Source organism: Diadema antillarum, unplaced genomic scaffold, assembly GCF_040938485.1.
Source record: "Diadema antillarum isolate AM-2024a unplaced genomic scaffold, OU_Dant_1.0 seq00000383_RagTag, whole genome shotgun sequence".
Lineage (NCBI taxonomy): Eukaryota > Metazoa > Echinodermata > Echinoidea > Diadematoida > Diadematidae > Diadema > Diadema antillarum.
The window spans coordinates 1,235,631-1,307,719 of NW_027271381.1; positions in this window are offsets into that span (position 1 = coordinate 1,235,631).

Here is a 72,089-nt window from a genome sequence, read left to right on the forward strand (position 1 = left end):
TTCGGAGTTTTCGTAAACCAGCTATCTAGAATAACGAGGGGTAGATAAACTGCATGGAGACATTTGCATTTTAACAGAAAACGACGGCGGGATGTACATTACACATTGTCTTTTATAAGTTGATAATTGGTCATGATATCTTTTTCACCTATGAACCACACATGACCCTTGCGAAAAAATGTAGTAGCCAATAGCGTCACCTTGCCTCTGCGGAACATAGAGTATTCAAGCCATCAAGGCTCCGCCTATTATAGCAGAGTTGGGGTGGGGTGGGGTCGGGTATGGGGGTAAAGTTTCTTCTCTCGTATAGATACTGCGCACGAAGTATACCTATTTTGATTTCAGCGTTCAAGGGCTATTTTCACTTCGTCGCACCTGGCGATCCGGCTCTCACACGTAACTTCAGCCACGCGACCACTCACAAAACGCAAACAATTTCCCCTTTGGATACAATGGATACCTGAAGACTTTTTCCCCCTCCCAGGGTAGAGGGGTGGTTTGTTCTTTTCGTCCAATTTCAATGCATGAACAGTGAATACTGCAGAATTACGCTGCGTGAAATCTCTACCCTCTCACTCTCTCCCTCTCTTTTACAGTCCTCACCACTGTGTATGTGTTGAGTTAAAAGTCATAGATAAAATCTTTTAATGAGCCTGGGCCGTCTATTTTTTTTTCTCTCTCTCTTTTCTCTAATATTCGAGGAAAATGCCGGAGCAGATGTTGGGAAGAGATTACAGGGATGAGGATTAATTTGCTCTAAGTCTTTATCGCCGTGTCATTGTTGTTGTTGTTTTTATGGAGTAATAGGTAAGAGACAGACACCCAGACAGACAGACACCTATTTATCTGCAAATTTTATGCACTTTTTTATTATATATTTTCTAGGATATCTAAGGAATATACCCCTACTCCTCAATGCATTTTTTTTAGTATCCCCCCCCCCTCAAAAAAGTCTTAAAGTGCGGCAACACGAATGTCTGTGCTGCCTGTATATTCTTTTTAAATTTCAAAGAAACTGGAGTGTCAAAATAATATTGTACTAGTATATATATTAGATTTTGTAAACTACTGACTTATGATCACTAACAAACATACAATTAACAAATTATACCTGAGTGTAATGCGGGACATGCAGGAGTACTAGAAATGAAAGGAAAAAGTTAATGCTAGGAATATGGCCATCTCTCGACATAGCTCAGTATACCAGGAGTATACTAACTTGGTCTTACTCAGTTGTGGAAGAGAAAAAGAAAGGGGGGACAAGGAGAGGGAGAGAACGAGAGATGGGGGGGGGGGGGAAGGAAGAAGAGGATTTGGAAGATGTTAAAGACTCATGACAGAGAATATGGGTAGGATGGAGGGACATGTTTGGAATCCCAGGCAAGCCATGAGTAACATTCATCATCCCGAGTGGCCTGGCGGAACACTGGGCTCGGTCAATCCAATTTACGATCAATTCACTATGTTTCGCAACGCGCATGACGATTACCGATTTACTGACTGACTGCGGTGTACGTAATCGGGTATCCCTTGAAGCACCGATTGGAAATTGATAGAGGATTCACCTCAATGTAAAGTCAATTATTGCTCCCTTCAGAGTGATATCGAGTATTTGACCGTTAAAAAAAAATGAAGAAAAAATAACTGCCCTACTCCTCCGCTCATTTGAAGATAACGAAGAAAGAATAGCTATAAAACTCGGCATTCTAACCTCCCCCATTAAGATTCAAAAGAATCCGCGCGCAATAATCAATCGGGCAAACGTTGCATTCAAGGTAGCCCACAGATCAGAATAGCCCCGAGGAGATGAATTTTGAACTTATCATGTATAATCACAGAGAGTTGGGAATTGCATGCCGAGCGACAACCACAACCAACAAACCTCGATTCATCGACAAGTAGCCGCAGATAGCCTACTCATTAACTTCACACTCACTACAAAATATGCATTTCGCACGCGTGGCAAGACAGTCTATTCCACATTCAATTACCCACCGCAAAGTGGAGCAAAAATACCCTTGAGGAAAATGAACTTAAAGTAGGTTACGGATCATCATCCGTATTATGACCACCGCAGGGAATTGTACACACGTTGAATCAGCCTAATCAGGTTTTATACAACAAACTAGTTTAAAGTGAAAATAACTCTATTTTTCGCTCGTTACGATGGGTTCAATTAGAAGACATATCTTCTATTTCAAAGCGAATATAAGCAATCTTTATAATGATAAAAAACCCAACGAAATAGAAATGTCGCTATAAGAACGACTGGTATGCCCCACCATATCGCATTCTTCTCCCATAGACCTGTTGTACATCTTGACAGTGTGAGACGACAGTTTCAAAGGGTTGGTACAAAAAAAGATGAAATAAAATGTTTAAAAGTTTGATTGCGCAACCCCAAATTTGTTTAGTCATTCCTTGAATCAGATTTCATTTGGATGGCTAAATCTTTTCATAGAGCAAGTATTCAGGAATTCGAAAATTTTAACTTGCCCTTTATTTGACCCTTGCCCTTCGAACCGATGGCCCACATTTTTTTTTCTTCAAATAATCACTAACTGGTCATATCCAATCTTAAGACAATACTTTGAGCTAGTTTCAAAATATGGAGAATATAGCGACATTTTAACGTTATCACTTAACCTAAGCTTTGGCCATATGGCCTAAATCTATCTTTTGATATATACAGAATCATTGTGCAGGATTTGAATGTATCCATATACATGTACCTAGTTTCATTACATTAAGTGTATGCACTGAGTAATTTTCAAGGTATGGAGAAAACAGTGAAATTTCAGCATTATACCATAAATAGCATATTTTCGTACTTTCACCCGATCTTCGACCTTAATCAACCCCAATATTCTCAAGAGAATCAGTGTTAGACAATTAAATACACATAATATTCATACTAAAGATAAAAAGTGAAGTTTTAACACTTTCAATTGACCTTTGACCTTGATCTTTGACCACATAATGGCCAAAAACTTTGCCTAGAGATCCTTTATCTGGTGATATAATATTTTCATAGTTTCATGAAAATATCTGAAGGCGTACGTTGCAGAGATATGGGGAAAGTAGTAGAAAATTTAAGAATTTGACCTTGAACTTTGACCTTGATTGTGTGCACCCAAAAGTTGATTCATTCACTTATACACACACACACACACACATATATATATATATATATATATATATATATATATGCCAAGTTTCATTTGGTTACCTCGAACAGTTCTAAGTTATGATGTCCACATAGTTGAAAACGGATGGACGGACGGACAAACCGAAAACATAATGCCTCCAGCGATATATACTTCGTGGCGTAGGCATAAAAAGCTATTAAAGGAAGACCCTATAGGGTGCTAAAAGACCATTTTAATCATGCGGGTTAAGGCTGCTAGCTTTCATGAATTATTTAACTCAAACCTATAACTGTGAGTTCTTATTACATCACCCATGATTATTCTTTCTTTCTTTGGCTCATATCCTTTCAAAACACCTATAAGTCAGGAATCGCATGGGAGAAGAACGGAAGAAGAGTAGTCTGTTTCGTCGTACATTGATGTTTTTTTGTTGTTGTTGTTCTCAACGATAGATAATACACATTATCATCATGGCTCTGTTGTGACACTCGAATAACTCAAAGTGTCCTTTTCTAAAATCAATCTGACAAACACTTCTGGTAGAAATATGAAACAAGGCACAATCGATTGCACACGAAAAGATGTTGTGAAATGTAATGTTTGTTTGTTTGTTTTTTTCTATTGTTCACTGAAATGTTAACACGCCTTTAACACAAACATTTTAGAGTGCTATTGCAACAGAGTTGGCAAATTTTGAATTAAGAAAAAAACAACAACATCCAACCCGATTATCAGATCGGGGGTTACGCAGAGGTTAGTCGACTCATCATCAGCGAATACAAATTGGAAATAACCGCAAAGCCAATGAGGACAGATAATTACAGCAGCTTTGAAAAAGGGATGAGACTCAGCTAAATGGAAATTGTTTGAATGGGCGTGTGCGCGCGCGAGTGTGTTGGTGAAAACGATTTCAAGATGAAATGGTCATTGAAAGGTCATTGGGGATACAACTAGACGATTACTGTGAACCTGTGAATGTAGAAAGATCCGAGGTATATAATAGCATCTTTGTCATCGGGGAAACGACTCTGTCACGCTATACAAAGTGATTTGGAAGACGAAATCTTTATATACACCGCTGTCTCGCAAACCCCTAGAGGCTATTTGCAAATAATATACGAATGATATCAGAAAATACAGTGCGCTATGTGTTTGCCAGTCCTTTTATCCTATAATCTGACAGCCACGTATGTATGTAGAGTAATTAAATTATTTTCGTGTCGACCATTACACAATGCAGTACAGCATACAGACATAATTATCATTCAATCTTCCAGCAACGTGGGTGACATGCATGTTTACAATGACGCCAAGCTTTAAGCTTTTTCAAAAGCATCTACCGAAAATTGAAGATAAAAGTGACCATGTATCATGATCCTACAAAAGTTACCGGCGTTGTTTTTCAGTACAGGCCCGAATATAATGTGCCCCGTCTCCACAAAAGCCTGTTAAAGTCTGTTTTCTGACTTTCAATGTCAACATTTCCTGACTCTAATCTTTATTAAAACTGCTACTGATATTTGATAACGATAATGAAATCTAATGATAATTACTAATAATATGCAAGTTGTCTCACTTCATATCGAAAGCGCATCACAGAAACATTAAGAAAGCTGGCCTCTGCATGGAGCTTAGAAATATCTAATTACAAAGTTTGAAAGTGTTAACAGTTGAGATACCGAACCTTTGCTGAAGTGTTTGTAGATACACTCTACATAGTTTTGGAGCTAGCTTCCTCCCATGGGTAGATCACAAGTAACATGTGCATAACGAGTTGGCCATGTTTCATGCAGGTTGATTTGTCAATACTTTCTCAGAGTAAACTGTGGATTTTAAAGGAAACCAAAGCCCAAATAATGATTTGGATTGTATGAAATCAGCCTTCCAGTAGAACACATCAGTGAAAGTTTGAGGAAAATCAGACATCTGATTAAACAGTTATGCATTAGGCTTGTGTCGTCATGGCTGGAAAAGGAGACTACTACACTTCATGACATCATTATGGAGAACAATAAAGGAAATATAAAGAAAATTCCACATTTTCTAGCATAATAAAGGAGCACTTGACTTATTTTTCTCCCAGAAAGCAGGGGGATAACATTACCCTAAATATAGTGTCAGAGACAAGTCGATGGAATGTATATTTTTCATGGCAAATGAAAATTTGTGGAATTATCCATAGATTTTTTTTTTATACTGTTGTCCTAAGACCATGAATTGTAGTACATGTAGTCTCCTTATCCAGTGTTGACAGCACTGAAACTTTGAAAATTCACAAGTTTTGAATTGATTCTCTGTTTTTCCTCTCAAACTTTCATTGATGTGTTCTAGTAATGCTTTTTTCACTCAATCCACATTTACATTTGGGTTTGGGTTTTCTTTAAATCCCAGTTTAGTCCTAAATTTTTGTACATGTGTTCCTTTTAAAAAAGAGTTTACTGTTGTGTTTGGATTGGAGGTCTCTCATTAAATGTGTCTGCTGAGATCTGTCCAGAAGAGAAAGTTGCTCTATATACCTACACCAGTAAAGTATTAACAGGTCAAACAATTGACACATTTTAGAGATGTCTAATATCAGAAATTCACATATCACAATAAGCCTCTTATAATATTCATTATGGCCCAGTGACTTAAGTTAGTGAAAATAAATTTGATAGATGTTTCTTTATATTCATTTCAAGCTGTTGGTATCTTTGTCTTGAGAGAGGGGGTACCAGCATTACATTGTATTTCCTTTTGATATCTTGATTTGGGTTAAAACAGGCTTTTATTGGCTTATTTTTCTCAAGGATGTGTAGTTGATGATTCAAACTATTCATACATCAGAGACATCAACATGTCTAGGAAGCGGAGCTCTTTTTGCTATTTGTCACAATACTCCAAAACCCCACGGGTATGATGGCTTCATTTCAAAGTGGATGAATTGAGATGGTAATAAGAATAAAGAATGTAACTAAGAGTGTGATTGTATTTTCATAGTTCAATCCATGTTCCATCTCTAATGCTGTAACAGTAAGTTCCAACATGCACTTTAGACACACTAAATATGCTAAAACACACTTAAATAGACACGGTTGTTGTTCTGTAAAGGCATAGACAAAAACTTTATTCATTAGAATGTAATGAAGGCAACCAGGCATGACTGATAGTAACAATAGTGTAAAAGCACACAGAACATTTCATACACATAGGAAATTACTGACAAAGGTACTTTAAAGTACTTGCAACTTCTCTTGTAGGCCATATTCAAATCAGAATTACGATGTCAGTGGAATGAGATATATAAAATTCTTTGAAATTATGTCTTGAATAACAGTATGCAGGAAGTTGGACTTGCCTTAATTAAAAGTACCTTTATTATGAACTCTCCATATGAAAGTGAAAGTGTACAAAATTCAATATAAGTGATCAAGTGATTAAGAATTTTTCATTTTATTTCAGATTATAAATCTGCTTTAGTTCCACTTACGTGCTACTTGGTGTTCCATCTACTTTCAGCAACATGAGTTAATATCAGCACAAACACATTTAAAATTAATGTCAAAATGAAATAAAATATGTTACACTTATTAGTACCATTTCCACAGTGAGAACAGAAAGACCACTTAACCCTTTTTTTCCTTAAACTGCCGGTGGCCACCCTCCCCCCCCCAAAAAAAAAAGCTGAATCATCAGTTGTTGCTCTTTTGCGCACTCGTGTGTGTGTGTGTGTGTGTGTGTGTGTGTGTGTGTGTGTGTGTGGGATGCAGTGTGTAAAACTGTGAGTGTTTTTTTTTTTGCTTGGTTAGTATCATCTCTTTCTCACTATCAATCTGCAATGTAATCTCCATGGTTACAAAAATAAAAACAAATCTGTGATATTAATTGTTTCTTTCAATGTGTAAAGGTCGAAATGGTAAAAACTTTGATATGCTATGGTGTTACGTAAGCAGGAACTGAAAACAAAATACATTGTATCATCTCATACTTGAAAGCCTCTATTGGTTATTCAGGTCAGGATTTGACTCACGTTTTCATCATGCAAATGCCAAATCATAATGGATCAGAAGTGCATGTCCACACAAGGTTACAGTTGACTCTAGTACATAGGATAAAATCAAATTCATGTGCCATGGTTTCATGTCTATCAGACCCCCCCCCCCAAAAAAAAACAAACAAACAAACAAACAAACAAACAAACAAACAAAATAGGATGAAAAGTTGTGGAATTTTGAGGTCTTACATACTTTCATAAATTAGTGGTATTGGCCACAACCACACACACAAAGATTGATAATAATAATTAGCAATAACATTATACAAATCATGTTCTTGGTTGATTAGTAGCAACAATCCCTTCTCCCACTTAAAGCCATTGTTGCTAGGTTACAAGGCTACATAACAAGAACTACATATTCTTATTGATTTCATGTGAAAAATGGATATTAAGTAAAGATTTATGTTCAGCTTGGTGGGAGACTCTTAAGGTGATAGCATCATCACTTCCTCCAATACGCATCTGTAGTTGGGACGAATATCGCTGTTGAGCATGATATGTCATTGCATGCAACTTTATAATCATGTTGGCTCATACTCATGTAGAGTGCACTCAAACAGAAGTTCATTAGATTTCCTTGATTTCATTATTTCATTTCTTTTTTTTACATCAAATTTTTAAAAAACTGTTTACTTTCTATCAAATTATCATGTTTGTAAGAGCAATGCAATAATGACGTTAAAGGGGCAATAAGTTGACAGTGAAATATGGACTGAACACCTCACTTTCTTTTATTTCATAAGTTTGTGTGGTTATCAATGGGAGAGTTTTTAGATAATGGCATTGTCAACTCACCTTATCTGAATAGAGGTATTGATGAATAGCATTAAGATATCCTTAGTTCATGTCAGATTCTGATAAAATTTTTACCATACTGTTTATTTCACTATACTCTAGTTACTACAATAACCTGAAGATGGAATGGGATTTCACCTTAAAGTAAACCATAGAATGGCTGCCACATTTGTCGGATGCAAAGTAATGAAAAATGTGTCATCTTAGTTATCTGCACTTACAAGGAAGCTACATGCTTTATATGAATGTTTTACTCCAAAAAAAATTGAGGCCATCTTTATCCTGGCCATGAGTGATAAGAGTGGTGTGTGATGATGCATGGGCAGACAAAGCTAGAAACTTGCTGATATGCATTAATGGTGAAAAAAGGGAAGAATTTTGAAACTCTGTAAAGGAAGGAACAAAAACAATTTAACCTCCCCGCTGGGGAATTAATCTTTAACCATCTCTGGATGTTGACTACCTCTGGGTGACTAATCTGGAAGACTCCACCGGATGCTGTAACTCCATCATCGCAACGCCGCATCCCAGACGATTTCCCCAGCTTCCATCAACCCTCTTGGGGAATCTTCTACCCAAGATGGGGGCAGGAGAAAAAAGCAGAGTGAGAACTTCCCCTCCAGCGGCACGGTTGATGGTCTTGGGCAGATGCTGGGGTTTCATCTTTCCCTGGCCGACGCGCCTCTTGGTATCTCTGGGATCTAGGATAGGAAGAGAGAAGAGGAGAGACAAGATTGAGATGGGGTGGCGAGATGATGATTTGGTGAGATTACGGAGAGCATTAATTGGTTGTCATGGTGATTGGATGATGGCTTTTGATGACTGGTGGTGCTTCGGTGGTGGTGGTGATGGTCGTTGGTTACGGGAAGGTGACAGATGAGGAGAGAAAATGGTTTGTGGGTGATGGAGGAGTGATGTAGAATATGCCTGGTCTGATAACGAGACAGCTGATGAGGGGCAGGAGTGGAGATGATGACAGGGAGAAGTGTGGGATGATGGATAGTTAGAAAAATTTGAAAAGTTTTGAAAAAGAAGATGGAGAGATCCAATAAGATAAAGCATTTCAAGTGCAATAGAGAGGAAGATAGCCCTATAGATGAGTGACCTGCTACATATACATAATCAATATAGAAAGAGATATGTGTCGAAATATAAAATGAAATTCAATATTTAAACTCTGAGAAAATTTAGTCTCAAAATGAACACTTTCAAGGAATCTCATCTTAAAGAAAATCTGGAAGAAAGAGCATGTAAACTTGGATCAGCTGTAGATCAAATGAAAGAGATAATGGCAAATATGCCTCAGCTCCTTTGTAAGAGATGCTGATAAGATGAATATCCTAGAGATTGCAGGAATGGTGCCACTGGCATTTTACTCTTTTGTGGGGCAAGTGTGAATTGGAGATTGAATATGAAGTACATGTTTAACTGTGGCATGGCAAATACATTTACATTTAAAAACTAGAGAATATCTGGGAAAAATACCCTAAAGGACAAGTTCATCTTATTATACATGTGGATTGAGTGAATACAACAATATTTGTAGAAAACATAAGTGAAAGTTTGAGACAAATTATACAATCTAATCTTAAGTTATGAATTTTTGAAGTTTCAATGACACCGACCTGGATGAGAAAACTACTACAGCTTGTGATGTCACATGCATAAAACAATGTAAATAAAATAGAAAGAAAATTCAACATATTTCCACTTTTCTTACATAATAAAAGAGCACTTGACTTCCCTCTTTCAGAAGGCAGGGGGAATGATATCACCCTTATCAAATATTAGAAACAAGTCAAGGGAATGTGTACTTTAAAAAACAAAATGGAATTTTGTAGAATTCTCTTTATATTTTCTTTATTTTGCTCTACACATCTCTCAGAGTAGTCATAAAGACGACTATGCAACTTCTCCTGGAGACTAGCCTGGTCTACATGGAGTCACAAGAGAATAAACCATGCTCAACTTTTTTCAGAGACCTTTTCCAGTCTCCAGCTGGTCTAGGAGACTTTTCCATGTCTCCGTGACATCTCCTTAGTCGTGACCTGGTCACAGAGACTAATTTTGTATGCAATGTCTCCAAGATGTCTCTGTGACCTTGCAGAGACCCATTGGTGAGCTACCAGAGACGTAACGTAACGGAGACGTCTCCATAAAGCCGTCTCAAAGATGTCGCAGCAACGTCCCTAGGACTTCCAGGCCAATAAGTTGTCACCTTATTTGGAGATGTTTTTACTTTCAAGTATCAATCAATACAAAAAAATCTTACTATTCTTCCCCCCTGAGAGCATTTATACAAGAGCATTGAGCAGAGGTATGTAGAATACAATGACTCAGTGCTGAATGACTACATTGACAAAATGATGCAGAGTTTAGATTGCAATGACAATGTGTCAACACTTTTGCCAAGAGTTAATGCAAATTAACAGGTTGGCAGTGTCACAGTAATGGATAGCTGAGAGTAATAACAAGAAGACGACACTGCAGCCGCGAAATGAAATACATTTCATTAACCCTGTCCATTGATGCGATTTCACAAGATCTTCAGTAGTCCGAATCATCAATCATTTGCTTTTCTCCTCTGATTTCACACTTTTACAATATCCAGGGATGCCCAGGGCTAGAATATTGATTTTTTTGTCACTCTCTCTTACCTTATTTTTTTCCTCCTAAAATTTTTGAAGAAGCAGCCACAAAATGCGCACCATTCTCCAATTTCCAGGAAATTATCTCTCACTCTCCAAGCCCAACACCTCTTCCTCACAGCTTCCATCACATTGCTCCTTCACCAGCGGGGACAGTGAGGTGACCGTAGGGTGTTCACACAAACTTGGTATTCCCAGCTAAGGTGGTGTGAGGGGGAATTAGGGGATAATAATGGCTAATTGCAGCAATGACGTATTCAACTACCTGAGGTTAACACTGAACCGTCATGTGCCATGTGCTTGAGTGTGTGTGTACACGTGTGTGTGTGTGTGTGTTTTGTTGTTGTTTTCTAGCCCAACTGTGAAGAATTGTCATGATATTATGGGTACCGTATAAATGACAATCATAATTACATTGCATTTCTGAGGATGTGCTCTCCATTTTAAGAGGATATGAAAACAAAAGGAGAAGATAGCAGTTGATAGCTGTCAATTTCTGTATTACAAAGCTGTTGCATGAAGTGCAGTCAAGTTTTATCTTTTTCATTTTCATCTTTATAGGTTCGTAAGACAAAACATAGTTCTCACAATGACTCAAACTTCCACCATTTGGAATTTGCTCACAATACATCAAAAGGGTCTACCAAGAAACTTGTCTGGCTGATGTGATTTGCCAGGATGATGAGTTATTTTGGAGTATTTTGAACTCAGAAGTGTGAAATAATTTCAATTGTAGTACAGAACTCTTATTTCCGAAGAGCCCTCCCCATTCAGTAGAGGGTATGTAGAATGTCGATGATTGATCATGCCCTAGCAATTATATTTCCTAACTAGCCGCTTTCGATTCACACTTGGTGGAGGATTGACTGATACTGTTATGGCCCGATTTGTCAAATATCGATAACTGATTTTAAAACATTATGCAGATATATATCGATGCAGATTTTGATTCATCCAGGTACTATGCTAAAAGTGTGTAAATTAAATCTGTTCGACTGGACTTACTTGTGAAAATCAAAAAGAGAACAGTTATGCAAGCAACCACGATTGCATGGGTTCTCAAACTGCAATGTCAGCCTACCATTTTCATTAATATATCACATCTTCATCATTACCCAACTGAAATTGCATTATGCAAGTGTTATTTCACAGATGTCTGATGCATATGTGTCCATTTTAGAACAGAAATCAACAGTTTCTGCAGACATATGAAAATTATGTTTTACTTTTACTGTGTTTTTGTTAAATATTGCATGGTTTTGTCAAGTGATATGATACATTTAGAGAGTCAAGACAGAGTTTGCCATGTATATCCACTCTTCTTCTTGTCTTCATGCATTCCAGTCATGCAATTGTGATGGTAAAGACACTTGGGAATATTTCAAGTATTCATAGCAATCAACTCTGACATCTCATCTCATGGCTGAGGACCCTTACTACCTTTGTTCTATTCCTGCTCTGCATCATTTTTTACTTTAATCTCAAGGTGCCACTCTCATGACCTGGGAATCTATCATTTTGTAACAACCGAGGTATTGACTTGGTTGAATATTTGGAGGCCTAAGATCACTTACAACAGATAACTCCATGCAAAATATTTCCTGATAGACAAACAGGTTGAGAAGGATGCTTCAGTATTGTCTTAACAATGGCATCAGTCAGGTGTACAACACAAATTTGCATGATCAATAGGCATTAATAATGACTGCATGCTGACTGCATGTAAACACCGACAATCATGGCACTCTGCCACTTGGCATTATACACTAATGTGGCACACCATCAAATGAGTGTAGACACGAATGTGGCACATATGGGGTTAAAGGTTGTCTGCATGGTCTTTGACATAATATAACTTTGCACAAGAAACTTCTCACTCTGACAAGTTGATACAGCAAAGTCTCTTAGTTTCTTCAGTACATCTTTTCCCACCTAATGGTTGCAACATTCCACTACTCATGTCCTGAATCTGTCTTATGAGGGCGCTGCATGAGTCAGAATCAATATGTAACAATTCTATAAAGAAAACTGCACAGTCTCGAGTGGACACCATATTATTTTCACAGTTAAGTTTTAAAATTCAAATTTTTAACAATGCTTCCTTCTTCATGTGTTCAATTACACTACTAAAAAGAAAAAGAATCTCTGAATTTAAGTCCAGAAGTCAGGATGGAAAAGTTATAGCAAAACTGAGAAACTTGAAATTCATTCTGGCAAAATGTTTGAAACTCTTATTCTTCATATATTATATTTAAATAACATTTGTAATACATAAAAGACAAACTGATAAACAACTGAATATGTATTAGCTTTAGATTACGCTCGGATGCAACATATAAGAAATAAGATGGTGCCCCTATATGATCGGTGCATCAAGTAGCTCTCTACGTCGTGAATTGAGCAGACGTAAAAATAGCCCAGAACGCGTAGTGAAAAACTCAGACAACGCAAGCTGTAAATAAATTGACTTGACGTGCGTTTTGCGCATGCTCAGAATGTGGTTTTTTCCCTCTGAATGTCCCCGTCGCGAAAATCTAAAGCTCCCTATTGTGAACTAATGGAGAACTCATGCTCTGTCAGTGTGAACATGAGAGAGTGGTGTGAACGCACCACCTGTCAGCTTTTCATGCTTCTGTCTTCATCCATCCCTCTGCATCACATGATTAGCAGCCAGGGCAGGATGTGAGGGAAGTCCCATGGGGGACGGGGGGCAAAGCGGCCGAGTTTTGGTGGCACGAGAGTGGGTCGTGAGGACTCGTGCCACCACGCTCCACTCCCGTCTGTCCCTACCCCCTTGGAAATCGGACTCCTGAACAAATCTCGGTAAGTGGAGTCAACTTGATGCATGTACGCCATCCGAGTGAACAATATCGCGTGACAAATTACATGCATATTTCATTCTGTGGCATTTTCCCCTACTTGTTTTATAACTACAGGGGGGGGGCAACCCAGTGAGCTATGATTCAAAAGAGCCCTTGCATTTTTTTTTCTTCTGGCATTCAGCTCTTCTTCTTTTTTTTCATTTGTCAAAGTCTATCAATTGTGGATGGGGTGAAAATTGATATCCACCTTACCAAATAATCATGTGATTGCACAACTTGCAGAGCTTCATCAGTGACACCCTTATGTTTTAATAAAAAGAGATGTCTTAACTCTGGGCAACCATCAAATACATCTGCATCACTAATGAATTACTATATCACCAATGCATAATTTGTAAACAAATGACTCATGGAAAATTGACATTTTCATATTCTACAATACAGAATTGTGGTTATACAAGTTTTATATCATCTTTGACAGCATTTTGGTTGTCAATCAAAGGGAATGGAATATAACAGGCAATAAGTAAGAAGAGTACGCATACCAAAGCATGATCATTCAGGTAGATATGATAGTGTAGCATGAACTAGATCTAGACAAACATGCTCAACTGTTTTAAAAACCAAAAAATGATCACAAAATCCAGTCAAACAGGCTAAGATATTTGAATACAAAAAGATTGCCAACTCTGTCCCCTATTCTCCCCATGGGGGAAATCAAATTGAAAGCAGGAAATCTAAAGAACATTACAACAGTACCAAAGTGCAAGCTGTACTCACTCCATCTCAACATTACAAAGAAGTGCTGAAAAATGTTTAAGCCCATGAGGGGAATAGGGAATTTGAAATATTGGAAGGAAATGTGACTCACAAAAAAAAAAGGTCGACCTGATAACAGAAATATATCTGGTGTGTACTTTGATGGGGGAACTGTTTTTCTGATGTCTCTTACCAAGACAAGTGAAAGGAAAGTGGGTGGTAGTTAGGTGGAGAGGCTGTCATTCAAAAACATTTGAGAGATATTACAATACAGGAGGAGAGAGGAAACTCCATCTCATTTCATTCTGGCTAAGTTTATTGGGAACAGATGTGTTCCTGGAGGACCGCTGAATTTGTTTGAATTTGCAAATTTATGAGGGCAATAAAAGCTGCTTAGAAAACCATTCTTTGGAAGAGACAATGCAAATTTTAAACTTGTAATGCCACCATCTGACAAATTCTCCACTGTAATAGATGGAGTTAAGAGTTTAGTGCAACTTCCTTAACATACCAATTTACTTTATGTTACTTTACTTCACTTGTACCTAACACCGCAAACAAAATGTTTCAAACACAGTCTGCATGAAAAGTCACTCCTTCACATCTTCTATCCTGTGTTTTCTTCCTGAAAACAAAGATTACCTATACACTCACAGGCTGCAAGCTTCTGATTTCTCACAAATCTAAGCTGGGCACTCTATTGCAGCTTACAACATAGGCTTAACTTGAATAAAATGATGGGAAAATTCATGGTGGCTGACCCGAATGACACTGGTAGTGGCATGCCAGCTTAGATTGATGGTGGTCAAAAGAAACAGAAAGCCTTTGCTTTTCTCTTTTTTTTTCATCTCATCTCACATTGGAAGAAAGTCAGGGAGTCTGCCTCAGCTTACCTATGGAAGACATTTCTCCTCCTGCAGCACCCCTTAGATGCAGTTGGTGGTATCTATGTTGCCATGGACAACAGCATCCTGTTTCCTCACACTCTGCCCCAGCTGTCCTCATAGGATATTGCACTCTTGTTGTGGTTTTCCCCAAGAAGAGAGCACAGGCTTGAGTGTACTCCAGGTCACCCTGTTGACAAGACTCGTTACCACGGTGATAGATGATGCGGTGGAAAGGAAGCAATCACATTATATTGTGCCTCTGTGCAGTTCCTGCAGGTTGATTACAAGGGATGAAAACAATATTTGAAACTCTTGATATCAGCCAAGATATATTCTATCAATGATATGATAGCTTTTCCCCTGTCTTTGTTTCTAGTTATCAGCCTCCATAACCGACATTATCATGAAATGCATGTCCAAGATGAGCACAATAAATATCAGTAATATCTTCAAATTTACCCAATTATTCATCAATTTTATCAATGCAAAAACATATGCACATAAAGCGATAAATAAAGTCAAGAGCATCTAGAATAGATCAAATCAACAAAGAAAGTCAAAATTTATGAATCTGAGTCAGTCTCTTTATCCTGTTATAAAGACAAAAGCAAGATATAAAATAATGAATAAAAGAATCAAGTTCTAGGCAGTGGTCAGAAAATGGCAACATCAATTTGCCTCAAATCTAATGCAGAAATGATAAAATTGATTTCCTTGCTCAGAAATATGTATGCAGCTGATCTTTAGATTAGGACCGATGAGTACAATGCTAAATGAAATAGACAAGCTATGGCTGAGTGACAACTACCCGAAAGTATAGTATCTCTCTTTTAAAGGCACTCTAAAGTGAATTTGTCTCATCCAAGTAAGATGCACATATTCCTTCAATTTTTCACATTCTAATTACACATTACACAGAGTGATATACTATAAACTTGACTTTACTCATTGCTTTTTATCACTGTGTTCATTACTAGTAATTTCACCTCTATATAGTTTTACAAATTTGTTATGACAAAAGAATTCTCATTGACTGAAAAATGAATGCATTTCATCCTCTCAGTATATATAAAAAATGCCCAGTGAATGGATATGATATGTCAGTTTGAGGAGCTATTTTGTTCTGTGGGATGTCACTCCAAGAATCTTTAAAATAAATAGTGAAAGAGACAGAGATAAGCACAGAAGTCATAAAATGTTACCCTTTAAGATTCAATAGCTATTTGAAGAGTAAATTACAATTGAATAAAAATATACCAACAAGAAAAATAGTCTTTAACACTATCATGACTTGAAGAAACAAGTGCACAACAATACAAGCACACACACACAGACACCCACACACACATACACACACTCATACACACACACACACACACACACACACACACACACACTCACACACACACACACATACACACCAAAAAATGCATCTCAAAGGAGAGAAATCATGACCTCAATTGATAAAATAAAGATCCACGAGGAGGCAAAAAAAGGTTAACCCAAGATGAGAAAATTAGGTTAATAAAATATCTAATTTGGCATGACTCTTACACAAACTAACCTTCATAACAATCAACTAATTTTAAAGATTGCTAGTCTGATATATGAAATTAAGAGGTCCTCAGCCAAACATTTCTTGCAACACCCTAAACAAGTGCAACACTCCTCATGTGCTACCAACATTCACATCCACACATAGCAATTAAATTAAGGTTATACTGTATATCTGGCAATTGTACGATCAAAACTCACCCCCACCCCCCCCCCCCCACCCCATCCCCACACACACACACATACACACTTATGCACATGCTTCCTCCTTTCAATTGGAAAAATCCTTTGGGTCATTGTAAGTAATTGACAATCTATGAATAGACTGAAAAAAAAAATCAAGGATAACTATAACTAAAATGTTCTCTTTGATTCCTCCACCTGGCTGAGTCTCTCACCATTACTCAATTAAGCTTCTAGTGTAAGCAGCACGCATTTATTCACAATAAATTTCCCCTGTGATGCCCTTCAAAATTCCTGCCAGAAATGATACATATATGCCTGTTATCTGATATTGATTTCTTTCCCTTCACTCCTTTCCCCTCCCTTTCCTTCTATTCTCTGTTTCTTTCACAGTGTGTCCTCAGGAATGAATTATATCTCTCTGTCTTATTTAATTTTGTACGTAGTGGTAATCAGTTTATGTTTGATCAACAACCTACAGAGCGCTCGGGTCCAGTCGACCAATCAGAGCTCAGTAATTTGACACTTACAATAGGGCCACTTGATAACAGGTGTTGGCTTCCTGTCACCAACTAGAAGTTGTGAAGGAAACTAAAAGATATCACAGCAGCTTGGTGAATATTCTTTGGGACATCTTTTTAATTTTACATGCAAGTAGTTTGTTTTTATTATATCATTAGTTGTTTGAAATGCATTGTTTGTATCACTGATAACAAGTCTTTTTCATGTTCACTTCTTTTAAGCACTTTAAGCATTTCTGGTGAGATAGCACTAACTACATAATACTCACAACAAAATAATATTTTTGTTTTGCTTAACATCACTTACCCCCCCCCCCCCCCCCCCCCCCCCCCCAACTTGTGGTCCAAACATGAAAACATGCAAGCACTTGGCCAGGCTTTGTAAACATCAGACCAGCAGACAGCATGTTGCGTAGTAAAGTGGTGCAAACTTGTGAATTTTCTAAAGTGCCAATAGATAACTATTTTTGTTACAGTAAAAACAGGCAGAGAAACATGACAATATTTTTCAAATCAGAAAGGGTCATTTGAAGTGTTTTTGTACTCATGATAAAGATCTCTTGAACTTGAGATCATTTAATTCAAGTAACTGTTAGAGAAAAACATAATAGAGAAAGAGAACAGAGGATATTTCCTGTAAGGTTCTAAATGAGAAGCGGCTGGCATCAGTGAAAGAAAATGCAGACCTCAATCTTAGAAATACTTAAAATGATCCAAATTGCATAACAAGATAGCATTCAGCATTGCAATCAATATTTTCTACCTTTGCTTCCAGAATTATCTAATTAAATGTACCTTCACCCCCAAACCCTAGCAGATACACTCACTACATACATGAGAAATAAGATTGCCTGCAGGGGTCAGATGGGGAATTGTCCACCTGATATTTGTAATATGCTTCTGCTTGAGCTGCAAAAATAATAGCAATCACGAAATTGCCGCCAAATCTGGAGAAAAGCACTCAATGCGGGTGCCACACCTCGGCGACCAATAAGGCAGCCCACCGCGAAAAACACTCTGCACTGTTTTGATTGTAAATAAAGCTTGCTGAGTTCTCCCAGATGAAGAACCCCTCCCCCTGATCCTTATTTTCCCCTCTTTCCTCCCAAACCAATCCCCCCATCCATTAGCAACACATGTTTACATTTGTCGTCTTGCAAATTCATGCTCTCCATCTCTTCCCCCCCCCCCACCTCCTTCTACCATTCATAAGCATTCTTCTTCTCTATATTTTTGAGAAATGATAATGACTGAGAATTGGATCGTCCAGCCCGGTAGCAGAGAGGGTAATTGGCCCTCAAGATAGTGCATGGTTTCGTCTTACAGGGCTCCTTTGCCCACTCGGCCGATAACAGTCCCCCTTGGGGAAAGCTCCCCCAAGGATTCTGCTGGGTGACAGTATCACAGCCCCACCCCCCTCTCCCCACCTTACTGCAGGGCATCGCGGCATGCAAGTGATGCGTTGTGTTTGATGCGGGTCCCTAGCGACCAACGATGACTCAAGTCATTATCGTGCTGTCAGCAAGAAAAAAAACTGAGAAGCTTCACTGGCTAGCTTATGACGAGCCAAGCTATTTATAGACCTACGGCATCCCCACGATTTTTAGGTGTAGAACCATGTGAACAATGTATGTACTGATGGGTGTTTACACCATTATGAATTGAGGTAAAATTGAGTACAAATGTCTTTTTCCAGAATTCAATCAAATGAACCTGATATTTTCTCGCCCCCTGGGTGATTAGTAGGTTGGCAAAAGACCATTTTATATCACTGCGCTAAATTTGGAGCCAGAAACTTTCCAAGAATAGAACCCCTGCTTCAGAATAAAAAGGTGCATACATGTGACACCATTCCTTGTTTTCTGGATGGAACAGACTGTTTTCCCTTTATATTTACATGAGTGTCATTATTACTATTTTTTACATGTTTGAGACATATACTACTTTGAAAAGTACACACAAGACTTTTTTTTTCATACTAGGATTATATGCTATCTATGGTATATAGTAAGTTACTGATACCTACAGATGTAAATGGGATAGGGTAGGCGATCATATCTTTTGGACAAATATACTAATCATTAGTTTAAAAACCTGCATAACATTTCTTTATACAACGTATTTATTGCTGACTTCTCTTTACACTTTGTTTTTCTATTTACCATTGTTTTACTCTACTATGCATAGTTGAATGTGCAATTAAATGTACTCTGCTTGCTGGTATTTGTAGACCCTACATTTGTATATAGGAGTTGTCATTAGTGAATACACTATGGAAACAACTTTTTTGGTTTCACGTCATACTTAATACCATGTTAATATACACAGGATGGACAGCAAAAGAAAGTACCCACTTCTGTCAAAGGCTGCACACAATTCACCATCTAGAAATAAAACATTTGTGTACACAGATATGCTGCAATATCCATTAGTAATCACATACCCAATAGCAAGTGTTAATCTTTATAACAAAGAAAAAAATGACATGCACAGCATCTTGGTCACTGAATCAAAAGTCACAAAATGTAACAGAATGAGCCTTACTAGCCTTACAAGACGTGGCATAATTTTCCTGATGGAAGCTTACTTACACCAGAGTAAAGTAATGTCCAGTCTGCAGAGCTAACTGATTTTATTCTGAGAATTAGCATAATCAGGAGGGATAGCATCCCTTAATACAGAATACACTCATTAACATCATTTTGACAAAACAGGTGTTCACTTTGACGTATTGGTTGTTTAAAAATGTTATCCATTCAGTGGCCTTTTTTTTGCATGGTGGAAAGTGCTGTTGTGTGGGACTTTTGATTCAATGACCAAGAATAGATGCTGTGCATGTCAAGTTCTTCTTTGTTATGAAGACATTCACTTGCTTATGTGCATGTGATAAGTAAGGGGCATTGTAGCACACCTGTGTACAAAAAATTGTATATTTCTAGGGGGTGAATTTTTGTGTGCGACCTTTGACAGAAGTGGGTACTTTCTTTTGCTGTCCAGTGTATTTTCGGCTTCACATAGTCTAATCAATGTCATGCTTTAGTGCATTTTGCATGAAAGAGACAAAAAGTAGAAAAATGGAAAAAAAATTGTTAAGATTCTGTAGGCAATTCTGTTTGTTGTTGGGTTTTTTTCAGAGAAATTCATTGTAAGCTACATCAGTGAAGCTAACTTAAGTGTTCAAAGAAACAAGCCTTTTTTTTTTCAATGAGAACCTAAAGGCAAAAGTATTGGACAATGTTATCAAGTAAAACAGACATGGGACTACTTCTCTGTATACCTAATGGAGCTACCACAACCTTCTAACATGCTGGTACCACTGTTTGTTCTGGTCCCAATGTATCCTCTTTGAGAAAATGCCTATCACCCTATCAGCTCCGAGGAATCAAAGTGCCCTGGGATAAATCTATGGAAATTTTTGGCAGTGGGTCAAAAGAATCTCCAATTCAGACGCTCTGTGGTTACTTAGCAATATTAACAGGTCCTATCACCCAAATGAGTGTTTACCATGACCTCATAGTCCCATACATGCAATAATTTTACGGTCTGTCTGCGTCATACTCCAGGACACACCGCTTGCTCATTACTCACTCTTGCTCACAGTGTCGAATTACCAGACAGGGCAGGCCTATTGGTGATGATGGCAGACGGTTTCGTAATTAACTCAGGAGTGACGATGATATCATCTTCAATTTCTAGGACGGCAGGAGAACTGGGAAAATGATACCACCACAAGAATGCGAGATAAATCTTATGAAGAAGAATAATTGTTTGAGTCATATATTATCATGATTTATTGATGATGGAATTAGAAGTGAAAGGGGAGTCAAGCGCAGGCAGGTAGAGTACTATTCTGAATTTGTGAAAGACATATCACTATGTCATTGACATTGATCACATCATACATGATTGAATCAATGGGCTGTGAATGACATTGCGAAGAAATTGATATGGAAAGAAAAATTCTTAATCTGATAGAAAAGAAGTAAAAATAAAGACACGAAAACTGAGCATCATAACACTGACATATTCAAGTAAGCATACATTCTTAGATCACTTGCCCACTAAAAAAAGACAAAATACAATGTTTGTCAATTATACAGAATGATGATAGGATGGTAAATTATATCACAAGCAGAGAGATACAGATACAGCAAAGGAAAGACCTGGCACCAGGAGGAGGGGCAGGTCACTTGCTGTTCAGACTTATGGTGTAATGAATATTTCTGTCTAGGAAATAGAGAAAAGGAAAAATTGGACACAAACAGACAAAGGGGCCTTAAAGAATTATGGCATATTAAACAACAAAAGGTGATAGCACGATTGATGAGTTAACGATATAGATATGATTCTGTAGAAATTGTTAGGTAAAGAGATGGATAGATAGAAGATAAATATCAATTAAAAACTCATAAAGCATCATAGAGAAAAGAAACAAGGATGGGGAGGAGGTAGTGTTAGGTAGGAGGTAGGAAAGAGAACATTAGGGGTTCAAAGAACTTGAAATAATCTTTAATAAATGAGTTAATCTTGAGTCATCTTTATAGGACTAAAAAAAAAAGCAAACTCAAAGCTGCAGACAAATACTTAAATATGCAAGGAGAGACCATTTTCTTTGCAAACAAAGCTCTGAGTGAATCTTTTAAGGCGAGTAAATGTGGAAAAGCGATTTGTAATCTGATGTCTAACATGTATAGCTAAGGAAATAACAAAAATTGTTAGGATGTTAATTGCCAGCATTTTCTGCTGATATTCATTCACACAAATACAAGTCCTTTGAAAGAAATCAAAGAAATATCGATAAGGGAAGAGAGGCAGAGAGAGCCAGACAAAGAAAAATGAGAGAAAAGGGGGGGGGGGGTAGAGAGGTGAGTCAATTTGTTTAGGGATGCCCACAAAAAATAAGGAGAGTTTGGTGGGGGAAGAAATGTGTCACTGATTTGTAATCCTTGGAGGCAGCTGTGTGACGCATGGGGCAAATATTTTGAAAAGATACAGGTGAAGAGCTCACATTGCGTCACCCTGGATATCACGATTACACTGTCCAAGCAGAAGTGGTGATTCTATGTCTGAAAAGCGGAGATGAGTGTACTTACACCATAAGTCTGAACAGCAAGTGACCTGCCCCTCCTCCACTCCTCCTGGTGCCAGGATGTCACTCTTCAGTGATGGCAAAGGCCTCCCCAGTACATCCCTGGAAGCTAGGAAAAGAAAACCAGTATGAAGGAAACAATAATACTCTTTACTCTGCAAAGTTTTTTTTTCTGTTCCTACACACACAGAAAATCATTTAATCTTGTAGGACTGAAAGGATTAGCAGGTGCTTGATTAAGAACACAAGCAAATTAAAGGACAAGTTCACCCTCATAGACATGTGGGTTGAGTGAATGCAGCAATATTAGTAGAACACAACAGTGAGAGTTTGAGCAAAATCGGGAAATCCGTTAAAAGTTATGATTTTTTTAAGTTTCTGCTCAGTCACGGCTGGATGAAAAGACTACTATAGCTTGTGATGTCACATGAGTACAATGATATAAAGAAAGAATAAAGAAAATTAAACATATTTCTATTTTTCTCCCATAACAAAAGAACACTCGACTTCTCTCTTTCAGAAGGCAGGGGGAATAATATTACCCTTAACATACATCAGTAGCAAGTCGAAGAACTGTGCACTTTATAAAAAAATTAAAGTTTTGTGAAATTCTCTTTTTATTTTCCTTATATAGTTGTACGCATGTGACATCATATACTGTAGTAGTCTTCTCTTCCAGCAGTGACTGAGCAGATGCTTAAAATATTCGTAACTTTTGAACGGATTGTCCAATTTTCCTCAAACTTTCACTGATGTATTCTACTAATATTGCTGCATTCTCTCAATCCTTATGTAGATGAAGGTGGACTTGTCCTTTAACTTCCAAGAATAATGGTATTCTTGGGTTAATTTTTTTGTGTAACATAAACATGAACTCATAAGAAAACAGAGCTCAGAACAAGTACAGCTGCTACAGAATAAAACATCACAAAGATTTGAGCATAGAGTGGTTCAACAGCTTGCATGCTCTCTCTCTCTAACATGTTTGCTCATCACTTTCACCTGCATGTAACCATTTGTTTTACAGATATTTACATGTACCTTCAACAAAGTGACCTAGGTTTTGCATTCTTTATTCAAAGAAGAATGCACATGTAAACATACACACACACACATGAATATATACACACCATACAAACATATATATATATGTATTTGATATAATTATATATGTTTAATGTATCTATAGCCCTTGTGATTAATTTTCCCCCTCGGTACCATTCTGTAAAATCAAATATACACATTTAATAAAAGTATATAACACATTTCAAAGAGGAATTTGATGCAATACGAGTCTCACATACTGCAAGAATACTTGTTTGCCAGCAAAAAGAGGGAAGAATAAAAGGAAAGTGTTGGTCTGGAACACATCTAGACATTAATTGTCATCTTGTACGTTCACTGCACTCTAATGTCTTCTTTTCTTTCTCTCTCTCTCTCTCTCTCCCTGACCCAACCCATCAATCTAGTGCTGCGTGAGTAGCGGAGCAAACTACTGCTTGCACAAGCTGCCACACCGCACATAAACCTGATCCATAGGCAGACTCACTTAGTACAGAAGAAAAAAAAATAATCATTGGACTTTATCAGAGAAAATAGTGCAGTAACCATGGAAACCACACATCTGCAGGAATATCAATTCCCTTGCTTTGACTTTTTTTCTCTCTGCTTGCAGGGTCATTTCACTTGCAGCTTTTCAGATGGGATATTGCTTAGCGTCGGAAGATAAGAAAACAATTTGAATAAGTGGAAAAGGCAGCATGCATATGCTACATGCGTGTGATTGTGTGTGATTCTATAAGCTTTAAATATGATTGTGACATGGTACAAAACTGTAAATAAAAGGATCTAAATATAATCAGCTGGAAAGCAATATTGATAGAAAGACTGTCATTTCTTCTGCCTCTCTGAAAATAACATTCACTCGTGATTCATGAGATATGAAAAAAAAAAAGTACCGGCTAAATAGTTTTTCAAAAGGTGTCAAGGGGTGTAATTCCTTATTCCTCAATGTACAAACATACACGTGTACATTATTACTACCAAAAGGATGAGAATTGATCTATAGCAATTGTGTTGAATACAAAAGAAACCCCAATATTTTTTGTTATATTAACTGCAGAGATATAATCAGTTTCTAATGCACTACATGATACCTGTCATGAAAGGAACTGATATACATCACAAAACATGTCAATAAAGGTTCCATAGGTGATACATCTCATAAGTCAATTTAGTCTCCTATTGGTTTGATAGCCGACAGTGTATCATATCACACACACACACACACACACACAAAATCACACACAGAATGTTGTAACAAATCAAAATGTTAAACCTGCCCTTTAGAGCTTGAAATTGATGGTCAGCTAATTAATCTTTTTCAACATGACTATCTCAATAACAATCATTGGAGAACATAGCACAGAAATGCTGAACAGCACTAAGTAGTCCAAATCAATCAAATTAACTCTTCTTGACATGGACGGTGAATTGAAATTTGTGCCATGATTTCATGCTGGAAGTCAACTCAGTTCAGGACATGCACTCACCATCAGTAGGTGGACAATGACCAACTGGCAATTGTGTGCTGTGCTTCTATCACACACTACTCATTACTGCACGGATCAATTAATTAGTGCAGGTAGCTGCAAATTTGACAAAGTAGCCCATTCAAAGTATTTGATTTCCCACGCTAATTACATTCCAAATTAGTGTCCCAGGAATGATTTTCCTTTTTCTCTCAGGAACCAAATCCCCCTTTGGCGTGCGAGTGTCCAAAGAGAGAGGATGCATCATTAATTGTGTAAATTGTCCGCACTTAAAGGGCTAATAAATTGGCGGGGGAGCATGTGCTCATCCTAGTAGGAGCATTTAGCCATCATTTGCTAATCAATGGAGTGCAAGTTCAGAATGGCAAGCAGCTATTCACTGGGGTCCAACAAGATTTATATCATATCATATTTTGATTAAGTGCTCATCCAGTGAGTAAGAATGCAATAATCACCTTCCTACGGTCTGTGAAGTATGCAGACTATACATAGATTTACAGTACATGGTTTCGGCATGTTTTTTTTTTTCTTGATCATCGCCTAATGAGCTGATGCATATACCTGCTGATGTTGTCTATGAAGCTTCTGTTTGGGGGGGGGGGGGGAATGGTAGCAGGCGACTTTATTTCCTCATTCAACAGGAAACACCTGTCATTGATATATGCTCACATTTTAAAGATATTTTCTAATTGACAATATATGGAATGATTCATCATGACCAGATCTTTAAAAGGATGGTATAGTTTTGGTTGAGATGGGGATTCAGGTTTTATTTCTTTTTTTTTTGTGAGATAATAAGAAAGCACTTATATGAAATATCAATGAGACTTCAATATTCTAGAAGGAATCAAGAGTATATTTGATGAAAATTGGTTTTTGAGTAGCTGAGAGTCCAAAAAGAAAGTATAACAAAATGGTCCTAATAAAAGATGGGTCCCACGTTTTATCAGCTGGATATCTCAGCCATTTCAAAACCAATTTTCCTCAATTAACTTTCAATTCCTGTAAGAATTGTGTGCTTCCATTTATTCCAGATTTGACAGCCTAAGCATGATGTTAGGGATTTGATTCTATGGTTGGGATTATGGGTTCAAATATGGTATGCTTTCACTGATGAAGAAATCACATTCTATTTTTCTTTCTAAGATAAACTGATATTCTTGTAAAACCAACTGTTATCTAGATGTACATGCTGAATTTGGAGAATTCATCAGCCAGAGTGCGGTAAGCAACTTCTGGAAAAAAGATGCATCCCTTCCTCCACATGATGACTAAGCACATTTCAGTATTCAAAAGTTCCAATGTACTACAAACAGAAACAAAAAGACGCATAGCTGCAATAGCAGAGTCTAATAAAATTGACTCATTAGAATGATAATGCAAAATAACCTAATAGAAGGAAAGGCACCACTTTGCACTGACAAATGAAATGATAATTATTGATACACCTGTAGACTGTTCATATTGTAATATGTCAAGACCACAGTTGAACCTCCATTAATCTGAATTTCATTTCATTTCATTTATTTCCACATCCTGTTATTCCAACAACCTATCTTAGTAGATTACAGCACGTCGTTATTCTCAGCGAGGAAACCCTTTGATGAACACATGCTTGCAAAAAAAACAACAACAAACAAACATTGGAGCTCAAAAAGAGATGCTATGATTGAACATATGAACTCAACGATAGCACCACTTGTCCGACCAGAATCAATCATCACGGCGCCGCCAACAAGCCGCCTACACCTCACGATTAGCTTCCAATCAGTGCACTGGACTAAGTCTTTCACCATTGCATCTTTGAGCAGCTCAATATTGATTGCTCATCTCATGATGTCAAGATGTGATTCACACTTTCCTATGCTACTCATTCTACCCTGATTCCCTACAGGATGAATGTTGAGATTTGATTTTTGTATGACTACACTAGTGTGAGCTTTTTTTTTTCTGCAAATACACCTTCTTCAATTTGTATGTTTTCCTATACTATATTGTTTTCTCATTATTACCATATTCTCCCAAAAATATAATGAAAACCCTTTCCCTCGCGGAAAATAAACATTACCTCATTCTTCACATAAACATTGATAAAATCCATGCCTCCAAGGAATGTACCTCTTATTCACTCCAATGATGTTTTTTTTTTCTTCCCATTCAGTTTTTAATATCCTCTCTGAATCCCATTGGGATAAAGCATCTGCATCTTGCCATTAATGTACTTATTTGGATTCTTCTAATGTATTGATTAAGCTTTACAGTTACTGAATTTCCACAACTTGTTTCATTCATGAAAGATACCACTGTCATTCATTCTAACAGGAAATGAAATCAAACATAAAAAGACAATGTAAGTCAATCAGGCTCTAAAGAGAAAAACCTGCTATTAACCATCTTATATATATTTCTTTTTTTATCATTCTTTCTTTGTAATCTCCTTCCAATTTGTCCCATCTTTTATATCCAAGTATTTAGTATGAGTGCATAACTTAATGATTCTGTTCATGAAATTTGCCCACACCTGAGGAGTTTTCATTCCTTCATTTTCTAAAGCTATCTCTTCCTGCTTCTTTCACTGTATTCTTATGTGTTCTTTCAAACCTCATCTTCCAAGATGTTCACAAAGTTCTCAAAAATTCTCTTTTCAAAGATGTTCTTCCCAGCTGTCTTCAGGTAGTGCTTGTTACATATCTATGTAGAATGTATCGACTACAGTATTACTTGTGAATATGAAGATTTTCCTGGGCTATTTGTATTTTATTTTTGATGGAATTACAAATTTGTGCAAGATTCTCATTTACTGCATGAACTGAAATTTTTGTGGATTGCCTTTGGACTGCCAAAAATAGCAATGTGCAAATATAAAAACATGCGAAAACAACACACAAAAATATCATTTAAACAAAAATCAAGTCGTGCCAGAGCTAGATTGCATACAACCAGCACTAGTAACTACAGTAGACCTAGCACACTGTTTGGACAATTTACGAAGCGATATCTGGGGCAAAAAAACAATCTAATACACAGTACTTGGAACGCAGAAACACTACTTCTTTATGTATTGGGAATCACTGAGTAAAAACATTCAGTACTGGTATTATCGCTTGTTACTTATTCTTATTCACTTTGTGAAAGGAGAAGTAATGATTACTAGACCCTCATATCAGCAAAATGACCGAATAAGTAGTACTGGCCAAAACACCTGTTTGCAAAACTTTCTAAGCTTGTGCATGCAGTAAATGTTAATTGTTGTGTATGAATGCATTGCTTGATGGCGTTCATCAGTGATCATGCTTGTACTTATGAAATCATTACCTGTGGTCTTCTGTCTGCTGTGCTGGAAACAAAGTTATGAAAACATGTCTGAGTATATCATTTCATGCTCTGTATCTTTTGCTGGCATATCTGGTGTACTTGTGTCTGTTAACTACATTCTCATCCTCTCCCCCTCCACCATTTCAGCAGACAACCTCCCCCAACCTTTTTCAGCAGGGTGCAGGTAACCATCTCCTAATATCGGTTCGCCTTCCCCTGTCTGCCTCACCCTCTGTTTCCTCTTCCCCTTTCTCCGCACCCCTTCCTCTCCAACACTTGCAGGCTTAGCCTCCCAATCCTGATCACCGCCGCCAAAACAAAGCTGAGGATGAACCTGCCTCATCTTCTCCCATCCCTCTTTCTCTCACTCTGGAGCGGGACGGGACTCAAGATTTTAATAACGTCTGACCGATTTGTCATCATGCTACGCTCATCCACACTGCCCTGGGAGACAGTATTTACATGGTTGGTCACTGTCCTTTTTTCTTGCGCCTGCGCTCTCCTCCTCCCTGTCATCTCAATGTCGGAGTCCCCCAATGACATCACATCTATTTATGGATGGATGCTGGATTCTGGGAGTTCCCCTTGATGATGTCAGTGTGAGTCACAAAGGTAGTGTGCTTAACGATACTGACGCAGGCGATGACCAAATATAGCAAGTGCTGAAGACAGGGGAACACTCTCTGAGACACCACTTAGTCTTCAACACAGACATTCATCTTTCAAAAGGTACAACACTAACTATGAAAAAAAAAACCCCAAAACTGATAGCTTATCATGAAAAACAAGCAAAAAAAAAAAAAAACCTTGTAGATTTTTTTCCAGAAAAGAATGATGTGCCATACATTTATATAATATTGGATGGCCTTGAGATTAATACAAGGAAATATTGGACGAGCTATGCACAAATATTGGACGAGTCGAAGACGAGTCCAATATTTTGCTTAGCGAGTCCAATATTTCCTTGTATTAATCGAAAATAGGACATTCAATATCATCATTATTATCCTACAGAGGATTTTAGCAAAGAATGTTTTCACTTTGGCCCACCCTTTCTGTCTCCGACTCCGAGTGCTGTTCCTACTGTGTAGTGATCCCGACATGGGGTATGGTACATGTACACTCTTCAGTGCAAGTTAATCCACTTCAGTCTCTGATAAAACAGTGATCTATGTATCCAAGGTAGCCGTCATGTTACTGCTAGACCGAGATCTAGCTAATTTAGACCAGAATTAGATGTATTTGTATCCGAGATCTGAGAAACAATTCACGTCACATCTACCGTAGATCGTGAAAGATCGAATTAGGCTACTACTACCACAACTAGTCCTACTGTGCTGTATATAACGTACTTGTACGTACATACATGTACAGTAACTGTAATATGCATATCGCGCATGCAAATGCAAGCGCAGCGGCGGCGGCCGGCTACATTATATTGCGCGCGGGCTATCTAGTTTAGCGCTGAGCATGCAGAGCTGCAGATCAATCGTCGCCTTGCGCCTGCATGCACAAAAAAATGCAACTTGTTTTCATCAAACCTAAATTTAACTTCCTGTTATGAAAGTGATATTTTGAAAAATTGTGTGAAAAACAATTTCAACTTATTGATATATGAAATTTGTTTGTATAAACACAGAATTTTAGAAGAAACGAGATATTCTAGTTAATTCGTGATTGACCAATCACAGACGTTTTTACTTCTTATTTCAGGTCATCTCGTATATATCTCAACCAATCACGGTGCAGTTTATAAAAACTTTGGGGAATCCCCCTCTTGCCCTCCAATATTTTAAATATTGGTCGCCTCAGCAAAAAATATTGGTCGAGTTCAACAAACTTTTTAAGTGGGTTGGAGGTTATGAGGTGCGTCGACAAAATAACACTTGTATTTGGGCTCTAAAAATCCTCTGTAAGGATAATAATGTACGATATCTGCCGCTAATAAGGAAGGCATCGATTCTGGTTGGTGTACATGACTTTCTGCATTAACCACCACTGATTCTGCAACTGATACAAGCTGAAAGTCTGAAGATTAAGACTAAGACACTGCTGGTGAGAGGTGATGTCACATCAGGCAAGGCATGACAAAATGTCATGATCACACGAGGAAAGTGAGAGGGGCAAGTATAACAGCCCGAGTGGAGAAGGGACACCGTCCGGGATCAACCAAATAATTGTCTGATTGATATTGATTGGCCATGAGACATGCTCTCGCTCTTCAAGAGGGCATTAATTCGGCAAGATGAGGCAGAATTTGTCAGCAAACTGGGAGAGGATTCCTCTGAATTCAAACTGTGCTTTACATCTCCTTCCTCTCATCCGAGGCAGACACAAAGCCATGACAGCCTTTAAAATGTGCAAAGAAATGTTTGGAGTGTGATGAGTCATGGGTGAAATAGAGGTAGATTAATTGTCTGAAAATTTCAAGCTTTGAATTTCGGTGAAAACAATGTCTATCCATCACAAATCATTTCCCCAATCTCTGCTGTGAAGACAATTAATTATGATATGGCCTTTTAACCTTTTACAGCATCTATCCATTATTCATCTTTGGATTACTGACCATTAAGTAGCCCTCCTTCAGTTCTCTCAGCTTATCTTCACCTCTTTAAAAAACAATAACAACTCCAGCAACATAGGAGCATTTAGTTCATTCATCTAGTTTATTGTAAAACATTATTTGCATGCTAAACAGACTGACAGAAATCAATAATACATAATTTGACAACAAATGATTGTTATCCATCCTGCACAGCAAAAATATCATGGGAAAGGTGTTATCAATGTGTATACATGCTAAAAGGTATATACCAAAAAGTAAACAATGCAAGAAGAGCTGTAACAATGATTTGTAGGACTTTTACTCAATATCAAGAGTAGACAAAAGTATTCGTTATCTTACCTCAAGGCAATATCTAAAAATACCCACAAAGTGTCAGCATTTGTTGTTACAAAACAGCATCACTGCCTTACAATAAATTCATTTTTCTCTAGATTCTTTGGAACATTTCAAATAAGAATACAAAGTACATTAAAGCTTATTACCAGAAAACGACATTTCATGACCATTTCCCCATATAGTCAAAGTAAGAGTTCAAGATTTCTACAAACTTGGCAGGAAAAATTAAAATCCATAAATCATCAGTGTTTTTGTACAACTTTTTTTGCAGAAGTTTTGCAACACTTATACAGCTTTATGAAACATTTATGTCCAACTTGATCAAGATAGCTAGAAGTCTTTGTACACAATTGAAGGAATGCAATACAGCAAATACATCTTCTCTTTTTTCTCTTTATTTCAGATGGTCAAACTAATAGCTCTTCCTAAATATTTTCATTGATGCATGATTCATAGGAGGGTTGAATGCCCTGGAGAACAGATCATCCTCAATTAAAGTCTGCTGGTGAGTGACTTGGATTGTCAATTGGCGAGTCATCCTTCCAGATGACTACATGTACATTGTCTGTTGTTGCTGGTGATATGAATAATATTGACGTCACATTGCAGGCCCAAACAGATAATTTTCTTGAAGAATCTTTCAAAGCACTTTTGAACCCATTACATGTTGACTTGCAATGATGTCAGTTTCTATTTTAGGCACCATGTTGTAATCTCCCTCCATGAAGAGATGAGTAAGAAACAGATCTTATTTGGAATCAATTCAGCAAGATAACAACTTGTGACTTCTTCAGGTTCATTCCAGAAAGATCAATAATAACAAATTGGCATTTAGTATTGAAAGGAATAGAAAAATCATTAAATAGCAGTATCAAATGGCCACACACAGATTCTATCGTAAAGTATCACATCATTAAGAATTGTTTCATAAAGGATCATAAATTTGAGTGATGAATTGATGACATCACCATGAGGCCACCAGTGCAAATACTCATACTTAAAAGTTTACGGGACACTTGAATCACCCTCCCTCGCACCCCTGTATTTCATTTTACTGTCAGTGTTTGCTCATGTGTATTTATTGTCTTGAATTGCTTCCACCAGTACACTATAATTTTTTTTTTCTGGCTAGGAAGCCCTGTGTCACTACTCAGCATGGAAGAGACGATGCATTAGCCATACAAGATCACACTGAGCAAGAGTGAGTGCGGGTGATCAGCCTTTTTATGGGCACTGTAATTGTTCTTCAGAGGGTGCTCCTGTGCGACATTACAAGGCAGACAAATGTACTTTGAATGCAGTACAAGCTGTGACTTAATGTTGCATCATGCTCATCATCAGTAAAAGATTGGTTGGCTGGGGGACAGAGTAAGAGGCACTCAAACAAAAACAAACAAACAAACCAGACTAAAACCCTTGCTCTGATTCGCTGGTCATGATCTGTCTGGAGAGCCAGGGGTGTGTTTGATTTACTTGCTGACTGCCAATGCAAGTCATACAGATTATCCATTACTCACTGACCTTAATGGCACCTCTCTTTGAATACTCAGCAGCTTTCTTTTTATTTCAGATAAATTACTTAGTAATAGAATGCCTTCAAAAATAAAGGAGAAATCAAGGACACTGCACTGTGTTACGATGAATTTGCTACTTTTTCTGAGAATTAATTTTGTCATTAGAATCATTTTCATTTTCTCATGTCAAGATATCAAATGCAGGTATGCAGATTAAGACAAATATTACAATATATAGGTGATCCGTGATCTATCACAGATTACCTTTTGTATCTGTACGAATTCTTTCTTTTTATTCTCCTCAATTCTTGTGCACAAGTTAACTCAAAAAGTCCTTTGACTATTAACTTCAAAGTTACATCATCAATGTATCATGCCCTAAGGACGACCAATCTAATGTATCAATGTGATCAGTCATCCGTGATATCAGTGTGATGTCATTATCAAAAATCACGTTCTCAATCGTATCTCCTAAACGGAACAGAACTTTTGAGTGAAATTTACCTGTCATATAGTTCAAGTCTTTAAGTACACATGTCACTGACATTGATTTGTGCATGGTAAGCACACGCATCTAAATTTTTACTTGCTCCAGTCAAGCTTAAATTCTGTTTGCATATGTTTGATAAAAATATTGAGGCACTCATACATGCAGGCACATACACTCACGCACAAGTTTGTAGGTAATAGAATTTTCCTTTTTTTTTTCATGGATCGGATGCATAAGACATCTCGGAATGAATTTACCAACTTTAAAGTCAATTTTTTGATATTTTTACATGATTTTCTCTTAAACAGTTCATTCTTTTTTCCAGAATACGTATTGACACGACTATCCTCCTTGCAAAACAGCTCACTTATTTATCGATTAATTTCTCCTAGATTTATAAATATTATAGGCCATGGGTTTGGCTATTGTGATTAAAGGAGACACCATGCATACGTCTCTTGTCTGGAAGTAACCTGTAGCTTATTGTCTGCAAGATATCAAGTCTGAATCCCTGCTCTTTGATAATAAGAAGTGCAGGGCCAATCACCTCAATTATGGATTGAAAGGATAACATGATTTGTCAGGACTTGACAAATTTCAGATATGTATTTTGATTCAGTATTTCAGTAAGAACATTAGGCTTTTTTGGTTCTGATATATTACGATTGTTAAGAAATTCTTGGTTATGAATCATAAAATGTTGCAATAGATTAACATTCTTATTCCTACAATGGTCAGACAAAATAGGTATTAATTACCTCATTCACATATTAGTTCGTTTCTTTTTTTTTTAAAGGATATACCTAAAAGCATGCAATTTATCTCAAGTTCAATTAAGACCTATACACATCTTTTTTTCCCAGTACAAAGTTATCACTTAGTTTACCAATTTTACATTTCTGGAACGATATAACAAGTCCCTATGACAGTAAAACGTAACTGCACCATTAGTTCTGTAATTGAATACCTGCAGTAAAAGAGTACTGACATCAGACAAGACTCGTTGGCTGAATCATACCATCTTGGTCCTGACTGGTCTCTATTACCGTGGAAACTCCTCACCGAAATAATGTCATGCACACTCACCCTTAATGCCATGCAGCTGTCATCTCCCTCCCCCTGGCTGCGCATAAATTATACCAGTGCCACTCAAGACTGATTGCCTGCCTATTGTCATGCTAATAAGCTGGCTGCTCAGGGGGCGTGGCTTCCGCTAATGACAGTGGAGGTAGATGGTATGGGTGATTAATTATACGTGGAGACTGCTGATCTCATAACCTCTATTTCTTAGTCATCACAGCCATGAGACATTTGGGTTTTTTCTTGCTGTAAAGTGTAAAAACCATTCAAAATAATCTATGATTCAACTATCAACCACGAGACTTTTTCATTTTCAGAAAGGTTTGAGAGCAACATGCAGAGTCTTTTTCTATCTCTTTGCACTGTATTTACATTGCATAAAGGACAGCTGAAAGTATAATTAGCATGCTAGTTCCTTGGTTCCATTTGTATCAGTTCTGATAGTTTATGGAATAGAGCACATCCGGTGCAAGTTCCTTTAAATAATCTGTAAAACCTTTTGAAATTTATTCTAAATGCACTCAGGGAGAGTGATAAACTGTAAAACCAAAAATTTTTGTGAGCACGAAACTTTTGTGAATTTTGCAAGGAGCTACAATTAGCAAAAGTGAAACGTATGCAAAAGTGTTTGTCTAGATATAATCAAGTACATGTAGTATGCTCGTAATTGTTTTATGGCTAGCAATTCGTGACAGTTTTATAATATGGAAAGGTCTTCAGCTCCAATTTGGGAAAAATGCTGCAAATCTTTCTAGTTTTACAGCATTGTAAAAATGCAGCAATGTTGTACATGGCAAGAAATACAGAAATCCAAACAAAAAGTATATAATACCAGTAAAAGCCATGTACATGAAATATTGATTTAAAAAAAAAAGGGCCAGTGGCACCCAATCTTGCAGAGCTTAAAGGGTGGAAGAATGGTGTAGGGAGATAAATATCAAATTTTACAAAATCCTACCTCAACATTAACACATACAATTGTGTTTTTTGCCCTCAGCAGTTTGAAGAGGCAAAAAGTGCTAAAATGGATAACGAAAAACACAGGACTTTGTTTTCTCTTCAACAGTATGGTCTACTATTTATCAGTCATAGCTCTGTACAATTTTTTTTTCTGTCTGCAAAAATCTTCAGCTAATTGAAGAAGAGGAAGACAAAGAAGAAGAAGAAGATGATGAAGAAGAAGAAGAAGAAGGAGAAATACAAGCTACTCACACAACTCTGGAATATAGATTAATAACGACCTGCAACCAAGGGAAATATTTCATGCTCAAGACATGCTCATGACAGTCAGGAGAAACAGAGATTATTTTTTTCCACAATGTTGGTATAGTAAAAAAAAAATCTACATGATAACAGCCGCACAATATATTTGTGTGTAGCAGAGCGTTTTAACCTAAAAAATGATCTAACTATCTGGAACATACAATGCTCATTTAGATTAAGATAAACGATGGGTAGTTCTTTCCTTTCATTGTCTTACATAAGTCATGAAGAATTCAGGCAAAAGACAGATGTCTTGCCTATGGATGTGGAGGCTTTATATCCAAATCCTCTACCCAGTTTGCAGACTCAATCAACAATTGCCCCATCTTTGTGTCCCAAGAGACAGAAAACTGGGAAGTGGAGTAAATCCACCATCTCCATGAGTACTGATGGATTCATCCTTAAATCAAACATTATCGAGGATAAACATTAGTGAATACATGCAGGCTTACCGGCTTTCAGGTTTGATCATCCTTCTTTTCCATCTTATTTTCTCTCCCCATCCCCTCTTCCTTCTCTCAAGATACAGTATACCACCCTCAAGAATCTTGTCTTTTCTCCCTCTATGTGTACATCTGTCTTCTCTTTCCTTACATCTCAGCTCTTAGTCCCATTCGTTCTGTTCTGTGCTGTGACATCTGATGATCCTCCTTCACTATAATATTTCTTCATCAATCCTTCATGTGTTTAACTTGCACAGTCTCCAATCTTCTAAACTTTGTCTTGATTTTTCAACCTCAAAACATCACATTTTCTGACAGACCAGGGCCCTGTTTTATGAAGAGTTATATTATTGATCATATAGTTGATTTCTATGGTAAGTCTATGGCAGCCTGTATGGTAAGGAAATTTATAATCGATTATATCTTTTGATAAAATGGGGCCTAGCTCATCCAAATTAACTTTTTTTTTTTGCATGTATGTGTGTGTATGTCTGTGTTATAAAGAGTATGACTAGCAGCTATACTGTTATCCTGTTTGCAATGTATTGTACAACAGCCAGCTTCTTTTCATTATACATCAGCTGGATCTCACTATGATGTACATATGGATAAGGTTCCTTCAAACTGGTAACTCCAATAGAGACAAGTCTTCAAGAGCATTGATAGGTTGAATGATTTCCCATTCTCTGGACATTAAATGTTCTGTTGTAGACAGATTGTTGTTATAGTGATGACGTGAGTGTACACTATGATTTTATCATTTTGCAATAAACCTTGGGGATAGAGTAAGTTACATGCTATGGTTCCGCAAATCAGCAAAACCTTAAAGGGGAAGGCTAGTAACTGATCAGTGGGAATCAGTGGAAATGCTGGGAGATGATTGTTCCAATCCTTATGGGATTCATTCAAGAGTTCATTGTATATCTATTGTGTGAAAATGATTTGCTTCAGAACGGTCTTATATTCAAGTAATGTGCAGATTAATGCTCCGTCACTGACCAGGGACGCTAACCTGGAAGCATTAAACTGCACATTACTTGAATATGAGACCATTCTGAAGCAAATCATTTTCACACAACAATAGATATACAATGAACTCTTAAATGAATCCCATAAGGATTGGAACAATCATCTCCCAGCATTTCCACTGATTCCCACTGATCAGTTACTAGCCTTCCCCTTTAATAGAGATCAATGAAAACTTGATAGTGAGGTGATGGATATGACTGTAAAAACTACTACACTGAATATCTGACAAAAGGTACATAATTGATGCTCTGAAATTGGTTTGAAGTGCATTGCCATCATATATTAATGCTATAGAAAGAGAATTCATGCATACATCAAAGTTATCACAACTGATGAGTTCTACAGCACTCTAGCTGCAATGCACAGTAGCTGGACCAATTGCTGACATGCATGGGTGCCTGTGTTGTGGCTTCACTCTCTTGATACATGAATCATGCATTATATCAATTTCATCATTTACTCTCCCATTCTCTTCTTTTGCTCAACTGGCAGAAGAGATGAAGCCATACAATTTTTGCTTACCAACAAGAAACTGTAATACAGAACGGTATGCCTTAATCTGTGGTTCTACATTTTTTTTTTACCTCCACACTACATCCCATCCATCTCAGAACTGGAGTAGAGCTAGGCTTTGTTTTGGTAAAAAGAATGACTGGTCTCTCCTGAACTATCAAGACTAACATTTTTATGATTAGTGTTAGGAATCAGAGCAAAAAGATGAACTAAGCTATGAATACAAATGGAAAGCATCACTTCACGTTAGCATTTCATTGCTTATGGGCAAACCTACAGTTTAAAATGGAATGAGAATGCAATTTTGAAATATCTTTCATAGAGACAGAATTTGCAAAACTACATAATTATGAGCTAAAGTCTATGTGCAGTTTTTCCTCTTGTTTATCACTGCAACTTAGCACAAAATTTATGAAAACGTCATTCACTACTATTATGTTTTGCACTATGATGAACAAGTTTTCTGAGAAACTAATCATGAAGTAATGTATTTGTTGTGATTCAGCAGCTCAGGATCAACAGTAGGATTCATGGTGTGTTAAAGCTTCAGCAAGAATGAATTCCTTCATAGTGAATGGCAAACTACCAGTACAAGCACAAAGTGAGGAGCCTTAATTGACAAGTATTGGACACATGTGTATCATAAGAGCTCAAAAGCAAATGGAAGTCATGCACAGAAGATGCATATAATGTTATAGATTCCATAAATGCCTTAAAATATTTAGCAGTTTTCCCTTCATGGAAATTAAAGTCATGCTATAGATATTATATTGCCATGTGTTTTTACAAGGAAATCAGGTAGACAAAAGTCTTCCATAGTCATGTATCTTCATCATAAAAGCACATAATGTGTGTGTGTGCCTTGGTCTCTAATAATAATGCATAAATCATTCACAGTTCAGTTTGCACTCAGGAAGGGGATTATAAAAAGCGAGGATTTTCCCTTTCCTCTGAGATGTATCCCTTTCCATTATTTTCTTATTTTTGGGAGCACCATACACTATGAGGTCCACAAAATGCATGTAGCAATGAGAACACGACGATTTGCACACTGAAAACAGCCCAGCAATCTCAACTCCTTCTTGGCACACTGCCAAATGTGATATTAATCACAAACCCTTATTGCATCTCAATTTCTCTCCCTTTCCTGGTTCTGATATTGCAGGCTTTTCGCTTGGCCCTGGGTTTTGTTCTGCCCAATTCAATTCCCTCGATCCGAGGCTTAGCAGGCTCTCTATAAGAGGGGAATTTTCAAGGCAAGCATGCTCCATTCATTACATGCAAATCTCACATTATCTCTCAATTAATCTTACTCTCTTTCTCTCTGCCTAGTTTCTCTTCTGTTTTCCTCTATCCTTGTTTCTCCTCATATCCACGCTCACAACATTTCATTCAGGCAACTGAATTTGCTGGTATTACAGTGATGCTTTATTCTGTCCTAAGGCTATCTATCCACTCCTAATGCAGAGATGAATTTATCTGGGCAATTCTCATCTCAGTTCATCATTTTTCATCACTTGAGGGAAAATATTGCTTTGTTAAAAAAAACCAACCATAGTTGATACTTCAAAACTGCTTAAATCTCAACATTTTGCATAATTCATTTTTGATACCACTCTCAGCTGTAGTAAGATGTTATTCCAGATGCCAACTTCAAACAGGCTGCAATCTTGAGTTGACACCCTTTTTAAACATGATCAAAATAGCTTTAATGCATTACTCTGGATGAAATTAACCATGTTAATCAAAGGCTCTTTGAAGGGATCATACAGTTATGGTTGAGACCTAATTTCAGGTTTCTAACATTTTTGTGAGATAATGAGAAACCTCTTATAAAATGTGAAAGAGCATGTAGTTCTATAAGAAATTCAAAGTTTATTTGATGAAAATTGGTTTTGAAATGGCTGAGATATCAAAAAAGAGCAATTCAAATAAAGATTGCTTTGTTTTACTTTGTTTTTGGATGTTTCAGTCATTCCAAACCCAATTTTCGTCAAATAAACTTTGAATTCCTCTTAAAATGGTATGTTCTGTACTATATCATAAGTATTTTCTTGGTATCTCGCGAAAAGTTAAAAGCCCAATTCTCATCTCCACCAAAACTGTACCATCCCTTTAACCCCCCCCCCAAAAAAAAAAAAAAACAAAGAATAAAAAAGGACATGCATGCCAAGATTAAGTTTGAAGTGCCAATCTTATCACTGCCACAGTAATTATTAACAAACAAAGAAAATATTCTCTATAGAGAATGATGCCTCTTATTTGCAAGTAGTCATGGGGTTATTGCATTTATACTAATTGTACAGCAGTGAAGTGTTTGTGAAGTGGATTGTATTCATAAATGAAATGGGGAATTCACCTCACAGGAGAGCATTGTGTTGTATGAATGTCTTCACTTGGTCTGTTTGGCTGCTTATCTACAGACCTAGTGTCTGATGTTGTTTATCATACAGATTCTGTGTGGCACCACACTTCTCAAACTAAGTCAACATCTAATGCAGATGTGGAAGTGTTTTGATACATCAACACGCTTCTGCAGTTTTTCTACTTTCTTTCCTTTGTTTCATCTTCATTTATGTCTACATGTATTTCTTTTTCTTACAATGTGATGAGTTTCACTGTAATCATCTTCACAAATTATATCACTTAAAAAAGAACAACAATAAACATTTCATATCACTCAGAAATGTATACATAACATTCCACTATGCATTTTATCCAGCATGCATTTCTGACAAACATGCTAGTGATGATGACATGAAATATAAAAGATGGACAAACTGGGCCTAAAATTGCTTATTCCTTTGTATAACTGTTCTATACAACAGTTATGTTACATTGACAATAGACCTGTACAATGCATAAAAAACATAAGTTGTTCTTGACAAGCAAAAAGCTTTCCCAAAATAGCAACAACTAATGATTTTACATTGATATTGACACATTCATGTAGCAAAAATGGATGACATGAATAGCCCATTACTATTTTCTAATGGAAACAATCCATCTTAGTAGTTCTTTAGTAAACAGGCCATTTGTCTTTTGTGCTACCAGCTATAAGATTTGGGTATACTGAGTAGGTAAAGCTGGTTTGATAAAAGCAGGCAAATGCATCAAGGAAAATGGCAGTCATAAAATCATATCATCTATGCAGCTACATACGGCAAAAGGAGACAGTGAGATCGAGGACACCATAAAATGTAATGGCATATGGTACATGGTGTACACCGTGAGTTGGTGGTGGACGTGCACGTGTGTTTATGTGCTGGCATTTACACCTGTTTGCACCTGTGTGGACAGAGAGGAGAAAGGGAGTGGTAGCGAGGCAGACAGACCAAGCGTGTTGGAGAGAGAGAGAGACTTGGGGTGTATGCTGTATCTCCACCATGGTTTGTGGTATCTGTGTCTGATGAGGATGCTGCAACGGCAGAGATCGCCAAGAGCCACAGTTAGCCACATTTACTATAGCCAAGGGGTTACATCAACTAGATATGCAAGGGGACTCCCCGCTGGATATGTCCCGTCAAACGACCTGGTGCTCGCTGGACGATACGGACACCAGCGTACGGCAATATATGGCATGGTGAATAGTGCAGTGTGATGAGCACCTCGGACATAGAGATGGCTTCAAAGGCCGGCCGTATAATATTCAGAGAGAACACTGTGCTGGCGTGTCAGTGTGATTTGTGAAGGCAGGCAAGGGATCCTATGTCAGTGTAAGCAATATAACAACATGGCACCCACATCTCAGCTTACTCTTTTTAGAGACTCTGTGTACATGTTGGCGTGTCTGTGCGTGTGATTTGTGTATAATGGTTGTTTAGATTGAACATCATTGGTAATACGCTGCTTGCTTTACATATGCCAAAGGGAAAAATGTTGTCAGTGGATGTTAGCATTGCACTGGAAAACTGATGGTAAGTTTTTGTTTTTATTTTGCTCAGGTTTTTCTTTTCATTTAGCAAGAAAATAAGTATTGTCTGCATATTGGTTGTATGATTTACCAGCAGAGAAATTATTCATTGCTTCTGGTACAAAATTGTGCAAACTGTGTACAGTTTCAGAGTAGAGCAAAAACCTTCAGAATTTTTGGAGTATGTGATACAATGTGTGGAAACGTATAATCTGATTGCAAAATTGATGAACCAAGAACATTTGTTTTTAGCTTTTCATTCTTTTATCCAAAGCATGCTTTATCTAAGTGGTCTTAATATGTTCCTGTTTAAAATTCAGTGATTTAGAAAGTCAGTATTAAGGTTTATAGCAAGCAAATTCAGACTATCATACATTACTTTTGCAAATGCTATGATCACTACTGAATTTACTACTATTACCACCACTACTACTACTACTACCACTACTACTGCTACTACTACTACCACTACTACTACTACTACTACTACTACTACTACTACTACATCCATCGTTAAAAGCCCTCTTGCTGTAATGATTACAAGGGAAGTGTGCAGAAGGTTGCCATACAAAAGGGCCATTGGAGACCTCTCCAGATTTCTAAAGACTTTCCCTTGATTTACTGAATATGCTACAAGCATTGGGTATCAAATTGGCAACTTATCAGAAGAACTCTTTGTGAGAATTTTCTGCTTTTCGCACTAAGAGGCAGATGGATGATTCTAGCATTCCATCGGATGACGTGACCAATGGAACAACTTAAGACTGACTTATTTACCTGGAATGATGCAACCATCATGCTTTCTCTTGGTCATACATAATCACATTTTCATGTCTATTATGAACAGTGTGCATTGAGGGCCTTTACAAAAAGGCTACTTTTTTTACCAGCACTACTACTTAATACTGATAATGATAATAATAATAATGATGATGATGGTGATGATAATAATAATAATAGTAATAATAATAATAATAATAATAACAATAGTGATAATAGTAACGACAACAATAATAATAAAAACAATACTACTACTACTACTACTGTTACTACTACTACTACCACTGCACTGCTACTTATACTGCTCCTGGTACAATTCTCTAAATTCACTGTCATGCATATAGACACAGTCATTAACGTAGGCAGGTCATTGAACATGCTGGGTCCATTTGACCTGTCATTTATCATCGAATCAAGGTGGAAAAAAGAAACTTTTTCTATCATTTCCCAGAGAAGTAATTTCATTACATTTTCCTCTCCTCCACCAGGTAACATCAGATGAATCCATCTTTTAAAAAAAATCTATGTTGATACAAGTGAGACATAAATGTGAATGTCCTTGTCATATTGTTGATATTAAAGGACAAGTTCACCTTCATAGACATGTGGGTTGAGTGAATGCAGCAATATTAGTAGAACACATCAATAAGAGTTTGAGGATAATCGGACAATCTGTTCAAAAGTTATGAATTTTTGAAGTTTCTGCTCAGTTACGGCTGGATGAGAAGACTACTATAGCTTGTGATGTCATATGAGTACAACTTTATAAAGAAAGTATAAAGAAAATTCAAGATATTCTTACTTTTCTCACATAATAAAGGAACATTCGACTTCTCTCTTTCAGAGGTCAGGGGGGAATAATATTACCTCTAACACAAGTCAGTAACAAGTCGAGGAAATGTGCACTTTATTCAAAAAGTCAAGTTTTGTGAAATTCTCTTTTTATTTTCTTTATATCGTTGTACGCATATGACATCATATACTGCAGTAGTCTTCTCCTCCAGCAGTGATTGCACAGATATTTTAAAAATTCATAACTTTTTGAATGGATTGTCGGATTTTCCCCAAACTTTCACTGATGTGTTCTACTAATATTTTTGCCTTCACTCAATCCACATGCATATGAAGGTGAACTTGTCCTTTAACATCAAACTACTTCCATATATCCAGGTGTGGGTTGGCAGTCATCCCTGCCAACACTGGCATTGAAGGCATCTCTTTTCCAAGAATGCTGCAGCAAGATTTTTTGGTGAAAACAAGAAAACTGAAGTAAACATATCCCCTTCCCCGTGAGAAGAGCAATCCGCTTGTGCAAACGAATCAGCTGTGTCTCTCATCACCCTGCGATCAGTAATTGTTTTCCGTGATTCGCGACTAACACTAACAAGTAGTGCGGTAAATCAGTTTGGGCCGTCAGGATGGAGTGAGTGCACCATTCTCTCGGATGGTTTATTTATCGGTGGATCTCCCTTCCCCTGCAGAGCGTATTCCAGGGACTCTCAGGATGTAAACAGCAGGCTTAGCTAATATTCTGAATCATCTTCCAGAAATGATAGCAGGATGCTTTATTCCTTCTGTCTTTCTTACTTATTGCAGGTTGCTTATTTTTCTGTCTCTTTTACTTTTATGGTAAATGATAGCAGGATGCTTTATTCCTTCTGTCTTTTTGTACTTATTGCAGGTTGCTTATTTTTCTGTCTCTTTTAATTTTATGGTAAATGATAGCAGGATGCTTTATTTCTTTGGTCTCTTTTACTTTGTAAAGTCAGAACTGATCATATTCCAACAGCATATCAGTAAATGCTCTTCTTATTTTCCATGTATACTTGGCCGGTTTGGGAGGGCCTGTCTTCAGAGACATGATGATTTTTACTTCTGCTTCCTTCAACCTTTGAAGAAATGAAATAATCAATTAGCCTTTCTTTTAACAGGATGATATGTCACGTTCAGTTAAACTGGTACAACTTTATATCAACCTACCCCTAAGAATGAATGCTGCCAGGCTTTGTGAAAATCTGATGCTGCATGATGAAGTGAAGATGACAATATGATTTTGACCAGTTGGCTTGGCACCAGCATTTCACTTCCCTAGGAGCCCCTGCAATAAATGAACAGCTTATATTCTTCACTTTAATTGTATCTAAATTTGACACAAGTTGTTTCAAGGTACTAAAAGTACTTCTTGATCTTGAGAGGAAGATAATTAGAACTTTGTGCTGTCTAGGGTTATTCTAAGCTCCACTAATGAAGCTAAAAGTGGGGGCATTAGACCCATATGCGCAACTCTGTATACCCTTCCCCTAAGAATGATTTCTGCAAAATGGCTTAAAATTGGGCAATAGCTTTCAGAGAAGAAGACAAAAATGTGAAATAAAGGACGATGGACAACATGAAGATGGTGCACTACAGATAACATACAACAGATGAAAAACAGTCACAATGTCTCATTTCTGCCCTTGGCTCAGATGAATAAGTAAATGCCATGTCCTCAGGAGAAATGATGACATAGAAAAAATGAATACATATGCAATCCAGCCTATTCATACTGATTAAAGGTAATAGTTTGAATGATTAAATGTAAAATTATAGTTAAGGGGGATGGTATTACACACATGCAGCTTAAAATTTGCCAGCAGTAAACATGTCAGCATAGCAAACCCACAAAAATATTTTTACATTGCAGGCCACTGCAACTGCAGATTAACTTGATTTTACAGTACAAGCCCAACAAATCATCAATACTGCTTAAAACAACTGGATTAAAAAGATACTACTAATTAATAAAAACATGTTTCCCCTACAGCTATAGGAATTATTTCTTACTCTGTATCAAAGTAATTTCTAGTCAAAGTTGTAGCAGAGACGTAAATCTCAGTACATCAACCAGGAGAACAAGAAATAAAAAGGGTATCCAATGCATGCAAAAGGGTATGAGCTCTACTAACAAATGCCAGTCATGTGTCAGTAAAGATAGATGTACATACACTGTACATCTATACCAAATTAATCAATTGTCAAACCAAATTGTGGTAGGTGACACTATCTACTGCTGTCAAAAGAGTAGAATGTTTAAAAATGTTTGTAGTTGCTGTGAGAGCTGTAATGCAATATTCCAGAGACATAGGCACAAACATTAACCCTGAGTGGAATGGGGCAAGTGGGATGAAATGTGATTCAATATTTGCCTTGGTACTCTGTAATCATTACCAGCAGAATGGCCTGGGCCTCATCCTCCCACTGAAGCAGGCCTTCTTTCATGGCTGCAGGTACATGATGTGCAAGCAGACATTTTATCTCATTTCTAATTGATCATTAATTTGGTTGCATATCATATCTTTTAAATAGCTTTCAAAATCTCATATGATCCTTTTCATTCGTTATAAAGCACCTCTAACTTTGTTTATACAAGATGGCGTAATGTTATTTACTATAAATTGAAAATATCATTATCAAAACATATCTATTTTCAATATTAAAAAAATTACAGTGGTACATGATACTGAGTTGATGTGTTTAAATTATGTTTTCGAGAAATGAAAAGGCTCTGATAGACAGAATATTAAATGTCATTCCAAAGAATATCATAAAGATGCCAAAATAAGAAGTCACTTATGGGTATATAGCTATTTAAAAGGGAGACATTTTTACAGATATCTCAAATGGTCTCTGCCTTGGAATACCCTGTACTCCAAACCGTCACTTCAAATGACTACTCTAGCTAGACACACGCTCAGATCAAATATTAACCATTCCGTCCGTTTTCTGCTCCCCCGATGCAGCTGCATCCCCATCACTTTTGAATGATGGCTCTCGTTTACGAGCCGACACGCGCATACAGCTCAAATTTGCCCCTAAAACAGCACTCCCTGCATCCATTGTGCATTGTAACACAAGACTGTGACATGTGTGTGTACACAATGGTAGCTTAGTCTTCCTTTCAGACTACCACTACTGCATGTGAAATGACTATTTGACTTAGTTTCTTGTTTTCCCCTCTTTTTCTTTACTCTTACATCCACTTCTGAAGCTGATGTCATTATTTTCCACTGCATTGTAATAAATTTTCTGTCAATGTTGAGAGTACATACTTAACCTGAATTTGGTTTACTTCACCTTTCATTATACAAATTGCATGTTTTGCAGTAGATATCAATTCCAAATTGTAGACTATGTTTTCAATTCCATTTTCCAGATATCCTAAATCTCAATGACACAAAGATCTCTATGATTTACCATGTCTTTGATGAAAACAACAACAACAATGTAGTTGTGATATCAATACAACAGTCTGGTTAACAAATCAAAAACCTATAAAAGTACAAACAAAGGCAAACAGGCGCAGATATCAATGTTGGTTAGGAATGGCATAGAGCAACTCAACAACTTTTGTTGAATGAATTTCAACTTATTCCATTTGTGCCAACCTGTAACACAGCATATCAAAAATGGAATCATTCTTTATCAGTTATCAAGCATGAATTAAGTGTTATCTATGTATTAGTATTCAATGCTTCCAGGAGCAAAGTACAAACAAAGAAATGTTTACTTTACATGGTTAGTGTTTATGCACTTGGTTGTGTTTGTGTTGTTACATATTTCTCAAAGTATTTCCCTATATCTTTGCAGCCCTTTTGGCATATAGTAGTAATCAACATATATCACATTGAAGAGAAATTATACAAATGGAGTGCTATTCTAAAAGTTGCAGACATTGTGTGATATATAATGATGTACAAAGAAATATTTCAATGTAGTGTCATAATATCATGGATATACATGCCAATGATCTGCTATGAGCAGTCTTGTAAATCACTCTTTACTCTCGGTAAATGAAAACAAAACAACTTTTTTTTTTCATCATGCATGCAGGCATTGAGAGATCGGCAGTCAAGATTCAACTAGTGTTATTTGGATGAAAACAATTCTCTCACAAATATCTCTTAACTGAGGCTCACATTGGCAAAATCATTCAAGTCAATAGGGTTGCCAAAATGAATATACACTTACAAATTAATTCATCTTAATCCAAACATCTTTAAAATATCATCTATTAGACATATGTACAAGAAAGCTTGGACTCCAAACGCTGTTATCCATTAATCCACAAATTATCTCATTAAAATGCTGGCAAGTAGGCACATATGCATTAGGTTCTTATTCACAGAATGCTGAAATATAACTTTGTGATCATGAAGATCATCAAATTCCCTTAAATACCCAAAGAAGCTTGATATCCCTTATTTTACCAAAATACCAGTTAACCCACTAGCTGGTATTATTGCAATTCCCAATAGACTAACCACATGATGTATTCAGCTCCTGTATGTAATGAGTTAAGACTGCATTGAATTTAATTGTGCAACAACAAACATGTGTTATTGGAAATGAAATTTCATTTGAATTGAAAAAAAAAAGTGAAATAAAACATACAATGTAGAGAGCAAGTTACCCGCACCAAGAGAAGTCATCAAAAAATGAAGTCTGGACAGCAGAAGACTAGACATGCCAACACTGCTGCCGATATTAATCACATCATCACTGGGTGATTTTCGGGTAAACATCGACCGTTATATTCCTTTCCCAATTAATCAATACTTAAACGGACCAAAGCTGAAAAGCTTGTCAGTGGCCAGGCTTTCCCAAATCTGGGGTGAACACGCTCAGCTCACAAAAGTAGTCAATCTAGCATCTTTCCGTTCCTCTCCTCGTCTCTATCACTAATTGCATTTCTTCTTACTGCCATTGTCAGTGGACTTTCAGTCTGACATGATAAGGTTATTTTGCAGTTTGTGTTCTTGTATTGATTTTCATGCTTGCCACCACTAAGTCAACTGAAATACTGAGCCATACCTCACTATTCAATAAGTAATATCAAAACAAAACAAACACATGTATGCTATGATTGAGTGAGTGAGAGAGGGAGAGAGAGAATATGATGAACGAAGAATCTAATGTTTTCTTCAATACTGTAATTAAATTGAAGCTATCAATTTTCACAATATTCTGCCTTTCTTGCGGTGTCAGAATCTATGCATTCTTGAATGTCTAGTGCCATTACCCAAACCAGGAGCAAATGTTCTGTATTTTCTTCAAACTACGGAGTGTTTTAAAATGCTGTTGTACTTTCACATTTGGCACTGAACAGACATCTGTATTCATTCATGCATATGAAGAAAAAATCTGATGCACAGAACTGATGAGGACGTCAGAATTGTAGAAGTTACTTAAAACAATATCTGAATGTTTTGAAATAAATTTTTAAAACAGAAAATGCCTCACAAAACAAACATGAGTATCAATCATTGGTGAAAATATGTCAGCTATTTGCTGGGTGGTTAGATATCAAAACTGACTTGTTTCCATATATCAAGAATCCCAGTACAGATGAACCCAATTGTAGCAAGTATAGATATAACAAGATTTCATCATTGTGAAAAGATTTCCCTGGTATGGATTTTTCAAACACGTACTCTCAGTATTTATGGCACAATTTAATCCATAAAGCTAATTTTGGAGAAAAAAAAACCCACATGAGATTTTGTTAGTACAAGTGGATTTCAGCCCTTTAAATGTCATGATTTTCCTTCCTATCTTTGAACATTACGAAATTGAACAATGGGGCGAATTTGCTTGACTTTGCAATACACACTGCAAAGATATACAACCAGGTGCACATCTTGAGTACATTACACATACACAAACATGTGATGCACCTCTTCACATAAAAAAAGTGGAGAGGTAACACTCATTCAGTGTACGAGTTTTGCATTTGTAACACACAGTTTTAAACTATTACAGCTGAATTTGCTTTGATGTTATTCCAATGAATGAAGTGAGTTATATTACTTATAAGGCACATCTCACAATGCAGTTCACATGTTGGCTTCTTATATCTGCTTTGCTATCAACATCTGGAATTTCAAAGGAAAACAGAAAAGCACTGCAGTTGCTTTTTGCATAATTATGGGGACAAACGTTTTATCTTGTGAGCATACACCTTAAAAAACTGTTAAGCTATCTATGCTGAATACAATATTGGTAATATCTCTTGGAAGAAGATCACATGTACAGAACTGGCCTAATGCTTGAAGGAGATATACATGCTGCTTATACTTTCCTCAACTTGGTACCCTCATTTTTCAAGTGTGGCATTCTTTTAGCAGAGGGAAGAGGGGAGTGTGTGGGAAAGAGGAAATGCTAGCTTATACAAGACAATCTTCTCGATCATAAAACTAGAGTGCAAATCCAGGAAATTGTGACTGGAATTAATATGCATTAAAGAAAGGACAGCAGAACTTGAAGCACAGCTGTAGACATACGACACCTAGATGATCACTGCTGGAGATTTAAACAGCAAGAAAATGCCATAATTTTTCATGGAGAAGACAGGAAAATGTTGATGTAATAAGATATCTGTTTTGTTCTTACTGCAGCATGATTCTACCTGCATCTTTGAGTATCCAACTGTGTCAATGAATCAATCACTTTGTCTTCATCTCTATTACAGTTTATGTGGAAATGTAAAGCACTGAAATAAAAGAACTTTTAAAAAGCTGTAGATTTCACCATCTGGCAAACTCAAAAAACTTATGCCCTCACATTTTCAGCCACAGTTTCAAGTTTAATTTGCTTCTTCTTTTTTTTTCTTTTTTTTTTTCTTTTGTGCCGTTCTAGAAATTCATCAAAAAGTTGATACTGTGTCTACGGGTCATGGCACACAACCTTTGACAAACACAATCATTCAATATGATGCTGGCAGTCCAGTGTACTGAGATGTAAACATGGTCATACAGATTTGGAACCTCATTTCAAATGATTTTCTACACAATCAACCAGCATTTGTGCAAAGAAAAAAAACCCAACAACAAACGAACATGTTTTATGGTGGTACCTATTCAATTTTGTTGGTATGAAAAATACCTTGAGAAGATAAAGAGAGCATTTGTAGCTGGGCATTCTAAGATAATTTGAGGGATTGACATCATAAGTAAAATAACTACTTAGCTGCTACAGGGTATTTATAAACTGCTTGTTTTTGATTGGTCAACACTCCTTGTCAGTTCAGAGGGTCCAACTTCTTTAGATTTATTGTCTTCCTTTCCCCAGATCGCCACATCACTGCTTTGCAACAAAACTCCATCCTTACAGAAAAAAAATGTAAGAAATTGTGATTCAAATCAATTTTGATTCAAGTTTGATACTGTTGTAGACCCATTCCTACGTAAGACACATCCTGATATTGGCCAATATTAATGGGTAAACTATTATCACATGCTTGTACATTGCAGGAAGTAGGCTCCACAACCAAAGTATGCCAAAGTAATTCGGCACTGCCATCAATGTATACACTGGTATTTTACAGCTATTGTCAATCTTTCAAATTTTGAAACTGTAGTTTCCTGACCTATGTAGTACACATGCAGAAAGTGGAGAACCCTAAATTCAAGTCTTGAATGATCTTGCAATCACCTGATTGTGCTTCATACAAATGATTAATCATACTGCACCATACATCATAAACAAGATAATATCAACCATTAGCATTTGGCCTCTGTCACCTCTTGCTTCCTGACACAGCTTTCACTTTGAAAATGGATGACCACTACTGTTTTCCATGGTCTTGTCAGGATTCTAGCCACATTTGTGAAACAGCAGAAACTTTTCTTCATTTGTATTGTGACTAAACATACCCTATTGTTGCTGTGAATGACACGATTCATTTGAGCAATCTACCACTTTAATGTTTCATCCAGAATTATATGTGTACCTTAACAAAATGTTACTATAAAAAGAGGTTTGAAAGAGTTGATTTTCCCTCAAGATATTCTGCAAATTAATACATCTCAAGTCAATGCATCTCAATGCTCACATGTTTTATGTTAACCAATATTGAGCTCTCCTCACTCCAACAGAGAATTGCAGACCAAATTAAGCTGATCTTCTCAAATAAGTCATAATAAAACGTAGTGTGAGGATCCCAGTGATCATTTGTTACTTTGTCAATTCTGGTGATTTATACACCACTCTAGCTTCTTTTGCTGCATCTTCCCCAACATGGGGAATCCGATATTGCCACTAATGTGCCGTCATCAAATCACAAATGTTGATAAATGATTTCACTTTATTGATTCACTCTTCCCTCCCTTGACTTCCACCAATCCTCTTCTTCTCTGGCCAAGAATTACTCTTTTCCCTCTCCCATTCACCATTCCTGCTTCCATCTCTGAAATTAGGACTAATTTGATTTTATACTCCACTGGAAAATGGCTCTCAATTACACTGCAAGTGGGAGATGTAGGGGTTATGGGGGAGATAAAAAAGAAAGAGAGAAAAAGCAGAAGGCTGGATTAAGTCCTTCTATTTCATCCTGCTAGCCAAATGCAGTCAACTGAGGAGCAGAGGATTAATTTTAGTTATGTGTATTCTCTTCCCAGTTTTTGAGGTAAAGGTTTCTGCTGATAATTGGACTACAACCAATTACTTGATATGAAATTTGAATCTCATGGGAAATGGTCCCATCTCTTTTATCTGCACTCTTTCTGAGCTGTCTCCACGGCTAGGCTCTACTATCAGTATGGAAAAATAATGAGAAAACAGATCAGCAGAGACTGTCCTGAAATTTGTGGAATCACACTTGCAAACAGACGGACGTATGGTAGGTTATTAGTGTGTGCAAAATCTCATTGCCAGTATGGAGAAACCTCCCAGACACACACACACACACACACACACACACACACTCCTATAGTTATGCAAGCTTGATTTATCATTGGGGAAAAAAATTGCAAGGAAAAAGAGGGAAAAGCAAAAATAATGGAGATATGAGGCTTCTTTGAAATGGATAAAATCCAATTTGCCTGTTTTTTTCCTACATGACCGACAAAGGAAAGGATTATTATTATAGATTGGGAGAGAGCAGCCATTTTGTCTTTTCTCTTGTAAAATATCACCAGCAAAGGGAAGGTGAAAGAATGAAAGAAACTGAGACAGGTACAGAAGGTGAAAAGTATATGCATGCTACTCAAAGACATGAAGCTCAGGTTTAATATCTCTCTCTTTCTCTCGCAGTCTGAACACTCACAAACACAGAAAAAAAGATAATATAGAAAGAGAGATAGAGAGTCATATATATTGATGAAAAGATCTTTTAAAAGCCAAACATGTTTGGAGGACCTATTGGAAGATGGAAGAAAGAAAAGAAAAAAATGCATGTCTTTATGTTTGAGAAAGCCAAAAATGAGGTAACAATGCTGTTCACACAAAACAGATGAAAAGAAACAGTAAAAAAGAGGGAAAATGAAAAAGACCTGTTTTTATTGAGTGAAAAACTTTAGCTAAAAATATGTAGCTACAAGACGAAAGGTCTATGCATAATCCTTCTAACCATAGAAAAAAAAAAGAAACGAATTCACATGTCAGAAAGACAGCTTGATGAGAGGGCCATCAGGAAAGCAGAGACGGCCAAAGGAAGAAGGGGAAAGCCGATTGAGATGAGGTCTGTGGAAAGAGACGGAAAGTGAGAGAGGAAAAATGGCGGCACTCAGAGGAGAGGGGAGGACAAGTGTGTGATGAAATGAGTCCTAAAAACCACCAAAGTATACTCCCAAGTAATGACCAGCCTCAGGCCAAAGATTCTGCTCCCAAATTTAGAAGATTGTTACCATGGTGATGATATGTTTGTCAAATAAGCTCCCTATAGATCTCAATATAAGGATGACTTTTTCTCTTTTAGTTTCTTTCTTCGCCCACCAAGTATTTGCTTATGAATGATTTTTTTCCCCTCTCTTGTTATCTGAATTACTTATCTTCTGCTACAAAGGTGACTAATACAGTGTACTTTTTGTGACAGGGTGAATTGGGTAATTTTCCCTTTTCCAAGGAGTCACTCATGAATATCTTAATAAATGAAAAACTCTGAAGAAGACAAGCATGGTTTGACTCTTATGAAAGTATTCTTTAGAAGGCAACAAGATTTAGCTCTCTGTAACTCAGATGCCCAAACTGGCATCAAAGTGCAATTACAAAAAAGTACATTCATACCACTCCATATCAGAACAAATTTCGGGAATACATGGTACTTTCAGTTCTAAATTTGTATCTGAACATATTTTTTCCATGAAATGACAAAATTGCAACATACCACATCCTACAATGGAAAAATGAAACATGATATGGCATTATAGCAAAGAAAGGCAATCAAATTCTCATGAGACACTCAACCTAGAATTAGTGATACATTTAATGAGTTACACAGATTAGGAAAATATTGATGCTTTTATAAAGAATTCTACACTGTGATGTGTAGCTCTGCCAGTTATAATCAGATTTATGTAAACACATTCTCTTAGCTACACATAGCTCCATGATACAATTTGATACACAAATCTTTACCATTAAGGCCAATTTTCAATACAGAGCATTACCTTATGCTATGATGAAGAACTATAGAAATGTTGCTATGGCAACTGGTATGCCTCCGCCATATCGCATTATCTCCCCATAAGTCTTTAGTATATTTTGTCTAGGTAGTGCGACAGTGTAAGACGAAGTTTCACATGATTAGTAAAAATTGAAAGGACATGTTTGAAAGTTTGATGGCACGACCCAAATGTGTTTAATACATTTCTTGAACAAGATTTTACTTGGATGGCTACATTGTTTCAGAGAGCAGGTATTTGGGAATTTGAGCATTTTCACTTGACCTTTGACCCTAGCCTTTTGACTCCATGGCCTATATCTTTTTACAAATAATCACAGATGGAGAGACAAAAGGACAGACAGATGGACAGACGAACAACCTGAAAACATAATGCCTCCAGCAAAACTTTTTGGTGAAGGCATTAAAAAAAGAAAGTTAAATGAAGCTAAACGTATTTGAAGTTCAAAGCAATTGAAACCAGAACTTATCACCAACAAAGGTATTAACATGTATCATTTTAAGGGGTGTCCCACTACTCTCTTATCTGTAAATTGCAACATGAAACTTGTCACGCGTATGACCATTCTGCCACAGTAATGGTGTGATATCATCAGAAGGTACCCCACTATTTCTTTTCCTGTCTTATTTTTCAAGACAAATATCAAATGGTGGATATATTTCACTACCAAGTCGGACTGATATATGCTTCACAAAGGAATGGCCTATGTTGAAAACTTTCTCAATCACTGAATAAAAGTCTGTCTGTTTTGAATATTACTAGATGGAATATTGTATTTATGGTAGCTGCCTTGGTTATGAAATCTGCTTGGAATTAGTTCCTCCTTATGACATTTACTTCAGAAATGAAATGAAAATGAAATGATCTGAAAGGAAGGTATAAGCATTTCTTGAGCAAGCACAGCCAATGCAACATCCAATCACTATTGTGTCCTATTGTGTCTTGCTCAGAGATATATACCAACATCATGATAATTCTAGATTGGGGACAATAATTGCCATCAAATGAGATTCTGATGGGAATGAGCATGCAAGCCAATCAAACAAGGAAAAGTAGAAATTACGCGGTGCGTAATACATGTCCCCGCCGGAAGTAGCATTTTGTAGCAAAATGTGCAATATAGGTAAAAAATCAAGGTCAAAGGTCAAAGAAGTCAAAGGTCAAAATTCTGTGTAAAAGTTTTGAAGCCCTCACCTAGTGCCATCACATAAAGCAAACGGAATCGAAATCGGGTTAGAAATGGCGAAGGAGTAGCATTTTATAGCCAATGTACAATGCAGGTAAAAAATCAAGGTCAAAGGTCAAAGAAGGCAAAGGTCAAAATTCTGTGTAAAGTTTTGAAGCCCTCACCTAGTGCCATCACATAAAGCAAACGGAATCGAAATCGGGTTAGAAATGGCGAAGGAGTAGCATTTTGTAGCCAATGTACAATACAGGTCAAAAATCAAGGTCAAAGGTCAAAGAAGGCAAAGGTCAAAATTCTGTGTAGAAGTTTTGAAGCCCTCACCTAGTGCCATCACATAAAGCAAACGGAATCGAAATCGGGTTAGAAATGGCGAAGGAGTAGCATTTTGTAGCAAAATGTACAATATAGGTCAAAAATCAAGGTCAAAGGTCAAAGAAGTCAAAGGTCAAAATTCTGTGTAGAAGTTTTGAAGCCCTCACCTAGTGCCATCATATAAAGCAAACGGAATCGAAATCGGGTTAGAAATGGCGAAGGAGTAGCATTTTGTAGCAAAATGTACAATATAGGTCAAAGGTCAAGGTCAAAGGTCACGACTGAAATTCTGTGTAGAAATTTCAAAGCTCCCATGTAGTGCTATCATATAAAGCAAACAGAATCAAAATTGGCTCATAAATGACAGAGAAGTAGCAAATTGAAGATTTTGATCACACACGGACGCACACACGGACACACGGACGGACGGACACACGGACGGACGGACACACGGACGGACGGACACACGGACGGACGGACACACGGACACACACACGTACGGAGCCCGTTTCATAGTCCCCTGCTCGAACTCGTTCGGCGGGGACAACAAATACTAGTCCATCTGTGTTGATATCAGCATCACTGGAAGAAAACAAAATCCAATAAACCACAACAAAGTGCCCAAGACTGAATGCTTGTCAAACCAATTGCCAGTAAATTAGAGTAATAAAAACATAAAGTGAACAATCAATGAACTTGTATGTAATATATTTTCCTGATGATTATACCATCATGTCACAATTCTAAGTAGGTCTAGTTTCTTGTTTTCAAAGGATATACATCTAAAAATATGTGCAGTGAATTGTCTCTGAGATGAATTGATGGAAAAGTCATTTTGACATGTGGAAATCTTTATCTCATATCACTCTGCATCCTTTGTTTCAGTCAAAAAGAATGACATCATCAAATTTTGTTCTTAACATGCCACTCTCAATAAGATTGTGCATTTATTTTCTGCTCTATATCCTGTCTTGTAACTTCTCCTACATTTACTGTATTTATCTGTCAGTCACATCTTGCTCGTAATATTTCAATCTTATCACTCTGCTCCACGGCTTTGTCTTGTATTCTGATGTAAGATTTAAGTTGTTTGATAATAGAGACATATTTCTAGGCAAAGACAGATGGTGTAAAAAAAAGCAAGGGTTTGAAACATCAATGTGAAGATATAATCTCTGCATTCACCTCATTTCACTCACTAATGACATGTGTTTGAGGTTGTTTTGTTATGAATGTGTTTTTGACACTGGGAGCAGAAGCAAATGCAACCTTCTGAAGGTGTATATACATGAAGCCTGTTATGTTCATGTCTCAAATGTGGTATACACTGACCCTGATGCTTATTTTAGATTGCATGTAACCAATCCATTTCTGCCTTACAACAATCTTCTGTAAACACAGCAGATAGAAATGTATCAGCACAATTTTCTGCAGCAAAAAAAAAAACCCCAACAAAACAAAAATATACTCACACACACCCACATGCAAAAAATGTGACAATTGTGAAAAACAACTTATAGGCCTAATGTTGACAGTGATCCCTTGGAGATTAAAAAAAACCCCACAATCAAACAAACAAACTTTGACCCCTAAAACATCAACACATGACACTTAATTTGCCAGAGTTGTTTACGACATTTCACAAAGCCATATTACTTCTTCTACTTCTTCATTTTCTTCCAATGAAGTCCTTCCGTATTAAAGAGTATAATCCTACTTTTAAGAATTTCACTTTGAGTGGACTTTGATGAATAAAGAGAAATATATAATTACCAGTCAAAAGGGTAAGACAATTAAAGAATTCCAGCATTTCAAATGTTTTCTCAACAGCAGTAATATTGTTTACAATTACAAATGCAAATAACATGAGGTCACACCATCATCACCTAACTCGTCTCCTATGAATGATGCACAGTATTGTTAATTCACAGTACAAGGTATTTTTCTTTGTTACTATTGTGTTATTATATGTATGTAAATGTCTTGTATTGTTGGAAATGAAATAAAATGAAAAAAAAATAAAATGAGTTAACATACCAATCCCTTCTATGAAGCCAAAAGAAGAATTTACATTGAATTGACTGTCATTTTATCACTGAGAAGTTATAGATGTATTGCTCCAGGGTGATTTTATGACATCTTGTGTAGAGTTAGAGTCAGAGTTGTAAGGTAATAAAATCGGGTACTGTTCGTTATTCTGAAAGTTCGCTATTCCAAAGGTTCGTTATTCCGAAGGTTCATTAATCCAAAACACACAAATTCCTTATACCTAGAGGTTTGTTAATTCAAAAATGAAAAAGGGTTCGTTAATCTGAACATTTGTGCCGTTATTCCGAAGATTCGTTAATCCGTAAACGAAATTCGGAATAATGAACCTTTGGAATAACAAATCTTCGGATTAAAGAGCCTTCGGAATAATGAACCTTCGGAATAACGAGCTGTAACCATAAAATCAATATCCTATCTAACCATATTATGTGATCATGACTGAGTAAATGTTCTATAAAAATATGTGAAACTGAGTTCTTAACTTCTATCATTAGGAGTCAATACCCTCTATTAATTCATTTTCCCATGCATACATTGATCTCTTAAGTGAATATTTTGTATCAATTCATTAGTCAACAGTTAACGTGCTCTTGTAGCACATTCATCATTATGAAATACATTGATACTCCAGCTAACAAAACACAAAGTGAGAGTGGAACAGTAGGCCGAAGTGGATGACGAAGTGTTTTTCTTCCAAAGAGAAAAATACACTTCACAGTATGCATGATGAAAAATATTTTCTTAATCTGCTCACGAGTGTTGGTCTTGTTGTTTGCGCCCACATTGTTGCTCATTTGGACACTGCATGTCTGTTGACAAAAGATTAATTGAGGTGTTTGCACTTTCCTACCAACCAAATAGGTGACAAATATTTGACAAACCTACCATAAAAATTCAACTAAGGTCAAATTCAAGACAGCATTCAGAGACGAGATGTCATAAACAGTGATTTTAATGAAAACAGTGGCCTCAACTAACTGAAATGGCATATTTTGAAGAAAGGCAAAATATCACTGATCTTTTTAAGACAGAGCAACAGTCTTATACCCTACATATGTTATGACAGATGCCAATTTGTACATCGTAATGATCTACTTTTGAATTTGTACAAACCTTGTTGTCATGCTTCCTTTTCCCTTAATGAATCATCTACTCCATAGGATGTACTGTATAGTATTGCAAGTGACTGTATTGCTGATACAAACTATAATTCAGTGGCTTGCCACGCATTGTTCAACACAATGTCAACGCCAATCATTTATCATACTGGTTTCTGATATGGCAACTTCGGTATTTCGTACTATGAAGCATTTTTTGCTTTTACTTTTCTTATGAAAATTATGTAATCAACTGCATGGCATAACAAGTGCGTTGCTATTCCTGTCTAAATGTTTCAATTTCAAAGAAGTAAGTCTGTAAATGGCTGATGGAGCATTATTGTTACTTCATAATGAGCTGCACACTGATCAAACATATAGCAGAATGCAAATATTGTTTGTATTTATTTTATTACTAGGGACTCTCTAAAGGGTTCTGTTAACAATACATTATTGATGCTTACATGCTATTTAGTGTTGTCATCCTGCTGAGGAATCAAATGTTTTGATTTGTTTCATCAAGCCATCAAGAAAGAGTCAGAAGGTGCTCAGAATGTACAATTTATTATGGAATCAATGCTATTCTGTTTTTTTTTTTCCATGGGTAAAATCCCATCAAATACATAATGGGTCCCCTTTCAAACAGACATGAGTACCCACGCTACTCTTGTGATCCATGAATTAAAGATTGTAAGAGAAGAAATCTGTTCAGAGACTGCAACTGATGTTTATGGCACAGAGGCCCCACAAAACTTGAAGTTTTGCTTTCACTTGTGATGTGAAGTAGTTTCTAAATGAAACCAATTTGAGCATCACCGTTATCAATTCACAACATTTCCTGTGAACATACATGTTGTACTAAATCTCACATGGTCAATGTATTGAAGGGTCTTGTTTGTAATTGTTGCAGTGGCAATAAAAAGCATCATGCCGAATTCATTAATCTCATAACCTCTGTATTGGAAGCTTTGTTATAAGTCTGTCTCTAGTAAAAGATACAATGAATGCAGAGTTGGTTGCATCTTTTGGTGATATGAATAATTACTAGTTCAAAGAAGAAACTGAATATGACAGAGACAGAGAGGAAGAGAGAGAGAAGGATAGAGAGATTATTACATGTGTCTGTAATTACTGTCAATAGATAAAGCAGAGCACTTCACAAACCATGCAATTTGTGATGGAGTTGAACAATGACACCAAACAGGAAAACAAAATATGTGCCTTCCTTGTGGCATGAGCCCATATTCACACTGCAGGAAATGTTACAGGTTAGCACTGAGCACATTGTATTGAATATTTCATTTAACACCATAAAATATGTATATATATATATATATATATATATATATATATAGATACATATATCACAAGCTCAACATTAGCTGTGGCCCAAGCCACTAGGAGTTGATGTCAGACCACAATGCTATCACTAGAAAGAACAGGGAGACAGTAGAGAGAGAGAGAGAGAGAGAGAGATGGGCGGGAGAGAGAGGGAGAGAGAGAGAACTCCCATGTTTGATTATATTTGTTTGTTAGCAAATTCAAAGAGACAAAGACACATAGGAAGGGGTATTTTTGCCCATATTTCACTTTGTGTCCTTACAAATGAATTATGAAACATGCAAATATCATGTAGATAATTGTGGTAATAGTGAATAAACAATGACATGTGTTTACCCCCAACACAACCTGCTGAAATTAGCATCATGCTTGAATGTTATCTCGTTCATCACATATCCGGATGGCCCCCAGTCCCGACATGGCTGGATAACTGTGGTTGGACTGTAGATAAATATATTTTTAAGTGTATATATGTACATGCATGCAGGGTTATAGTGAGAGACTATGACGAGAGAGAGAGAGAGAGAGAGAGAGAGAGAGAGAGGATATTATTGGTCTATTGTTCTCTCAAGATGTACAGTGCTTGGCTGGACCAGACACCTGCCCTGACAAGGCAAGGCCTAATTGCATAAGTAATGAAATCACCAAGGGTAACTAATTGGACTATGCATCAAGGCAGTAGGCACCATACATACAAAGGTTTTGTATGGCCCTCTGAATCAATATTGGTTAAATCAACAATTTAGTAGAAACAAAAACCATTCCATTTCCTTGCATATAACATTGTATTCACAAACTATGCAGGCCTCTTTGTAATTAGGTTGTTCCTGGCAACCAGAAAACTTGCCCCTTGGAGAACAAGCTTTTTCACAGCATCATCAACAATAGCCAAACACAGCAACAATGAATACATGATTATTGGATTCAAAATATCCTAATAATAAATCTATTGATGAAAACTATGATTATCACATCCTTACCCTACATTTTAAAAAAAAAAGTGAAAAACACGTTAGTAAATTTGAGTGCCTGGATAAACTTGTCAATGGTCTATTTTGCACACTGCAGAAAATGAAAGGATATAAATCCCCATTCACTACGCTGTTCTTGCTACGATTTGCTCTTTTTTTCAGGTTTAGAGGGATCATGTCAAAACTGACCAATCTGGACCCTAAGTGATGCAAGAAAATTGTAAAGAAGGCTGCAACTATGATCAACATAACACTCTGACTAGTACCATAGGGGATGGGGTACTTTGATGTTGCATTGCAGTTATGCTGTAGAGTGATATAACTTGGCTGTCAAATATTGTACAATGCTGCTCATCTCTTCACTCTAATTTTTAAGTTCTAAATGACTTAACGATATAATTTTACTGTGCATATAAATATCCTGATTTCACCCCTGAAAGTCATTCAGTCTGATACCGAAAACAGATATGAGAACCTTTAATCCAGAGGAAGTTCTTTACATGGCCTTTGACAACTGCAAGCCATTGCTGATCAAAGATGTGATGTGCTCCTGGAACTCCTCAGAAGGAGAATAAACTGATGAAGGAGAAGACTCCACAGTTTGGGTTCAGACAATGGCTCATAAAATGGGTACAATCACAGTATGGCCACTACAAGAGGTTGATGAATGAACTAAGGCAGGATAACAAAACTTCCCAACAGGATTCTCTCTGATAGATTTTCATCACAGAGATCGGTCAAGATTTTTCATTATCTGAAAGAACTACTCGATTTTTCCTCATTAATTCTCACAATGCTGCAGTTATGATGCTGTTGGGTAACGATAATGCCTTTATGCTTTTACTGTTCTCTGCCAACTCAGCAGATCCCAATGCAGATCGTAATAGTGGAACAGGAGCTCAAGCAACAACTGAAGTGGTTTGAAGGTATAAGGTGTGTGATAATAGGTATCACTTTCTAATTAGGCTGCAGTTGTGCTTATGAGGTCTTTGAGATAAACAGCATGTAATTCACTGCAGTCAACAATTAAGAATTGACCACAGTCAGCAATTAAGAAGGCCATTATATCGCACTGCTTATAGTAATATTAATAGGTCATTACCATCAACAGTGTCGCATTTCCCTTAAACTGACCAAGTATGCGTACACTTTGTAAATGCATGGTGCTTCAACAACTGAAATGGAAATCACTTATCATCAGTTTAACAGGAAATTATAAACATCCTATATGGAGATACATAATGTTATACAGAGTCAGGAGTATGCTCACAAAGTAAAAGAAGACAAAGCCAAGACTATTTTTTTTCTCCAGTCTAACTAATGTAGATTTGACTTGTCCTGTAATTTCTTTGCCTATTGTCAGCAAATGATTGGGAATGTGCTTTAACTGCAAAAGCAATTAGATTAATTATGAGAAGGGCACAAATTTGTCAATGCCCACAAAGAGGTAGGCTGTAAGAAGGGTTCACAGAATGACACAAATAATAAGTGTAGTGCCATGACATACTTTTATCAACTGTAATGTATGTTATGCAAAATAATGATAATAATGATGATGATAATAGTAACAATTGTAATAATAATATTGATAAAAATGATGATTATAATGCAAATAATAAATCATATTACAGTATACAGCGAATATTTTGTGAGGTTTTTATTTTCACAAATTTAGCGACTCAGGTGTTATTCGCGAAATTAAAGACACGCGAAATATTGACTCTGATCCCAATGTGAATATGACGTACGCATGTACATTTCTCCATTCAGTACAGGACTCCATAATCGCGAATTCAAGCACTCGCGAAATCGTTGGGAATTCCCGGTTAGCGAAAATTTAGACTCGCGAAATATATGGTGTATACAGTATAGTGTACTCAGGTTACCCTCCCCCTCCTTTACCTCTGTCATCAACAGAAAAAGAGTAGGGAGATAATACACAATGTGTGATGACTTCACATCTAACCACACAAACAATCATGTATAAACTGAGCACCTCCAAAAAGAATGAGCAAAGAAATAGAAATGACAGTCTACAATTCATGATCCTGTGGTTGTCTCATTGTTAAGAGATCCAAGGATTGTATGCCTAGCTGGAATTTTTGAAACAGATGGTCGCTCTTTGAAAGACAGCCATCAGGAGAAAAAAAAAGTCATGAAAGAGAATAGGAGATTAGGGGTTGGCGAACTTTGATGGGGCTCACAGACAGACAACATGGTAAATGTATGCCCCGGCAAAAAAAGTGGGTATTGGTTTTTTTTCCCTCTTTCTATCTCCACCTTTCTCTCTCCATTTTTTGGGTAGATATGATGGTAATTGAGGGATATAATTTGCTGAGGGTATCAGTTACATGGAGTGTTGGTGAGCCTGATTGGAAGACGGCTGCTAATGGCATGAGGTGGATGGAGTATAGGAGTGAACGCAGGGAGGGGTGTTGGCATATTCGGGGGATTAAAGGGAATGGCAAATTCATTCTCTTAGCCATGAAAAACCTCAAAAGTTACAAGCCCCTACTAAACCCTTGAAATTACTTTATAATTTGTAAGAAAGGCAAGCCATACCAAATTATTAATCAACAATGAATCTCAATGAACAGATTGTTTACACCAGATGCAGAATTCATAGTGGGAATGCAAGTTCTGCTTGTGTTTTTAATGGCAAATTGCAACAAAATTAGTCATTTTCAATGAGCTGTTGAATTAAATGCAGGATAGGGCATAAATTCTACATGGATTCTAAAGCACCAATGTTTTCTGTTTCTTCTTGTGTCTCTGTGAACTTTTCTTCTTTATCTACTAATTTCAGCCACATTATACTGCTCATTCATTTCCATTTCTGCCCATCATAAATACCTACCTTATTTATATGTTGTTGATGAAACCACAACTTGTCATTTTTTTTCTTATACATGAAACAGAATAACATAAGGTTATGAATTTGTTACCTGAACATTTATCCTCATAAAGTAATCTAATAAAAAATTAGGGCCTAAGGATTGGTTGGAAAGGTTCCTTAAATTCTGTCCTGAGTTTGGGGGAAAATAATGCAGGAATATACCAACCCTCCAAGGCACAATGGCAGAGACCACAGATGATGTACTCATGTTAGACTCTGGTGAATGTAACTTTAAGCAATTCCATAATTCAATATCACAATGTATCAAAATAAAAATAAAAATCTTTGAACCACCACATCAGACTGTGGTGTGTTTGTGTGTGTGAGTTTTTTCCCCTCTTTTGCTTACTGAACCTAGTGAGGAAAAATTAAAAAAATAAATAAAATAAAATTGAAAATGTGATGAACAGACATAACTGACAGGAATGACGATGCATAAACATGTATGTGTGCATGTGTGTTTGTGTGTACATACATACATTACATGCAAACATTCATGCATGCATATATACATATCAATATTTACATATTCACATGTACAACTGCTCGTAGTCATATGAATAATCAAACTGTGAAGAGAAGAAAACAATTGAAAGAAATGAGACAGACAGACAGAGAAACAAATAGACAGTTTGGAGTAAGATTAAGAAAGAGAGGGAGAGATCTATCAAAGGGAAGAGGAAGGCTTCAGCTATGGCAATGGATAGTAAACAAATAATCAACATTGGTGAAGGTGATGGGACAAACTATAGCTTCCGAGGCGATCTGGATGTAGCTATCTTTCCGAAGCGCAGCTGAGGAAAGATAGCATACACATTCAGATCGCCGAGGAAGTGATAGTTTGTCTCATTGCCTGAAACTAAAAGTTGATTATTTGCTTTATATTCCACATCTAGGGTCCTAGATATTCCCATTTTATTCCACATCTGAAACCGTTTTAGCTGTCTTAGGGTATCCTCAGGGCTTAGGCTACATAGTTTACTTTAGACGTATGCACGTAGATGACGTAAACAACAAATTTGCTCCGCGCCCTCACGTGGCACCGAAATAAAAGTGCGTTGCACTGTGGTCTATCACTTGACCCAGGTCAAATGATAGACCACAGTGCAATGCACTTTTATTTCACTCGTACTCAAAATTGTAAGTTATATCATGCGTTAGGACTGTGTGGACTAAGAGATCAGCGAAACAAAATAACTATCATCAAAGAGTGTAACAAACTTTTCTTCTCAGGTGATGTGATGGGCAAAACTACGCTTTATCACGTGATCAGCTCTTGACCAATCCTATAGCAAGATTCTTAGTATGTGGAATATAATGAAAACTAATACCATTCTTCCAGCATGGATCCAGCGGTCCAGGAGGCAGTCTCTTACCCCTTTTATACTGGGCTTTAGCTTGCTTCAGGTGAGACCTGAAGCGAGCTAACTCTCAGTATAAAAGGTTAAAAAATAGTTAGCCCGCGCTAAAGTCAGCCCGCTCAAGGGGGGTGGATCAGGTCCGCTTCAGGTCCCAGTTAACGTCAGTGTAAAAGGTATGTAAGTTTAGCTCGAGTGAAATTCACTGACCCGCGACCAGAAAGAGTGTTCGGTGCTTCCGGGTTGCCAATATTCACCTACGTTTACTGCCACCGACATGGTGTGTATTACCATGGAGGTACTAGGCATGTACCTCTTTGGTATTACACATCGCATGCACAGGTGTATTTTTACGCTGTCACTGTTCTCTGTTCAATAGAACTCTCCATGAACTCTTTGAACCAGCAAACGACATGATTAAACTGTGAGAAAAAAAAATAGACCAGGGCAGTACATACACTATATGTATATGCCGATGACTGGTTATACTGGCATAACAATGGAACTGAATTCATACTCGTAAGTAGCATGAAAACTGTCACTGAATTTTTGCCCTCCGTCTGGGTCTCGCACATAACTTTGGGTGGTCGAGAATGGCAGTATAAAATGACTTCGTCCGAGATAAAGTTAGCTCGCTTCAGAAGCGAGCTAAAGTCATGCACTGTATAAAAGGGGTATCTGGTTCCAGTCCAGTGGGGAGGCAGAGAATCCACTCACCCATCTCTGGGCAAAACGACAGGTGCAAAGCTGAGCCCTGCATAGACTGATTTACAGGCTTTGCAGATTGTCCTACCGTGCATTAATCAGTTTTGTCATTCAGGGAACAGATGGCGGTGAAGTCTAACAAGTGTCTCCAAGGCAAAGATCAGTGTGTATATTATGCATATATATATATATATATATATATATATATATATATTTACAGGCTGCAAAGATTAGTGTGTATATTATGCAAATATATATATAGATATATATATATATTTTTTTTTTTTGGGGGGGGGGTGTCAAATATGAACCCAGTTTATTTGAAGATGATAGCATCACCTGAGTCTATGACACAAACATGAAGAGTCCACATGCTTTGAATCACCCCTGGCTTATTGAGAATAAACAGAGACAGAATTCTCTAGATTTTTTTTCAAAGAATGGATTACATGAAATGAAATATGTAAAGTAAAGTAGTAGTGGAATTGAGTAATTTCTACAGCTGATCCACATTTGATTGTTATTTCAAAGGCAGGGCTGCACTCTGACCCATTTTTTCCACTGGTCCAGTAGGTACCCAGTTTTTCCATTTTGTAATGGTCCATTCCCAAAAAGTTACTGGTCCAACAGTGATTTTTACTGGTCAGGAACCGTTGGACCAGTGCCAGTGTGCAGCGCTGTCAAAGAACTGTCATATAATATCATGCTCATCCATCTAGGGCCAAGTTTGAATGCTCAAAACTTAGACAAAAGCAAAGTACAGCAAACCATACTGCATGGTACTGAGTCAGATTTGGAGCATTTAAAGAGAAAAATCCAGTCCAAATATAAGTTAGTCTGATAAAAGAGAGTAAAATCTTACGAGTTAAACGGTAAAGATTTGACTGAAATCGGATGAAAAATAAGAAAGTTATGACATTTTGAAGTTTTCCTAATTTCTGCAAATCAGTTCTTGTACAGTGGATATGAATATGCAAATGAGTGAGATAACCACGTCATACCCTCACAATTTTCCATTGATCGTATACAAAAAAATGCCAAAAATTCAATGTTTCTGTCATTGAAGTCTGAAACATGATGTTATTGCTGGTTGAATAACTTCAGAATAGTGATCAGTTAGATAAACCTGGATTTCACCCTGGGACTTAATTGCATTTGAATGAAAAATTGGAAATTTCAATATTTTATTTATAAACTATATGGTAAGTTGTGAGGGAATGACATGCTCACTTTGCCATTTGCATATCATATTGACTGTTCAAGAGCTGTTTCCCCGAAAAATAGTAAAACTTCAAAATGTCATAACTTCCTTATTTTTGATCTGATTTCAATCAAATTCATACCGTTGAACTCGTAACATTTTATTCTTTTTTTTTCCAGACTAACTTATATTTGAACTGGATTTCCCCTTTAAGCACTCTGCAGAGACAGCATACCTCATTTTTAGGTCAAAGGAGTCACACATTTTATAGCTAGAGGCCAGATCATTCATCTTGCATGCATACACTATATATACAGGCAAAAATCGACTCTTTGAATTATGACGTAGTGTGTGTTATGCACATTTTTCCCATGTCAACTTTTAGTATGAGACATTTTGGGGTCATTTTGCATTCATGCACTCTCTGGCAAGGTAAGGTACGTTATTGTATGCTTTTGGAGCATGTCAAAAGTGGTCCACTTTTGCAATGGTGCAATATGATATGGTACACTATGGCAGTGTTCAAGCTTTCCTCTGGCACAGGTACTGTATGGTACAGTTTGTTCTAGGAAAGCACTTGAACATACCCTCAGTTGGTTTGCTGATGTAAAAAACAAACAAACAAACAAACAAACAAACAAACAAACAAACAAACAAACAAATCAATTTTTTACGGTACAATTAAAAAAAAGGTCATAATGAACCAGCTGGGAATCTGCCTAAAGTTTGTCCAGTTTTGCCAGGTGTTGAAACTAACATTTGGAAACTGATTTTTCTACAGAAGGACGATGGAAAAATGTTTCACAAGACTGCACATGACTTGGACTGGAGATATCCATGAAAGACTGGTCTATTTGATAAACATATCGTTTGCTGCAGCTGCTCTGCAACTATACACCTATCCCATGATAAAAGCCATGGTATATTTCATGTTGCCATGGAAACAGGCTATAGCTTGTACTCTATAGCTGCAATCACACTGGCAAAAGTTCTTAAAGTTTTGGTCACTGGTGCACACGAGCAACAAAAATGAAAGCATGTGCTGTCTGTCAGCTATGGATTGTTACATAATACCCCCATCTCACTAGATGGCGATTCCGTTACAATCATCAAAAATCTACAAAGCGTGGCGGATCGTGGCTTGATCGCTTTAAATCTTCTCCATCGTATCTTGAGCAGTTCAGAAGCGCGGAGAGTCGCCACCATCACCATGGTCGGCGACCTTGCTACGGACGTTTTGAGCATGTCCAAAACTTCCGTAGCGAGGTCGCCGTGGTTTTAGAGCGTATCACAATCTCCCCACAAGCGCATTAAAAGTGCAAAAGTCATAGCTCTGACGGGGTAGCAACGCGTAAAGCGTAACTCAAGCGCATCAAAAGCAGCTCCCATTGCCCATGAAAAATTACCACTTTTACAGTATTACGTAACAGGGGCCAACCATCAACGAAAGAAAGTGACGCTCCAGACCAGGGAGGTGGACATGGAGAAAAGCGTATAAAATTCCTCGTTCCATGTTCACTCAGTACAAATCCACTCTGTTTATTAAATTGTTCGTTTGTCATACACCACTGCAAGTCAATGAAAGTGAATTAAGTTGTAATCTTTTCAAATATATATCTTCATAAAATTGGCTCATTGCATGATACGATTTGTAGTTTACTTGTAAGCCGGTTCTTTAATATAATATACACATTTTACCCTTTTAATTGAATGGAAGACTTAACTAATAGTGCAATTTCACATCAAGTTCTAACTGGTGTGTTCTAGAATGATAAGATGTAAGGGTGAAACCATATTCTGCATATCCATGTGGGTTTGACACTGACATCTGACTGAAGAAATTCAATCATGAAACCCCCTTTATACCCCGATTGCTTGAGATCGTAGCATGAGCCCGGCGTAAACGTATCACTGTCGCTCCGATCGTATCACTGTTGTAGCGAGGTCTTGATAAGCGTACGAATATTGCAACACAGTCGGTTCGATCGCAGAAGCAACATGTCTCGTCGGCCTGGAAATGCGGCAACAACGTGGCAGAGTCGTATTATCATCGTGGCGCTATTGCCTACAGCGCAGGTTGAGCGTGGAGAAACCGTAGTGTAATCGCCTCGGAGGCCAAAAATGGAGACGGACGGCGACCGCGCCAAGATTTGTTAAATCGTCACAGATCGCCATGGTCGTCACGGTCGCCTTCCTAGTGTTATGGGGGCCTAAACAATGCACAGACATGCATCCCAGTGAGCGTGCGCTGCGGAGGCACTACTACAAACAGGCAGTGGACTGGTCACATGACAAAGATTCAGATTCAGCACCCTCGAAAAAGGGCATAATCATCATTTTCTTTGTAATCTATTTTCCATTTACAAGGAAATACCTGAATTGGAATGTCAATTTTTTGGCACCCATCTTGGATATATAAAACTCTCATTGATACAAGAGTTGCATCAACCAGATTTGGAGTCAGCACCCTCGAAATTGGGTAAGATCATCAACCTAGTTTGAATTTGTCACATTTTCTTGTACTATTTTTTTTGAACTATTTACTGTATTTACTATTCATATTTAGGATGGTAAAACAAGGTTCAGCCTCTGGCACCAGACTAAATGTCGGTACACAACAAATGAAAGCCATACCTGCAAGATCCTGCATTTGTAAAATGTACAAATCTCACCAAATGAAATCAAATCTAAAACATCCAAATGGGCTCAACCATTTTCCCAACAAAACATGTGATGATAGGGAGATATTGCTACATAATTTCATCAATGTTGTGAAAGTTGTTTTTTTTTTCTCTTTTGGATTAAAGGCAGTAGCATTTGAGTTTTGAATGTAAGTTCTAAATAAGAACAAATATACATGTAAGACTCTCAATGAGGCTTGTTGTTAAAGAAAAGAAAAGAAAATGTGATGGTACATGGCTCCTAATGTGTATTCTTCAATGCCAAGCCAACAATGAACTTTACAGGTCACATCATAAAGATATGAATAATTGCTGAACTGGCTGACAACCCCAGCCCACTTGCCTGCAGAAGAGTCAGCTCCTTATCTCTAATGCCAGAAATCATTGAGTGTTCTATATGAGATCGGAGAACATATGGCAATAAATTGTAATGGATGGGCCAACAGGCCATTAACACCTAACATAATGGAGAGTTTGGTTATTCATCCCAGAGGAGTTGGAAAACAAATGTGTACCTTAAATGGGATGTCTGGCACAGATCACACCTATTAAATTTGTTTTTGCTACACACAATTACTCTGGAGTGGAGAATTTCTCATGTGGCAGTTAGTGGAGATAACGGCACAACTTCATTTTCCTCTTTTAATATTTAACCCCATCATCAAGAATGGTAACCTGTTCACACTCAATGCAAATAGCATTTTAAAGTGGTGGTCTTCAAAGGGTTAAACTTTCTATACAAACATCATGTGCACTGCATTTCTTTCCTTATAGTGGAATGCACATCACACAGATGAAGATCACACAAATTATGTTCAGCCATGTTCTCGTCCTGATTGTTATGGAGCAATGATAAAGGTAACAGTGGCAAACAAATTCAAAGTCAAATAAAACTTATTGAGGACAAACTCAAACCCGTCTGTTTGAGACTCATCTGCGAGTGAAAAATTGTGACATTTAAAAAAGAAGTAACTTTCTGGTGAAATCTATAAAGCAATTGTGTAAAAAGCTTTGTGAAACTTTGTAAAAAGAGAAAATCACATGCATGGGTGTGATTTAAAAAAAAAAAACTTTGTGTGATGTTTGTTGATATGACTTGCAATATGAACTCTAATCACAGAAAAATCACAACTTTGTGATTGTTATGTGATTTCTACTACTTCATTAAATCATACCCTGCAGCCACACACACAAAGTATGTCCCTGGGAAACCAAGGTCTCATCATCTGAGTTGCATGTGCCAGACTGCTGAGCTATTTGAGCATGTGCACTATGGCATAAAAAAACCCTCTTATATATGTCTATATTTCTTTTTGATGTGAATGGAAATGTCAAATATCATAGTTTTCAATGCTGCAATGACTTGCAATAAAAATGGTCCCAAAAGGAACTCTTGCTTTAAATCCTATGAACAGACTTCAAACAAGAAAGGCACTTTAACAATAGCCGCATTCACACACACACCTGAAATAAGCGATTTTTAAAAATTGATTTTCGCAACATGATGTGAATACTGTTAATTTTTTTGTATGGATACAAATAATTCGCCTTGCAAATTGTGTGTGAATGGCACATAAAGAAGGAGTCATTCTTTTTAAAACGGATAATGCAACTCGCCACGGTAAGTTCCTTGGTATTGTCCCATGCACTATACAAGTGCAAAAATGGGAAATCACAAAAATCTGATGCCCTTGTATGCTCACTCTTACAATAAGAATATTCAATTGCTGTTCCACCATTCTTCATGGACCAATATATGTCAAAATTAAATTGTCAAAAGTTTGGTCAGACAGCTCTCATGAAATGATTCTAATGATGCTAAATTTTCAAACACTGCCTCTCCCTGACCCTGGTGGCTTTTAACCAACTGAGGTGACCTGAGTCTTTGGTTTAGGTGAATTCAAAATCAAAGCAAATATTACATAACAAAGGAGAAAGATCACTGGTGAACAAGAACATTTCAACAAGTAGAAATGATTTATTTTTTCCTGGAATACAGTGGACTCCCGTTATAACGAAGTCCTCGGGACCGGCTGATTTCTTTCGTTATATCGAAATTTTGTGATAACTGAACAAATAGACAATAAAAGAACATAGAGCAGATTATGTTGCAGCCTGAATTTTTACTTCGTTGTAACCAGAATTTTGCTATAACCATGTTCATTATAACGGGAGTGCACTATCCATCAAAGGCAACAAGGATGTGTCATTAATCTGGTCATACTTCTTATTTTATACTTCCCAACATCCTAGGGAGTATAATTATCAAGATGAGCCATGTTTTACCATAGACCTTCAAATCTTATCATGCAAATCTGATTTACTTCATTAGCTTCACTGTTACAAAAACATTCAATTGACAATATAAATGGCCATCAGCCTGAAGCAACAGAGTGTACAATAATGACATTTGTTGTATTGTGCAACTGTTGAGGTCTTTCTGTATGACAAAGGCAAACTTAAGACAATCTGAATCATCATGAATTTGGTATATATATGTGGATAAATATTGGCATCACATCAAATTAGTTTACTTTAAAGCACAATATACCCCCTTGAACCACACACACACACACACACACACACACACACACACACACACAAACACACAATTCCC